At 39.9% G+C, this 72,089-nt stretch overlaps 2 protein-coding genes across 2 annotated transcripts; one reads left to right on the top strand and one right to left on the bottom strand.

The window, feature by feature from the left end:
• Nucleotides 1-33,409: 33,409 nt before the first annotated feature.
• LOC110942594 lies at nt 33,410-34,494 on the bottom strand. The gene is made up of 2 exons (XM_022184369.1): nt 33,631-34,494; nt 33,410-33,556 (listed from the first exon to the last, which is right to left on the bottom strand). Exons 1-2 carry the CDS (start codon nt 34,492-34,494, stop codon nt 33,410-33,412), a joined length of 1,011 nt encoding a protein of 336 aa, XP_022040061.1.
• Nucleotides 34,495-36,310: 1,816 nt separating this feature from the next.
• LOC110939850 (cysteine-rich receptor-like protein kinase 2) lies at nt 36,311-50,991 on the top strand. The gene is made up of 8 exons (XM_022181424.2): nt 36,311-36,805; nt 48,420-48,835; nt 48,965-49,087; nt 49,285-49,400; nt 49,488-49,704; nt 49,798-50,029; nt 50,117-50,273; nt 50,398-50,991. Exons 1-8 carry the CDS (start codon nt 36,432-36,434, stop codon nt 50,767-50,769), a joined length of 2,007 nt encoding a protein of 668 aa, XP_022037116.1. The 5' UTR covers nt 36,311-36,431; the 3' UTR covers nt 50,770-50,991.
• Nucleotides 50,992-72,089: the final 21,098 nt, after the last annotated feature.

Raw genomic sequence — 72,089 nt, forward strand, 5'->3', positions numbered from 1 at the left:
ACACACGTATAATAACACCAAAGTTGCATAATTCGAGTTTCGAGTTCGATGTTGATTAGATTAGTTCGATTATCGATTAATTGACTTTATCGCATTGTTACTTCCTAATTCACAGTCGTAAAACGGTTCGTAGCGATAAACATTCGATTACTTCGATTGTAATTAATTACTCCACATAATACAACTAACGTAAACGTATAATAGACTAATTACAGTCAAAGAAGTCAAAACAGTAGTTGAGCAAAGAGTGATAGATTGCAATTAGCGATCTTTTCTTCCTTTGACTTCAATCTTGACTTTGACTTTGACTTTCGGAAACACGGGGTGTTACAGCCTCCCCTTGTTTAGGGAATTTCATCCCGAAATTAGGCTGAAGCTGCACAACACCGTTAATCACGTTGGAGACTTTCTCTCTCTAGACTTTCACTTAAACAACCGCGAGTACTTTGCCTTCATGTCGCTTTCGAGTTCCCAAGTGAACTCCGCACCTCGTTTGCCTTCCCATCGGACTTTCACAATAGGAATGCGCGAGCGTCTGAGTTGCTTGGTTTAGCGGTCCATGATTTCGACAGGCTTCTCCACGAAGTGCAGTGTTTCGTTGATTTGAAGGTCGTCGAGAGGTATAATTAAATCATGCTCAGCCAGGCACTTTCGGAGGTTTGACACATGGAAAGTCGGGTGTACGTTACTAAGTTCCTCCGGTAGTTCGAGTCTGTAGGCGACTTTTCCGATCCTTTCCAGAATCTTAAAAGGTCCAACATATCGAGGCGCTAGTTTCCCTTTCTTGCCGAATCTGACCACACCCTTCCAAGGTGATATCTTTAGGAGTACGTAGTCGCCAACGTCAAATTCAAGGGGCTTGCGTCGTCTATCGGCATAACTTTTCTGTCTACTCCGAGCTTTCAACAAGTTGTCTTGAATTTGGAGGACTTTGTCAGTCGTTTCTTGCAATAGCTCAGGACCGGTTAATTGTGAGTGACCGATCTCGTGCCACACAATAGGCGATCGACATCTTCTTCCATATAAAGCCTCGAATGGTGCCATTTGTATGCTGGTATGATAACTGTTATTGTACGAGAATTCGACTAGTGGCAGGTATTTATTCCAATTACCACCGAAGTCTATGACACACGCACGGAGCATGCCTTCAAGAGTATGGATCGTTCTTTCAGTCTGTCCGTCGGTTTGAGGATGGAATGCAGTACCTAAGTTAAGCGTCGTACCAAGAGCTGCTTGAAACGTTTCCCACAATCGTGAAGTAAACTGGGCATCACGGTCAGAGATGATGTCACGAGGCGTACCATGATTACAAATGATCTCGTTGGTGTAGATGCGGGCTAATCGTTCTACCTTGTAGTCTTCCCGTATTGGCAAGAAGTGGGCTGATTTGGTCAAACGATCAACGACAACCCAAATGCTGTCGTGACCTGATGACGTGGGTGGAAGCTTTGTTATGAAATCCATAGCTATACTCTCTCACTTCCATATAGGGATTGGCGGTTGCTCGAGTAAGCAAGAGGGTCTTTGATGTTCAACTCTGACTCTTGCACAAGTCAGGCATCTTCCGACATAGAGAGTGATATCCCTTTTCATGCCCGGCCACCAGATCTTGTAGCAAAAATCTTGGTACATTTTATCGGCACCGGGATGAATAGAATATTGGGATTTGTGGGCTTCATCCATTAAAATCTTTCGCAATTTGGTCCGCTTAGGGATCCAAATTCGGTCTAGAAAATAGAAGATCCCATTCGATTTGCTTACAAGCTGAGCTCCATCGTGATAGATTCTCTCCTTCTTCAAGGTGCGTTCATTAAAACAAGCATGTTGGGCTTCGCGGATTAGGGTTTCGAGATCGTATTGGGCTTGGGTATTACGTATGCTGAGCAAATAACTCCGTCTGCTGAGCGTGTCGGCAACGACATTTGCTTTGCCTGGGTGATAACGAATCTCACATGTCACACCGCAACCGATGGCGGAAACATCGGGATGAGACGAAGTGTGTATAGATTGCTAGAGACGTCATAACACTATGTGACAATATTTAATTAAATTCAAATTTCATTGCAATACTAAATTGTCATACAAGATTCAAAAGAAATAACAACAATGTTTCATAGCATAACATAACAAACAAAAGATAGATTTATCTAGGTGTGTATCTAGTCCACCCTAAATCTTGTTTCGTCTTGCATATCATCTCAATAATTAACCTGCAACATGTATTAAAATAGAGTTCAATGCAAAAGCAAAGGCGAGTATACAAGTTTGACTACATAGCATAATAGAATAAAACTCATATCCAACATGTTACTAAGCGAATAAATTTACTAGCAATGCAATTTTTGGCGTACAATATGATCAAACCCATGAATACAACGCATAAAAATAGCCTAATCCCAATCGTTCAGCGGGGTGATAATGGTTAACTTAACAATACCCAATTAGAATAGCGGGCGGGGCGTTAATCCTATAGCGCTATAATTGTCAAGGTGGGCTAGCAAAGTTAATGAGCACATAACGTTCCAAATCGTTCATAGAGCATACAAGCATAGCAAATATTCATAATAGTTTCATGTCACGTTCATAGATAGAGTATGTTTCGTTTAAGCTTAAAAGTTGTTTTGAATAGGTATACATGTTGCATCCCAAAGTGTAAAGGGGAAAAAGGGATCGAGTATACTCACGGTTTACAAGTCTTGACTTGGAAGTTCCGAGAGTAAGTTTGGTGGATGATTTAGCTTGGAGCACCTAGTCCTTCTACACGAGGAAACGTAGGTGTGTGAGTTTGGCGTTTACGGAAGATTAAGAATATGGAAATAACTTAGTATAACAAAAGTATATGTGTATGTGAAAATAATCATCTTTTAGACTTTATAACCATCATATGACACTAGGTAACCAATATGGTTATTTAATGTTTTTTCATGGGTAGTGAACCCATTAGAATCATATTAAGGTTTAGGTCTTGGATGATATTCTACTTCTTTAACATGTAAACACAAGTTTAACATCAAAGGTTCGAACGAGTATGTGCTTATACTTAGGCTAAATATTACATATTATTTAGGTCCAATATTTCAAGTAGGAGGTAGAAGATTAAATCTCCATTTAGGTACCTCTAGTTACAAGGATGTCATGTATGGGGTAGGAAGACTAAGCTTCCATTTAGGCACCCCTTTGATGTTCACCACTTCACTTGATGTAAAGACAACCAAGGAGGGTCACGAACTAAGGTTTATACAAGTATGTAAATGAACTAAGCTAAGAGAAATCATCAAATCATGTGAGGATTGTATGTTTGGACAACCCAAGTTGTTCCATAATCATTCATGTATCAAAGTCTAAGTTTGACATGACTTGTGGGTTAAAACCCCAATCAAAACACCAAGTTTATGAGGTTTAATCCTCTGATTTTAAGTGTCTCAACCATGTTTTTAAGCTTACCCAACCATAAGAGAGGTTGTAAGCATTAGGACATTGGTGTGAGATGTGTTAGACACAAGTTGGATAAGAAATAACAAGTTGTTGAATAATAATAAATAAAACAGAAAGTTCCAGTCCATTTTAGGGCAAATCCAAGCATGATTCTTCCAAGGAAAAACCAAGGATTCAAACCCAAGGACATAACAAAGAAATAGGAAGAAGAACCAAGTGATTTGGTTGAGAAATGAGCAAGTTACACTCACTTTTGTAAGTCTTCACGAATCTGTCCAAAACTCAGATTCTCAGCTGATTAGAGAGTAGTTTAGTGAAGATTTAGGAGTTGTGAAAGTGTCAAATGGGTTGGAGAAGGTGGGTATTTATAATGGAAGAGTTAGAAGGTGATTGGAGGTGATTAGAGGTGGATTAAAGGTGATTGGGTGGATTAGATTAATGGGATTTCGTGCATGCAGCTCAAGGAAACACACATTCTGCCGAAACAAGGGGCTCACGTGACGTCTAGGGCCTTGGCGTCACGCGGCGCCTCACTCCTGATATGTTTCATTTTGTTGCACTTTGGTCCCTGTAGTTTCTGTTTGATCCTTTTAGGTGCTAACTTGAGAGTTTAGGGACTTGTTTTGATATAAAAGCATAGTATAAGGTGAAATCAAGTAAGACGGTCAAAATCAAAGTATAATTAGGCGTATAAATGTCATAACCAAGTATCGTTCTCGTTCAAAACACGTTCAATGCATAAGTTTAGTTTAATTACAAGTTTAGCACATAGTTTCCAAGAATAACGTTCAAGCACAATTTGATTCACTAATCGATCATACGAGCATAATTAGAGTGCGTACAACAATAATGTAACAAAATACAAGTTTCATTAATGATCCAAGTCTCGGTTTGATAATGATTACAATGAAAGGAAACGATTACAAGAATACAAGGTTTCCAAAAATAGAATTACGAACAGAACTTTCTATAAATGGAAAGTACAAAAGAGCCGGGCGTTACAGTCTCCCCTCCTTTAGGAAATTTCGTCCCGAAATTTAGGAAGACGTAGGGAAAAGATGAGGATACTTTGACTTCATATCCTTTTTGAGTTCCCAAGTAAATTCGGCGCCACGTTTTCCTTCCCATCTAACCTTGACGATAGGAATCTTACTGCGCCTTAGTAACTTGACTTGCTGGTCCACGATTTCTACCGGTTTTTCCACGAAATGCATAGTATCGTTGATTTGAAGATCTTCGAGAGGAACTTGAAGTCCTTCATCAGCGAGACATTTCTTTAGGTTAGAGACGTGGAACGTTGGATGAACATTGCTGAGCTCTTGAGGTAAGTCGAGTCGATAAGCCACCTTACCAATCCTTTCGAGTATCTTGAAAGGACCAACATAGCGAGGGGCAAGTTTTCCCTTTTTACCAAAACGAACCACTCCTTTCCAAGGAGACACCTTGAGTAGGACATGGTCCCCAACGTTGAATTCCATAGGTTTGCGTCCCTTGTCTGCGTAGCTCTTTTGACGATTTCGAGCCTTGAGTAGATTGTCACGGATTTGGAGGATCTTATCTGTGACACTCTAGGTTTTTCCGAATGAACACCTTGTAATATTTTGTGTATATAAAGGTTATTAAATGAAAACGTGATCTTTATTTGCATAATGTGTGTTGTATGTACGTATTATATATATATTTATGAGAGCCGAGACCACGACCCGAGACCATGACTCGCAACCACCCGGTTGCGAGTGGGCCACTCGGTCTCGAGTGGGCCTTTGGGCCGTAACCGGTTTGGGCCGAAACCCCAAGCCCAACTCAAAGACCCCTTGTATATAAATCCCAACCTTTTCCCCCACTTGCTTCATTTTGTTGCACAAACACATCCACACTTCTCCTATTCTCTCTCACTAGTAAACCTTCAACAACAACCCATTCTCTTCTTCCTCTTTCGGTTCAAGCTTGGATCTCGGACAAGAAAACTCGGACAAGTTCATCACCACTAACTCGGACACTCCATCTTCTCGGTTCTTTTCCTTGTTTACGGCTTCTTCTTCTCAAACCGGTTAGTGTTCTATTTTGTGTGTAGAAATTATGTGTGATAAATGAACTAGAAAATGCTTGGTTAGAAACAAAATGCATGATTCTTAGGTTGATTTGTAAAGCTTGACAATATGTGGTAACATGTTTAAAAATGGTTAGAAAATGGTAGTCTAAGAGTATTCATGGCTAACCAATCTATGCTTCATTGTTCTTGCAAAATGATGTTGTTAAATATGAGATTTCGGCTACAAACATGTATGTTTCTTGTTCTTGCATGATGATCTTGCTAGAAATATGTGATTTTCGGTTCAAAAATATAAGATTTTGTTAATATGAAAACCCTAGAAATGATGAACATAGGATGAACTTGTTGAATATGACTTGAAGATTCAAAAATGGCTAAGTTTGATCTATTTTTACTAATAGTCAGATTAGGCAAAGTTGTTAGTTAAACCTCATTGGCTGTTTCCCGATTTGGGCCTGAATACATGGTACAAATTGGACTGATACATCTGCATCATCACGTGTACATGAAAGGGACAACATTCCGACTCGCAACCGCACCGTTGCGACTCGCAACCAAGGCATGACAACTCGAGACCACGTAGTTGCGACTCGCAACCATAGCATGACAACTCGAAACACACGATTGCGACTCGAGACTACGACGGTTGCGACTCGCAACCACAGCGTAATGACTCGAGACCACGCGGTTGCGACTCGCAACCACAACGTGACAAGCCGAGACCTCCTGGTTGCGACTCGAGACCGCCTGGTTGCGAGTGGGCTGTCCATTTTGGTTATTGGGCCGATATGTGTAATATGGGCTATCTGTTGACTGGACTATGTGTTACTATGTGATTTCGTAAATGATAAGGCCGGCCCAGTAACCCACTGTTTACTTGTATGCATGATACGTGTTAGTTATGTGTAAGTTTTTACGTGAATGCTTGTACACCAAACCTGACCTATACCGGTAACCATGTTAGGACGTGGTGACCAACGTATTTGACAAGTGACCTAATCTGCCGAGCAACCCAAGGTGAGTTCACACACTAAAAGCATGCGTCCCGCAGAGGGACACGAACAAACTACCAATTTTGGGAAAAAACACTTGTGACCCATTACTCCGGGGGAAACAGAATGGGTAATTACTATCTCCGGGGGAGATACGTGTGGATATTATTTATAAATCACAACTAGCCAGACTAAACGAAACTCTATCACCTTAAGTCCCTGCTTACTGTACCGATTAATCGCCGGGGGCGGACGGGTTATTAGTTGATAGCGCTATTAGGTTTGACAACCTCACACCGTGACCGGGGGAGATCGGGCGTGAACTAGTAGACCTTGCAACATGGTCAATGACGATAGACATTGACTCGGGGCACGAATATTTATATTCCGTCAACAGTTTCGGTATCAACAGTTTAGTGAGCTTACAGATGGGGTAGCTCCCCACAACGTGATTATAAATGCTTTATCTAAACAACTTAAGTTTTTGGTAAACTAAAACTGGACAACTAGTGAACTCACTCAGCATTATTGTTGACCCCTTACTGCATGCTTTGCAGGTAACCAGTGACTCAGGAGCTGCTGCTTGGGGATGTGTAGTGTTCGTCAAACCCGTGTGTTGGGTTAATTATTTTCAACTAAGAACTACCTTTTAAACTACTTTGGTTTATGCTTCCGCTGTTTTGTTAAACTAATTACCGAACCTAAACTCTGATGTTGCTAATTACTTCGGATATTAAATATTTCTACTATTAATTAAATGCTCAGTATAATTGGTGGCTGGATCCTGGTCAGTCACGCCTTCAAAGCGGGTGTTATCCGCAGGTGGATTTTGGGGGTGTGACAGATTGGTATCAGAGCCATTGGTTATAGTGAACTTGGTTTTAAAAAGGGGAAAAATCTTTTTGGAGAAAACCAGACTATAACCTGTGACTCGCGACGACACTACACTCCAAGTGCAAGGCTCGACACATTTGACCTCATAGCTCGGACCAGTGTTTACTTGTTTGCTTACCTTATGTTTCCTGTTATGCTATACGTATTAGTGTGCCTAAATTAGATAGATACACCTCTCACTTCTATCTCATTCTCGCTACATTACGACATCACACTCATACTGTGTTTTCTGGTTATGAAGACAATGAGTGGACGCGGAAGAGGAAACATCAACATGACACAGGCTCAGTTCACTAACCTGCTCAACACAGTGGCTGCAGCTTTCGCAGCTCACCCTATAGGTAAGCTCGTTGTTTTAGGATGTTTAGATCCTACCGCCACATCGTCTTTTCGCCTCTAAGCCTATACGCTTCGCTTCTCACGCACAGGTCAGCATGCACCTGCGCAACCACCCGTGTGTACTTTCAAAACTTTCATGGATTGCAAGCCTCTCCCTTTCAACGGCACTGAGGGTGCCATAGGTCTTCTGCACTGGATTGAGAAAGTTGAAGCTGTCTTTGCTGTCTGTGAGTGTCCCCCTGCAAATTGGGTGAAGTTTGCTACTGCTACACTTGAAGGAAACGCGCTTTCTTGGTGGAAGGCGCAAATTCAGATGTTTGGGTTGGAAACTGCTAATGCTACTGCGTGGGAGGATTTTAAGGACATGATTAAGGAGGAATACTGTCACCGGGATGATATCCACAAACTGGAGAACGAGTACTATGCGCTTAAGATGGTTGGGTCAGAGATTGAGACCTACACCAAACTGTCCAATGACTATGCTGCTCTTTGCCCAAACATGTCTCGACCTATGTATCGAAGGATCGAACTGTACATCAAGGGTTTGGCTCCAGAAATTCGAAGCCATGTAACTTCAGCCAACCACACTACCATTCAGCCGATCGTTCGACTTGCTCACAAACTTACTGATCAGGCCGTAGAAGAGGGCAGGTTGCCCAAAAGGATCAGTGCTACTGTCGGAACTTCTAGTGACAACAAGCGTAAGTGGGAAGGAAATCAAAGCAAGGATGCTAACCCCACTCAGGCCCCAGCACAGCAAAGGAAAACCGAAAGCAACAAGGGCACTCAACAACAGGGTGGCTATCGCGGTAACCACCCCAAGTGCAACAAGTGCAATCGACATCACAGTGGGCCGTGTGGGAAAGGTCAGTGTCAGCGATGTAACAGAATGGGGCATGAGGCCAAGGACTGTAGGAGTCCACGTCCCGTGGGGCAGAACCAGCAGCAACAACATCACGGGAATGCCAAGGGTTGTTTCCAGTGTGGAGCTGAGGGGCACTATAAGAAGAATTGCCCTGAACTAAACCAGAACCGCAACAACAATCAGGGAGCTGGAAACAACGATCAGAACAACAATGCTGGGAATGGTGCTAGAGGAAGGGCTTTTGTGATTGGAGCTGGGGAAGCAAGGAATGACCCCAATGTCGTGGCGGGTAAGTTCCTACTCGATGATCGTTATGTTTCTGTATTATTTGATTCCGGTGCCGATGCTAGTTATGTATCCCTACGTATTAGTAAGAAGCTTAAGTGTCCGCTTTCGTTACTAAGTTCGCACCATATCGTCGAGATAGCTAATGGTAGGAACATCGAGGCCTCACATGTTATCAAAGGCTGCAAACTAGAGTTGTCTGGTCAGATATTTAGTATCGATCTTTTCCCTGTTACTCTTGGAAGCTTCGACGTCGTTATTGGTATGGATTGGTTATCCAAGCATCGCGCTGAGATCCTCTGTCAGGAGAAAGCAGTTCGTATTCCCCGTCGTTCTGGCAAACCCCTCATTGTACAAGGTGGCAAAGGCGGAGAAATCTCCGGCGTTATCTCTTTCTTGAAGGCCCAGAAGTGTTTACGAAAAGGGCACACCGCTATCTTAGCACTTGTCACCAACACGCAGGAAAAGGAAAAGAGGATTGAAGACTTTCCAGTAGTGCGTGACTACCCCGAGGTATTTCCTGAGGAATTACCTGGACTCCCTCCCCATCGTCAGGTCGAATTCCAAATCGAGCTAGCTCCCGGGGCAGCGCCTATAGCTCGTGCGCCTTATCGACTAGCCCCCGCAGAATTGAAGGAACTCTCTACTCAACTACAGGAACTATTGGATAAAGGGTTTATCCGCCCTAGTTCATCACCCTGGGGAGCACCGGTACTCTTTGTCAAGAAGAAGGATGGCACGTTCCGAATGTGCATTGACTATCGTGAGCTGAACAAGGTTACCATCAAGAATCGTTACCCTCTCCCGCGAATCGACGACCTATTCGATCAGCTGCAAGGATCGAGCTACTATTCTAAGGTTGACCTGCGATCAGGCTACCATCAGTTAAGGGTCCGTAATGAAGACATCTCCAAAACTGCATTCAGAACTCGTTATGGTCATTATGAATTCCTCGTTATGCCCTTTGGAATGACCAACGCGCCCGCGGTATTCATGGATCTCATGAACAGAGTGTGCAAACCCTACCTCGACAAGTTTGTGATCGTGTTTATAGACGACATCCTGATCTACTCGAAAAGTCAGGAAGAGCATGAACAGCACCTACGCCTTATCCTCGAACTCCTTCGCAATGAGCAACTGTATGCCAAGTTCTCGAAATGCGACTTCTGGCTTCGGGAGGTCCATTTCCTTGGGCACGTGGTTAACAAGGATGGAATCCACGTCGACCCAGCTAAAATCGACTCTATAAAGAATTGGCCTACCCCTAAGACTCCGACCGAAGTCCGCCAATTCTTGGGACTAGCAGGATACTATCGAAGATTTATCATGGGATTCTCAAAGATCGCTCAGCCTCTCACGGCTCTTACTCAGAAGGGTATGGTTTACAAATGGGGTGAAGCTCAGGAAACCGCGTTTCAGAAACTAAAGGATAGTCTCTGTAGTGCTCCTATTCTCTCGTTGCCTGAAGGCACTGACGACTTTGTGGTTTACTGCGATGCGTCTATTCATGGACTCGGTTGCGTGTTGATGCAACGCGAGAAAGTTATTGCTTACGCCTCTCGCCAACTTAAGACGCACGAAAGGAACTACACGACGCATGACTTGGAACTAGGAGCAGTGATCTTTGCGCTTAAGATATGGAGACATTACCTGTACGGTACCAAGTGCACCATTTACACCGATCACAGGAGTCTCGAGCATATCTTCAAGCAAAAGGAATTAAACATGCGACAACGTCGATGGGTCGAACTCCTGAATGATTATGAATGCGCCATCAAGTACCATCCGGGCAAGGCCAATGTCGTGGCAGACGCCCTCAGCCGAAAGGACACTATACCAAAGCGCGTGCGAGCATTGCAACTTACTATCCAGTCTAACCTCCCTACCCAGATTCGAAATGCTCAGACTGAAGCTCTGAAACCGGAAAACATCAGGGCTGAATCGTTGCGAGGATCGAGACAACGACTAGAGCAAAAAGAAGACGGCGCCTACTACGTGGCAGGGCGCATTTGGGTCCCACTATACGGAGATCTACGAGAGCTTGTGATGGACGAAGCCCATAAGTCTCGTTATTCAGTACATCCTGGTTCAGATAAGATGTACCACGACTTAAGGACCACTTACTGGTGGCCTGGCATGAAAGCCCACATAGCAGCCTACGTTGGCAAATGTTTGACCTGCGCAAGAGTCAAGATCGAGTATCAGAAACCAGCAGGCCTACTCCAGCAACCGGAAATCCCGAAGTGGAAATGGGAGCAAATTTCCATGGATTTTGTTACGGGGCTACCTAGATCTCAACGCGGGAATGATACTATTTGGGTGATAGTAGATCGATTGACCAAGTCCGCGCACTTTCTGGCCATTAAGGAAACAGACAAGTTCTCTACCTTAGCAGAAATCTATTTAAAGGAAGTAGTCTCCAGGCACGGGGTGCCAACTTCTATTATTTCCGACCGAGACGCTCGTTTTACTTCCGAGTTGTGGCAAGCTATGCACAAATCCTTTGGCTCACGTTTGGACATGAGCACCGCTTACCACCCACAAACGGATGGGCAGTCTGAACGCACCATCCAAACCCTGGAAGACATGCTTAGAGCATGTGTGATCGATTTTGGCAAGAACTGGGAGAAGCATCTACCGCTGGTGGAATTCTCCTACAATAACAGCTACCACACTAGCATTCAGGCGGCACCTTTTGAGGCATTGTACGGTCGTAAATGCCGATCACCTCTCTGCTGGGCGGAAATCGGTGATAGTCAACTCACAGGCCCAGAACTGGTGGTAGATACAACGGAAAAGATTTCACAGATAAGGCAACGCATGGCGGCAGCTCGTGACCGTCAGAAAAGCTACGCTGACAAGCGTAGGAAACCGCTAGAATTCCAGGTCGGGGACCGGGTTCTACTTAAAGTCTCACCCTGGAAGGGTGTGGTTCGTTTCGGTAAACGAGGCAAGCTGAATCCACGATATGTCGGACCATTCGAAATTACCGAGAAAATCGGTAAGGTGGCTTATAGATTGAACCTGCCTGCAGAGCTGAGTGCAGTACACAATGTCTTTCACGTGTCTAATCTGAAGAAGTGTCTGTCAGATGAAACACTCATAATTCCTTTCAAGGAACTCACTATTGATGAACAGCTACACTTTACTGAGGAACCGATTGAGATCACGGATCGAGAGATCAAAACCCTCAAACGTAGCCAGATACCTCTCGTGCGCGTTCGTTGGAACTCACGACGCGGCCCAGAGTTTACCTGGGAGCGGGAAGACCAGATGAAGTCTAAGTATCCCCAGTTGTTCCCAAACGAAACCCCCAGCACTGAAGCTACAACTGAATTTCGGGACGAAATTCCAAACTAACGGGGGATGATGTGACACCCCGTTGAAACACTCTAGCTTGACAGTGGCTGCTTTAACTTTCGGGACGAAAGTTCTTAAAACTTGGGGATAATGTGACACTCTAGGTTTTTCCGAACGAACACCTTGTAATATTTTGTGTATATAAAGGTTATTAAATGAAAACGTGATCTTTATTTGCATAATGTGTGTTGTATGTACGTATTATATATATATATTTATGAGAGCCGAGACCACGACCCGAGACCATGACTCGCAACCACCCGGTTGCGAGTGGGCCACTCGGTCTCGAGTGGGCCTTTGGGCCGTAACCGGTTTGGGCCGAAACCCCAAGCCCAACTCAAAGACCCCTTGTATATAAATCCCAACCTTTTCCCCCACTTGCTTCATTTTGTTGCACAAACACATCCACACTTCTCCTATTCTCTCTCACTAGTAAACCTTCAACAACAACCCATTCTCTTCTTCCTCTTTCGGTTCAAGCTTGGATCTCGGACAAGAAAACTCGGACAAGTTCATCACCACTAACTCGGACACTCCATCTTCTCGGTTCTTTTCCTTGTTTACGGCTTCTTCTTCTCAAACCGGTTAGTGTTCTATTTTGTGTGTAGAAATTATGTGTGATAAATGAACTAGAAAATGCTTGGTTAGAAACAAAATGCATGATTCTTAGGTTGATTTGTAAAGCTTGACAATATGTGGTAACATGTTTAAAAATGGTTAGAAAATGGTAGTCTAAGAGTATTCATGGCTAACCAATCTATGCTTCATTGTTCTTGCAAAATGATGTTGTTAAATATGAGATTTCGGCTACAAACATGTATGTTTCTTGTTCTTGCATGATGATCTTGCTAGAAATATGTGATTTTCGGTTCAAAAATATAAGATTTTGTTAATATGAAAACCCTAGAAATGATGAACATAGGATGAACTTGTTGAATATGACTTGAAGATTCAAAAATGGCTAAGTTTGATCTATTTTTACTAATAGTCAGATTAGGCAAAGTTGTTAGTTAAACCTCATTGGCTGTTTCCCGATTTGGGCCTGAATACATGGTACAAATTGGACTGATACATCTGCATCATCACGTGTACATGAAAGGGACAGCATTCCGACTCGCAACCGCACCGTTGCGACTCGCAACCAAGGCATGACAACTCGAGACCACGTAGTTGCGACTCGCAACCATAGCATGACAACTCGAAACACACGATTGCGACTCGAGACTACGACGGTTGCAACTCGCAACCACAGCGTAATGACTCGAGACCACGCGGTTGCGACTCGCAACCACAACGTGACAAGCCGAGACCTCCTGGTTGCGACTCGAGACCGCCTGGTTGCGAGTGGGCTGTCCATTTTGGTTATTGGGCCGATATGTGTAATATGGGCTATCTGTTGACTGGACTATGTGTTACTATGTGATTTCGTAAATGATAAGGCCGGCCCAGTAACCCACTGTTTACTTGTATGCATGATACGTGTTAGTTATGTGTAAGTTTTTACGTGAATGCTTGTACACCAAACCTGACCTATACCGGTAACCATGTTAGGACGTGGTGACCAACGTATTTGACAAGTGACCTAATCTGCCGAGCAACCCAAAGTGAGTTCACACACTAAAAGCATGCGTCCCGCGGAGGGACACGAACAAACTACCAATTTTGGGAAAAACACTTGTGACCCATTACTCCGGGGGAAACAGAATGGGTAATTACTATCTCCGGGGGAGATACGTGTGGATATTATTTATAAATCACAACTAGCCAGACTAAACGAAACTCTATCACCTTAAGTCCCTGCTTACAGTACCGATTAATCGCCGGGGGCGAACGGGTTATTAGTTGATAGCGCTATTAGGTTTGACAACCTCACACCGTGACCGGGGGAGATCGGGCGTGAACTAGTAGACCTTGCAACATGGTCAATGACGATAGACATTGACTCGGGGCACGAATATTTATATTCCGTCAACAGTTTCGGTATCAATAGTTTAGTGAGCTTACAGATGGGGTAGCTCCCCACAACGTGATTATAAATGCTTTATCTAAACAACTTAAGTTTTTGGTAAACTAAAACTGGACAACTAGTGAACTCACTCAGCATTATTGTTGACCCCTTACTGCATGCTTTGCAGGTAACCAGTGACTCAGGAGCTGCTGCTTGGGGATGTGTAGTGTTCGTCAAACCCGTGTGTTGGGTTAATTATTTTCAACTAAGAACTACCTTTTAAACTACTTTGGTTTATGCTTCCGCTGTTTTGTTAAACTAATTACCGAACCTAAACTCTGATGTTGCTAATTACTTCGGATATTAAATATTTCTACTATTAATTAAATGCTCAGTATAATTGGTGGCTGGATCCTGGTCAGTCACGCCTTCAAAGCGGGTGTTATCCGCAGGTGGATTTTGGGGGTGTGACATTATCCGTTGCTTCTTGTATGATCTCAGGGCCAGTAAAATGTTTGTCACCAATCTCGTGCCAGCTTAAAGGAGATCGGCATTTGCGACCATACAATGCCTCGAAAGGAGCCATTTGAATACTGGAGTGGTAGCTATTGTTATACGAGAACTCGATCAAAGGTAAATGCACATCCCAACTACCACCAAAGTCGATGACACAAGAACGGAGCATGTCCTCTAGGGTTTGGATAGTACGTTCAGTCTGTCCATCCGTTTGAGGATGAAAAGCCGTACTAAGATTCAAATGAGTACCCATAGCGGACTAAAAAGTTTGCCAGAGACGCGAAGTGAATCGACCATCACGATCAGAAATGATGTCGAGAGGAACACCATGATGGCGTATGACTTCATTGGTATAGACACGAGCAAGTCGTTCAACCTTGAAATCTTCGCGAATGGGAATGAATTGTGCGGACTTAGTCAACCGATCAATGACTACCCAAATGCTGTCGTAACCAGAAGGTGTACGCGGGAGTTTAGTTATGAAGTCCATAGCAATGCTATCCCATTTCCACACGGGGATTTCAGGTTGTTCGAGTAGACCAGAAGGTCGTTGGTGCTCGGCTTTGACTTTCGAACAGGTAAGACACTTGGAAACGTACACAGCAATGTCTCTCTTCATACCAGGCCACCAATAGGATGCACGTAGATTATGGTACATCTTGTCAGCGCCAGGGTGGATTGAGTACCTAGATTTGTGTGCTTCGTTCATGATAAGGTCACGAAGATTGTCACGATCTGGTATCCAGACGCGATCGCAACAATAGAGGAGACCATCAGGTTTTGAAACGAGTTGACTTTCAGATGCTCCACGTATTTCTACAGCCATGGAACCTTCATTGATAGAGGAGTACTGCGCTTCACGAATGCGATTGTGAAGATCGCTCGAGAAATGAAAACAACGAATGACATCTACATGAGCCTTACGACTAAGTGCATCGGCCACGACATTCGCCTTACCAGGATGGAAGCGAATCTCGCAGTCGTAGTCGTTGAGTAATTCCACCCAACGTCGCTGTCGCATGTTGAGTTCTTTTTGGTCAAAGATGTGTTGTAGGCTCTTATGGTCAGTGAAAACCACACACTTAGTACCATATAGGTAGTGTCGCCAAATCTTTAACGCAAAAACAACTGCTCCAAGCTCGAGGTCGTGGGTAGTATAATTCTTCTCATGTATTTTGAGTTGACGAGAGGCGTAAGCGATGACTTTGTCTCGTTGCATGAGCACACAACCAAGACCACGATTTGAGGCATCACAATACACCACGAAATCGTCATTCCCATCAGGAAGAGCGAGAATAGGAGCGTTGCAAAGCAAGTCCTTGAGAGTTTGAAAGGATTCCTCTTGCTCAGGACCCCAAGCAAAAGGTTTCTCTTTTTGAGTCAACGAGGTGAGAGGAACGGCGATTTTTGAAAAATTCGAGATGAATCGACGGTAATAACCCGCAATCCTAAGAAAGAACGGATTTCAAAAGGAGATTTAGGCACGGTCCAGTTCTTCACGGCTTCGATTTTTGAAGGGTCGACATGGATTCCTTTTTCACTAACAACGTGCCCAAGGAATTGAACTTCTTTGATCCAAAACTCGCATTTAGAAAACTTAGCATATAAACGTTCAACACGCAAAAGTTCAAGTATAAGGCGAAGATGACGCTCGTGATCGGCTCGAGATTTAGAATAAATGAGAATATCATCAATGAAGACGATCACGAAGCGATCCAAGTAAGGCTTACAAATACGATTCATGAGATCCATGAACACAGCGGGTGCGTTGGTCAAGCCAAAGGGCATAACCACGAACTCGTAATGTCCATAGCGAGTGCGAAAAGCGGTTTTGGGAACGTCCTCTTCGAGGACTCGAAGTTGATGATAACCAGAACGAAGATCGATTTTGGAGAAACAGGTAGCGCCTTGAAGTTGATCAAAGAGGTCGTCGATACGCGGAAGAGGATAACGATTCTTAACGGTGAGTTTGTTGAGCTCACGATAGTCGATACACATGCGGAAAGAACCATCTTTCTTTTTAACGAAGAGCACAGGAGCACCCCAAGGAGAGGTACTTGGACGAATGAAACCCTTATCGAGGAGTTCTTGAAGCTGAGAAGACAATTCTTGCATCTCGGAAGGTGCAAGACGATAAGGAGCCTTGGCAACAGGAGTCGCACCAGGTACGAGGTCAATACGAAAATCAACAGATCGAGGAGGAGGAGGACCGGGCAGTTCTTCAGGAAAGACGTCAGAGAAATCGCGCACCACCGGAACATCACTTAAACTTTTTCCCTTGCCTTTTTCTTCCACAACGTGGGCTAAAAAGGCAAAGTACTGTTTGCGTAAGTACTTGTTCGCTTGGGTGCAGGACATCAACTTTAGTCCCCTTGAAGGTCGGTCTCCATAAACGTGCAAAACGTCACCAGATGGAAGAGGTAAGCGAACGAATTTCTCGTGACAAGCGATTTCAGCATGATTCTTTTGGAGCCAATCCATGCCTATGATGACGTCGAAACTACCCAATTGCATGGGTATGAGATCAATAGAGAAAGCATGCTCGTTAAGAGTAAGACGACAATCGAGGAGAATGGAATCGACTAAGATGGACTTGCCATTGGCGACTTCAACGGAAAACGACTTAGGTAGCTTAGAGCGTGTGCAATTTAACAATGATTCGAATTCTAAGGACACAAAGCTTTTGTCCGCACCAGTATCAAATAGTATCGAAGCATAAAGATGGTTAACTAGAAACGTACCATTAACGACATCATTGTCGTTGCGTGCTTGATTCGCGTTTAGGTTGAAGGCGCGTCCACGAGGAGGTTGCTGCTGCTCTTGGATCCATTGAGGGCATTGGGGATGAAGATGATTAACATCCCCACATTTGAAACATGCCCTAGGTGGTCTTGCGTTCTGAGGAGCAGGTGCAGCTTGTGGCGCTTGCTGAGCTTGTGGTGCTTGCTGAGCTTGTGGTGCTTGTTGTTGTTGGTATCGACAAAAGGCGGTGTCGTGTCCATAACGGTTACAATTGCCACAATGGCGGCACCTAGCATTGACGGGATGATGGTAGTTACAAGTGGCACACTTGGGGTGAATCCCAGTGTACGACCTTTGGGCGTTATCAAGAGCAACAGGGTTTGGGTTAACAGGTGGCACAATCGCGTTACAAACGGGGTTGGATTGCTTTCGCTTCTTTCCCCTATTGTTATTCGATTGTTGGGTGATTTGACTGGCTGGCTTCGAAGGAACGGGGTTTGCGGCTTGCTTATCGCGAACACGGTTGTTGTTCAAAGACGCGGCCAAACGGTAAATGTCTTCGATGCTATCGAGTTTGGCTGCCTCGATTGTGTCACGCATACTAGGGGGTAAACCATTGATATACTTGCTTTTCTTGCGATCAGGGGTCGAAACAAGGTGAGGGACAATGAAACAGAGTTGTTTGAAACGGGTGGTGTAGGCTAGGTTGTCATCACCAATCTGTTTTAATACCCAAAATTCTTCCTCCAATTTTCGTTGCTCATGCGGAGGACAAAACTCATCCATCATTAGGGCCTTAGTCTCTTCCCATGTCAAAGCATAAGCCAGCTCGTTCGGACGTATGTCTCTTTCATTCGTCCACCACTCAAGAGCTCGGGCTTGGAATACCCCCGTCGCGCTGCGCGTCTTGAGCTCATCGGGGCACTCGCTATTGATGAATGTGACCTCGATGCTGTCAAACCACTCAAGCATGGCGGTCACCCCATCATTGCCAGTGAACGGCTTCGGATTGCACGATGAAAAGTGCTTGAAATTGAACGAGACGGGCTTGCGTGCTTCGACCTTAGAGTCGACGGAAGAGTGAGGAGTTTCAGAGGCTCGAATCTCGGAAATGACCTTTGGAACGACGCGAGCAAATTGATCGGCCATGAAAGCCATCATCTTCTTGGTGGAGCGAGACTTTGACTTCCTAGACGCGTTGGAATGACGAGAAGACATCTAAGATTCAAAATAACGAAATGAGTGAGACTTGGTCATAATGCTTGTTTTAGAAAAAAGAGAAATTGATCACATAGCATAAAGGGTCACATAGCATAAAGTTTCAAGTTGATTAACATAACATAAAAGTTTAAACGTCTCATATAGCATAATCATGAATTCCACATAGCATAATATGAATAAGCGAAAGCATCGTAAATTTAGTTTGTTCACGAAGGATTATTATTGTTTGTGATTGCGATAACGTGCGAAATGATTAAAACGACATTTGGAAATGAATGAACGTTCAAGTATAAAATCACATGTAAATTGAGATACATAAAAGAGAGGCTCAATAAAACATTGGATTGTTTCGGGTAGAGAAACGTCGACTATTCCAAAGTGGGTCGAAAGTTCTTTCGAATTAGAGATATTGTGCTTTGGCCTATAAGTAAGATACTCTCGTCGAGAAGCGATTAACGGTATCTTACCCTTCCGGTTACTACACATCTCTAAATGATTGAAACATTCGGGACTTTGGCGAGAATAAAAATCGAGGAATGGGACTTAATCGACAAGATGCGGGTTTCACCCCTAACTTGACGATTTCGTACCCTAAATGTGGTTGGTACTTGTCGATCAAAATAAAATTTTGACACTTTGACGAGGGTCCACTAGAGTTGAAATGGAAATTACCATTAAGTTGTGGATGTTACTCTTAGCTAAATGGTGAAATTTCGTGCAAAAATAGATTAAAGGTAGAATGAGAGTCGTTTACCAAATTGTGGGTTTCACGCCTATTTTGGTAAATTCTTCTCGTTGGTGTTACAAGAGTATAAGAATAGCATAAGTGTATTCGTGTTAGCCTTAGGAAAGGCACATAAATTTAATCGAAAGTATAGCTAGGAAGCATGCATGGTAGAGCACAAAAGTTTTAAACAACAAATAAGAGGCAAAATTCCTAGAACTATAGATTAGGGCAAAAGCATGGCAATTTTTCCTAATTCCCTATAGTTATGGCTCTGATACCAATCTGTCACACCCCAACCGATGGCGGAAACATCGGGATGAGACGAAGTGTGTATAGATTGCTAGAGACGTCATAACACTATGTGACAATATTTAATTAAATTCAAATTTCATTGCAATACTAAATTGTCATACAAGATTCAAAAGAAATAACAACAATGTTTCATAGCATAACATAACAAACAAAAGATAGATTTATCTAGATGTGTATCTAGTCCACCCTAAATCTTGTTTCATCTTGCATATCATCTCAATAATTAACCTGCAACATGTATTAAAATAGAGTTCAATGCAAAAGCAAAGGCGAGTATACAAGTTTGACTACATAGCATAATAGAATAAAACTCATATCCAACATGTTACTAAGCGAATAAATTTACTAGCAATGCAATTTTTGGCGTACAATATGATCAAACCCATGAATACAACGCATAAAAATAGCCTAATCCCAATCGTTCAGCGGGGTGGTAATGGTTAACTTAACAATACCCAATTAGAATAGCGGGCGGGGCGTTAATCCTATAGCGCTATAATTGTCAAGGTGGGCTAGCAAAGTTAATGAGCACATAACGTTCCAAATCGTTCATAGAGCATACAAGCATAGCAAATATTCATAATAGTTTCATGTCACGTTCATAGATAGAGTATGTTTCGTTTAAGCGTAAAAGTTGTTTTGAATAGGTATACATGTTGCATCCCAAAGTGTAAAGGGGAAAAAGGGATCGAGTATACTCACGGTTTACAAGTCTTGACTTGGAAGTTCCGAGAGTAAGTTTGGTAGATGATTTAGCTTGGAGCACCTAGTCCTTCTACACGAGAAAACGTAGGTGTGTGAGTTTGGCGTTTACGGAAGATTAAGAATATGGAAATAACTTAGTATAACAAAAGTATATGTGTATGTGAAAATAATCATCTTTTAGACTTTATAACCATCATATGACACTAGGTAACCAATATGGTTATTTAATGTTTTTTCATGGGTAGTGAACCCATTAGAATCATATTAAGGTTTAGGTCTTGGATGATATTCTACTTCTTTAACATGTAAACACAAGTTTAACATCAAAGGTTCGAACGAGTATGTGCTTATACTTAGGCTAAATATTACATATTATTTAGGTCCAATATTTCAAGTAGGAGGTAGAAGATTAAATCTCCATTTAGGTACCTCTAGTTACAAGGATGTCATGTATGGGGTAGGAAGACTAAGCTTCCATTTAGGCACCCCTTTGATGTTCACCACTTCACTTGATGTAAAGACAACCAAGGAGGGTCACGAACTAAGGTTTATACAAGTATGTAAATGAACTAAGCTAAGAGAAATCATCAAATCATGTGAGGATTGTATGTTTGGACAACCCAAGTTGTTCCATAATCACTCATGTATCAAAGTCTAAGTTTGACATGACTTGTGGGTTAAAACCCCAATCAAAACACCAAGTTTATGAGGTTTAATCCTCTGATTTTAAGTGTCTCAACCATGTTTTTAAGCTTACCCAACCATAAGAGAGGTTGTAAGCATTAGGACATTGGTGTGAGATGTGTTAGACACAAGTTGGATAAGAAATAACAAGTTGTTGAATAATAATAAATAAAACAGAAAGTTCCAGTCCATTTTAGGGCAAATCCAAGCATGATTCTTCCAAGGAAAAACCAAGGATTCAAACCCAAGGACATAACAAAGCAATAGGAAGAAGAACCAAGTGATTTGGTTGAGAAATGAGCAAGTTACACTCACTTTTGTAAGTCTTCACGAATCTGTCCAAAACTCAGATTCTCAGCTGATTAGAGAGTAGTTTAGTGAAGATTTAGGAGTTGTGAAAGTGTCAAATGGGTTGGAGAAGGTGGGTATTTATAATGGAAGAGTTAGAAGGTGATTGGAGGTGATTAGAGGTGGATTAAAGGTGATTGGGTGGATTAGATTAATGGGATTTCGTGCATGCAGCTCAAGGAAACACACATTCTGCCGAAACAGGGGGCTCGCGTGACGTCTAGGGCCTTGGCGTCACACGGCGCCTCACTCCTGATATGTTTCATTTTGTTGCACTTTGGTCCCTGTAGTTTCTGTTTGATCCTTTTAGGTGCTAACTTGAGATTTTAGGGACTTGTTTTGATATAAAAGCATAGTATAAGGTGAAATCAAGTAAGACGGTCAAAATCAAAGTATAATTAGGCGTATAAATGTCATAACCAAGTATCGTTCTCGTTCAAAACACGTTCAATGCATAAGTTTAGTTTAATTACAAGTTTAGCACATAGTTTCCAAGAATAACGTTCAAGCACAATTTGATTCACTAATCGATCATACGAGCATAATTAGAGTGCGTACAACAATAATGTAACAAAATACAAGTTTCATTAATGATCCAAGTCTCGGTTTGATAATGATTACAATGAAAGGAAACGATTACAAGAATACAAGGTTTCCAAAAATAGAATTACGAACAGAACTCTCTATAAATGGAAAGTACAAAAGAGCCGGGCGTTACATCACAGTCGTAATCGTTGAGAAGTTCTACCCATCGGCGTTGACGCATATTAAGTTCTTTATGATCAAAGATATGTTGCAGGCTCCTATGATCGGTGAAGATCTTACACTTGGTACGATACAGGTAGTGTCGCCAAATCTTTAACGCAAAAACAACGGCGCCTAGCTCGAGATCATGGGTTGTATAGTTCTTCTCATGGATTTTGAGTTGTCGAGAAGCGTAAGCTATAACCTTGTCTCGTTGCATGAGAAGACAATCGAGGCCGAGGTTGGAAGCATCACAATAGAAAATGAAATCGTCGTTTCCATCGGGCAATATGAGAATAGGAGCATTGCAAAGCTTATGCTTGAGGGTTTGGAAAGCAGACTCTTGTTCAGTTCCCCAAACAAAAGACCTGTCTTTATGCGTAAGAGCGGTAAGCGGCGCAGCGATCTTTGAGAATCCTTCGATAAATTGTCGATAATAGCCCGCTAGTCCGAGAAAAGAACGGACTTCAGACGAGTTCTTTGGTGTAATCCAACTCTTAACTGCTTCAATCTTCGCGGGATCGACATGAATACCTTGACTATTAACAATGTGACCCAGAAACTGAACCTCCTCCAGCCAGAATTCACACTTGGAGAACTTGGCATAGAGTTGATTCCCCTGGAGTAGCTCGAGAACCAAACGTAGATGTTGCGCGTGTTCAGCTTTCGACTTGGAATAGATCAAGACATCGTCGATAAACACGACGACGAAACGGTCCAGATATGGCTTACACACGTGATTCATCAAATCCATGAAAACCGCGGGTGCGTTGGTTAAACCAAAAGGCATAACAACAAACTCATAGTGGCCGTAACGAGTGCGAAAGGCGGTTTTGGGTATATCTCCTTCCTGAATACGCAGTTGATGATAACCTGAGCGGAGATCGATCTTCGAGAAACATGTAGCACCTTGCAGTTGATCAAACAAATCGTCGATACGGCGCAGCGGAAGCGTGGTGGGCCCATAACCCACAGGTCCCAGGATCGAAACCTGGCTCTGATACCAATCTGTCACACCCCAACCGATGGCGGAATCATCGGGGCATGGCACTGAGCGAAACAGATTGTCCAGAAGTTTCCATAACAATTATCATTACTATTCAATTTAAACAATACGTCCCATACCGTATCTCAAACAGCAAATAAATTATTACAGACAAAAACCAGGCAAATATTCTGTTCTGACAACTCAGATTTAAATAAACTAGCAATTGTTTATCTGCTTCTTGAGGCCCTTAATTTGACTACTACAGACAACTATTTGTTGGGCTCTAGAGCTTTATTCTAGCCTCACTTTCCTAGCAGATAAGCATCTTAAGCACCTGTCACATACGTTAAAATAAAGTCAATACATAAAATGTAAAGGTGAGCATACAAGTTTGATATTAGCATAATAGAGTTCGAAATAGTTTACGCATAACCAGCACGTACACAGAGGAAAACGATGCATGTTAATTATCGACATGGACCTATCGATACCAATGACTGCGGGTTGACTGCCCGAGGCAGTTCGCATTACATGATTACCACCATAATCCATGCAAGTAATTGTACTTAACAACCCCCGTGTGAACGGGTGCTGAGTCCAAACCATAGTACTATCGTCGTTAAGGCAGGTAGACAGCATTCCACGTGTAAACATAACAACAAGCATTCATTTAGTCACGTAATACATGCGGTAACGGTTAGCGTTTAAAGTAATTGCGTAGTGTGTTCGATTGTGATTTAGAATAAGTAACGTATGTAACACCCAAAAGTGCAAAAACAAAAAGGGTTCGAGTATACTCACAGCGGTTGATGGATTGAAGGGAGCGCTTGGGAGTAGGGTTAGCCTGAATAGTTCGATAGCATAACGATAAGCAACGCGTAAAACGGAAACAGGTGTTGGAGGGTCGGACAGTTGGTCGATCAGGCGGTAGTCCGATCGGACGGCTGACCATTCGGTTGACAGTCCGTTCGGACAGCCGTCCGGTCAGTCGGTAGGCCGATCGGATGGCTGTTCGAGTAGATTGTTTCTTCCTTAGAGTAAGATGCGTTTGTGTATGATGGTTTGACTTTTGAAGTTTTTGTTGTAGCATTTGAAAGCGTTGAGGTATCTTTACCTTTCAGGTCGTTCGATCGGCCGGCAACCCGATCGGCTAGGTACTTCAGCAAAACAAGTTCTCAGCAGGGTGTCACCTGATCGGACGGCTGTTCGATCGGGTGGCACTCCTAGTACGTCGAACATGTTGAAAAATCGATTAAGTGTTGAAGTATAGTATCTCATGATCCGAAGAGTAATCCAATCGGACGGTAGTCCGATCGAACAACAGTTCGTTCAATACTCAACTTTAAAAGAATAAATTGATTAAGTGTGGGACCATGTGCTAGCCGATCGGCTGGTCAGTCGATCGGCTGACTGTCCGATCGGCTGGCTGTCTGTTCGGACAGCAGTCCGATCAGTCAGTACCCTGACCTGATCAGCCTTCTTGTCTAACACTTGGTTGCTCTGTTTGTTTGTCGTTTTATCGAGGTATTTTGAGAATGAGTCGAACCATAGAACCCTCGTTCTTACTTGGTTCCCCTGATCGGACAGGAATCACCCAAATCCGGCCGGTGAACTGTTCGGGACGGAGTTTAACGTTTAACCTGAAATCGGTGAACCTTGTGGGTAGTATCCGGATCTTGAGCCATGCAATCACCGAGATGGTTAGCAAGTCGGAACAAGCTCCGTTCCTATCGGTTTTGAAGGCATTGAATGTAAAAGAGTTGAAAGAAAGTTGGAAAACCATCTTTCAATCCTTTTCACCGTGTATATGTTTAGATCTATGAAAGATCTTTGTTTGTTTATGTGGAAATCGGCTAGATCCAAGTTATTCTTGGAGGATTAAGGCCAAAACATGAAGTTCTTCAAGAACCCATGATGACATCATCCTAGAACACTTGAATCCTGATGATTTCACGGTTAAAAGTTAAGATTTGAAAGATAGAAAGGTGTAGGAGTGCGTGTAGATCAAGAAATTGCAAGATTTAGGATGAAATCTTACCGGAATCGAGAGAAATCTGAGAAAGAGTGAGCTGAGCGTGCTGGTCGGACATAGGTTTCCAAAAGTAGAAAGTTTGACAATGACAGGGGTATTTATAGGATGCCAAAAGAGGTAAAGGCTGGCCGATCGCTCGGTCAGCACGATCAGACAGCCTGTCCGATCGGACAGCAGTCCGATCGGCTGGCTGTTCGATCGGCTGGTAGCCTGATCGTTCAGCTGCCTGATTCGAGTGTTTGGTGCGACGATTTCTGATATCTCGATTTTGATTGAGGACGATGCTAATACGATAGAGTTTCCTATTCAAATTACTTTTAATCTCAACTACTATATCTAACATACAAGCATCTATATCTCGCGCTGTCTCTTCTCCACCAATTATCATAATGTGAGTTCGATTGAGTTTCGATCGCGATTAGATTGATTACCACACATAACATAAAGTAAACATGCACAAGTAACACATAAGGTACACACACACGTATAATAACACCAAAGTTGCATAATTCGAGTTTCGAGTTCGATGATGATTAGATTAGTTCGATTATCGATTAATTGACTTTATCGTATTGTTACTTCGTATCATTCACAGTCGTAAAACGGTTCGTAGCGATAAACATTCGATTACTTCGATTGTAATTAATTACTCCACATAATACAACTAACGTAAACGTATAATAGACTAATTACAGTCAAAGAAGTCAAAACAGTAGTTGAGCAAAGAGTGATAGATTGCAATTAGCGATCTTTTCTTCCTTTGACTTCAATCTTGACTTTGACTTTGACTTTCGGAAACGCGGGGTGTTACACCTGCGGTGCAGCCGTTTCAGACGATGAAGTTTCACCCGACTGTCTGGGTGCTCTCCATTTCTTAAGAATCCACGTTGATGATTTACTAACTGGTTGAGAGCAGTATACGTCACTGTTTTTTTGTCAGCTATTATTTGTTTCAAGGGAGTTTCAAGGCTTCTCAATGGCGTTGTAAGAGATATTTTGCGATCTTATTTAACATGAAAAAAAAATTGAAAAAAAATAATTTTTAAGCGGTTTAATGACACTCCTTTCAATAAAGCTACTGCCCGAGCCGTTTCAAGTAACTGCCCGAGCCGTTTCAAGGCACGTGCTCCAATAAAGTAAAAAACTCAAGCCTTTACCGTTGATGCTTGTGCCGTTTCAACGCACGTGCTCCAATAAAGTAAAAAGCAACTGCTCGAGCCGTTTCATGTAACTGCCCGAGCCGTTTCAATGCACGTGCTCCAATAAATTAAAAAGTCAAGCCTTTACCGTTTCATGCTTGTGCCGTTTCAACCAACATTCGAGCCGGGTCAACATGTTCATGCTGTTTCCTCTTCATGCCCGAGCCGTTTCCGCTTCATGCCCGAGTCGTTTCCGCTGCATGCCCGAGCCGTTTCAGTTCAATAGTTCCGCTGTCACGTCACTCCTTATTCGAGCCGTTTCAGATAGCAGACCAAGCCGTTTGCAGTTGCTTTTTGTGCCGTTTCGAACAAATGGCCAAGTCGTTTGACCGCACGTGTTCCAATAAAGTATTGTTCCCCGTCAGACGACATTCAAGTCGGGTCAACATGTGCATGCCGTTTCCTCCCATGTGACAAACTCTAAAACACTTTGAAAGTTTTCTTCACTTTGGAGCAAAGCAAAAGCAGAAGCCCCAGCGTTGAAGATCCGAAAGACCATTGACCCGTCTGGGACCACTAATCACACTTCTTCGACATTAGTTGTGGGCCCTCCACCATGGACTTCAACCGACACGTGAACATGCCAAATAATTTCGGGAACATGCCAAACGACCAAGATATGGAAGAAGCTTTCATGGACCCCCCTTCATGCCCGGTATTATGTTTGCGCATTATTGATTAAAAGATAAGATTTTTAATTGAATTCGTATACTATTTTTAATTTTTCTTCTTCTTATATAGCAAATATCTGTTAAAGTACGTGAAAAATGGTTGGTTTTACAATCTTTGCGTGACGTGATGACTCCGGCTATTGAAATCGCTATTAGGCAGACGTGTTTCGGTCCATATTTAGACAATAGATGCACCATATGTGATAGCCTTGTTTTATATGGCGTTGCACAACTACAAATATCGACTCCTTTCCCCGTCTTGGTATTTCGTATAGATTACGAGGGGAGCTATTTACATTCACCCCTAAACAATTTTGTTTAATAACGGGGCTACGTTTTGGGCACACTTCTTGGTCACCTATAGACCATCCGAACTCATTTAAGAACATATATTTTGAACCTGGATCAACTGTTAGTTTGTCGAGAATAATGACTTTATTCGAGAACATTAGGCAGGTTAACGATGATGACGCTACGAGGGTATGTCTCCTCATGCTAATCGGTCAAGGTTTTTTGGGTTGGCAAAAAACCAATGTTATTGATAATATGCTTTTAGACCTTGTGGATAATTTACAAGAATTCAGACAATATCCATGGGGTAATTATTTTTGGGAAAGTACTTATAGTGCCATATACAATTTGCACAATCGGCAAAAAGAAGACGCGAAAGGTTTTTCTTTGGCTGGATTTGTTTGGCCCTTCAAGGTACCCGTGAATGTCAATTAATATAATTATTTCGAAAACCATATAAAATTTCAATAAATTCTCTTGTGTAGATGTGGGTGTTGTAGATTTTTCCTCAATTTAAGAATTCAAGGGAATGGTTTGAAGAGACGATTCCAAGATTTTTGGGATGGAAAGAAGGCAAGAAGTTTATGAGGAGCCCTGTGGACACATTGCTTCAACTAGCTGGAAAGGTAAAAATCTTTATCTTTAAATATAGATAATTCCGTTTATTATATTTTAAAGTATAATGGGTGGGCTGCTTAGGGTGTTCATATTCTGTTAACAGGAAACCTAATAAAAATTAAAATTCAACTATTTAGGGAGTTAAACTTATAAAATTTAAAATTTTACTGTTTTTAATTTTTAATGTTTTTTATTATTTTTAGTAGGTTTTCATATCCAAAGTAATAAAGTTTAAAAAATAAAGATAAACATTTTTATTGTTTATATTAATAAGAGTAAATTGCCATTTTGCAAAAATATTGAGTTTTGGACTAAAGTTGCAAAACTGACCAAACCACAGGGACCAAAATGGCAGAGAGAGATATTAATATTAATATTTTATTAATGGTTTTTTTTTGTTTTAACATTGCAGAGACGTGAATATAGGTCGTCTTTGGTTATATCGCCCACTGAAAATGAGTTGCAAAGCACGTGGTATTTGTCTAGTTCAGATTATTTAGACGCTGAACGTCGGATGTATGGCAGTGCAATGCCGGGCGGGAATCCGGTTCAAATGGCCACGGAAATACCCATTCAAATGCCCACAGGTTTCACAGGTCTAATTCAACCAGAAATGCAGGCTGCCCCCGGTTTCGTCAAACAAGAACAGTTAGCGTCTGTAATGAACACTTTGTTTGGTGACGATGGGGCGAATCAAGGATATAATCGGGCACCGGATCGACAGGAGATTCCACAATAGAATTTTGTTCCCCTTCCGACGTCGTTTCAATCAAATTACGAGAATGACCTGATTTCACAATCTAAATCACTCTTGGACGAGAAGCTGCACGAGAACAATCGGAGACTGACCGATATGTTCATGTCAGAGTTATCGAAAACATATCGCTGTTCCCCAAAACAAAAAACTGTCAGGACTCCGGCGACCGTACGAATGCCAAAAGAACAGTCACACACTCAGAGTGATAATGTAATGTGCTTCGTGAATAATTTTTTTTTATAATAAAAATATCTAATAATAACCGTTAATTTAACTGTCATGCTTTCTTGTAGGCTGTTGCTGATTCATTTATCAACTACGATAATGCCGATAATGCCTACCACGTCTCTATGAGCCCGATGATGAATGTAGATTTTGTAAGTTTTTCCATTTTATATATTTTAATTACTGGTCATATATTTTTATTACCACTACAATATATAAAAATTCAGTATGATTTAATTGTGTAAAACAAAGTTAATGAAAATATATTTTAGAAAGTGAAATTAATACATATATACAATATTTGTAGAATGAGGATCCTGAAATAATCAAATTGAGACGATCCGAAAGGCTTGTAAAGCCCACATCAGCTTTGCTATCCCCGTATGTGGCTTACAAAAGATTGAAAAATAAACAAGCCAAAAAGTTAAGGAATGAGGATAGACAAATTGAGTTCATCAAGCTGTGGTATCCAGATAGCGGCAGTAAACATCTTTCCCTAATAGTGGGGAATTCTGTCGGTCCAAATTTTTGGGAGTCATTGCTGGGCGCGGACGGTCGCGGCTGGTTAAGCGATGATGTAAGTAATGGCGTCTGTATATAACAACCATAAAATAAATAAATTTATATTTTTTTGTATATTGTTTTCAAACTAACTTTAGAATGTTTAACACCATATATTTGGGTGGATGATCCACATGTATCATTCAAGAAATGAAAGTGATCGGTGGAGTATTCTACCCCCATATTTTCAGAACTATTTTCGACCGCGAGCCGTCGACCAGAACTTAAAAGGTTACTTCACTGGGCAGGTTGAACCTTTTCCATCACTACATACTGTTGACAAGGTAATGTGGAACGAACGTATTAATTACTGGATAAATTTATTTCGTATTGAATTAAGTTAATATATTGTGTAATAATTATATAGGTTTATGTACGGTTGTATATACAAGGCCTTCACTAGTTTTTAGTCGTTTTCAACCTTGTCAATTACACGCTGACGATATACGACAGGTATTAGCCCGATTTAACTGCTTAGTACTCCAAAATACATGTTGCTAACTGTGTTAATTTGTTGTTGTTTTAGCTTTTTAAATGCTATGGAAAAGGAAAGAACGGATGAGGTGTGTCATATAAATTTTGTGTTTGTCCATTGGCTACGAATTCATGGTTATAATGCCCACAGACCATTACCGTTATATTACCCCTTCGAAGTTTTTTATGCAACCGATGCTCCTCAAAAGTCCGGAAGTTTGGGAGACTGTGGAGTTTGGGTTTGCATATTTCTTGACAGGTTGATAAATAAAAAACCGTTGAATGATGTTGAAGATACTGAGAAAACAGCGGAACGAATGAGACGTCAACTAGCTTTACTATTTTTTGATTCCGTGTTACCTGATAGTACAAGTGACAACGTCTTTGATGATGATGAAGATCCCGTAATTGTAGGATAATTGTATTGTTTTGGTTTAAAAAAATTAAATACATTTGTACTGCTCTCTATGTGTATATATATGTGTGTTCCACCTTTATACAAAGACATATGTGTTCATTACCAATGACAAGCATTCCTCCTTCCGTACAAAACACAGTTTGGATCAATCAACAGGATCGGGATCGCCAGTGGTCTCCAAATGTTCTTGAATTTTACTACGATGGGGATAATCCTACTTGCTATTCTTCATACACGGGGATAACACCACTAGGAAAAGCTTGCTAGCGGGGACTGCTTGGATTTACTGGAGCGGGTTTTATTCAAAAAACGGTACCTTAATAATAAATATTTTCGTAATAAAAATAAGTTTCATTATTTTTTGTAATAAATAAATTACCGTTTTTTTAGCACGTAAAAGCATGGTGTAACAAACTCATGTATGAACGAGAGATTGAAATAAATGCAAGGACGCTGTTGTCAAACGATTATCGTTGGACAGTTCTACCGCCAAATTTCTTCGACATGTTAAATGAACAAGATATTGATGCAACCACATACGCAGATGGTTCTACAACAACATATCCTCCATTCTGGGAAATTGATACGGTAGGCTTAATAAATTTTTTTATTTTATTATATCCGTTTTTTATTAACATTTTATATTTACTGTTGTTTTACCTTGTAAATACTTATACCGTATATACCGAAGCACGACTCTCATTCTTACTCCACAACTATTTAAACACATGTTGGTCCACTACTCAACTGGCATCCCCCTATTTTTTACCTCATGGCGAATCAAGAACACAACATTCATCTACACATTCATATCAACGTCAACATTTCCCAATCGGTTAACCACCCAAACCCACCCTCAGATAACCCCGAACCAAACAACTCCCAAACTCGTAACCCCCCAAACCCAGTGCAACAGCCAACATGTGAAGCACCATTTAGCGGTTCAGGTCAGTGTCAGGCGCTTGTGCAGTTACCTAACACCGATGAACGACAACGTCCTTTGGACCAGATTATTCCACAAGAAAATTTGATGGTTACTACTGACGAAGACTCAGATGAGGAATTGGATTTCGAAAGAATGTACGATGAAGTGCGTTTTGAAGCTTATCGTGCGAAAATGGAAGAAGGAGTAGAGTATGATTCTGAAGCGGAAGATCATTCCGGTTATTAGTTAAATGTCAGGGTTTTTTTTTTGGAATAAGAACTTAAACGTGTTTGATGTAATATTTTTTTTGCTAAGAATTTTTGTTTTTTTATTTACAACATTGATTTATAACCTAAGATTATTCACTTTTTGCAGGTATACATTCCTATACCGGACAAGGAACAAAATTGGTTGCTTTTTAAAATAAATCTAAAGTCACTAGAATTAAGAATTTTTTTCCCAATACTTGTGACACGATTAATTGCGGAGATTCATTTTACGTACACAGAAGAGTACATCGAATTGTGCTAGAATTTGAGTCTCTATTTTTGTGGTTTCTCGGACGTATATCGTACTGGCAACACTCAGAAATATACGAGACGCGTGCAATGCAAATAGTAGGGGATTTTGTGTGGCCTGATCAAACAGATCGTATTGGCAGAAATTCAGGAGTCATCATATGTATGCTAATGGAAAAACTTGTTCGGGATCGTTCTTTAACATGGAACGAAGGAAACCTTCAGGATGCTTGTTTCAGATACAGACGATACATGGCAGATGAACTCTACGCCGGGTGCTTCACACCTGTTAATGTTTAATGGTTCTATGTATGCATGTAATATAAAAAAATAACATATTGTAATGAAATGATTTTCAATATTAATTACTTGCAACTAAATAGACTTACTACGTTATTTGAGAAATTAAAATACAGAAAATAAATTATAGTATTAAAAATCTCCCAAGTTAAAGGACGGGTACATATAATTAGACGGAGATTGTGTAAAATGATCAGGATCATCGGTTTCTTTCCCTTTCCCTTTGTCTGGGCCTTTGCGAGTACGAATTTCTGACGACATGAGCTGCCGACAGACATCCCGATGATGGTCGTATGAGTTACACCGGGAACAATACAGGGGAGTAGGTTCTTCCCCGCGGGATAAGATCCGGTGGTTTTCTCGAGGACGACCGGCCTGGTGTTTTGTCATATGCGGCGGTTGAAGATTGATAAGGTCTTCTCGAGTCTCCCATTCAGATCCAGATCTATGAGGAAGAGGATAAATCGCTTCTTCATAAGTTTTTTTATAGACTTCGTTTGAGTAACACAGGAAGCAATACTTACTGCAATCGGTTTCACCTAAAAATTTTGACACGGCAATAACATGCCCGCACGGTAAACCAGAAACCTGCCAAACTCGGCAACTACAGGTTCCATTAACAAAGTCAACTAAACCCCCCTTTCCACTGTCTGCAACAGAATAAATGTTTAACTCAATCCCAGCAACCGTCCAGGTTCTAGACCCTTCAATTTTTTAAAAAATTTTCTTCTGTGCCCATTGTGTAAGTAAATGTTATTCATGAATACCTTGCAAACGGCGATCGTAAAACCATTTCTGTACAGATTGCCGGGAGAACTCTAAGAGTTGCGTTACCGGCATTTTACGCGAGTGTCTAGATAAAGCGTTAATAGACACCGCGCTGTTAGATGTCATATAATGATATCGATTGCCTGGACAATGCGCCCTTGCCCATCTACCGAACCCAATACTTGTTAGAGTGTGACGTACTCTAGGAATGACAAGACAAAGAGCATTGAATGACTCGTTAAAATCAGACAATCGGTACGATTTGCATGTCTTCCACCACAGCTTCTCATTTTCTTTTCTTTTTTTTTATCAGAGGGTAAACGTAAGTTCATCATTAAATGATTACAACATAACCCATGATAAGCATGTGGAAAGACGTTTCTAACAGCTAGGTGTATAGAATTCGCTCTATCCGATATTATCGCCATGCGAGGTATTTCACCGATAAATTCTTTAAGCATAGACAGAAACTATGTCCAAGATTCACCATCCTCTCATTTTCCTATTCCATAGGAAATTGGTAAAATTTGGTTGTTTCCATCCATCCCGACTGCTAAAAATAACGTCCCTTTAAATTCACCCTTTAGGTGTGCAGCATCAATGATCACCACCGGTCTTAGATTACAGATAAAGGTACGAATCTGAAAAAAAATTATTTAGAAAACGTCAACAACATGTAATTTGACGAAAAAAAACAGAGACTGCTGTAACTTACCGCAGCACCAATCGTGACAAAGACCATTTCAAACCGACGCTCGTCATCAGTCTTGATATGAGTGACAGAACCAGGATTTGCCCGCTCTAGATTGTAACAGTAAAATGGTAGTTCTGCAAACGAATCTCTGCTTGTTCCTTGTAAAAGCTCTAGTGCCAGACTTTTTTCACGCCAAGCTTGACTAGTGGTTATCTCAACTTGGAATCTTTGTCTAAAATCTTTCACTATTTCATTACAACGATATATTCTACCACTGTCTTTTAAAGGTTCTTTTAAATAGTGAGCAACAACCTTTGGGTTTGCATGACGAACATGTGGGTACGTTAGCGTCTTCGAGCACGTGTGTTTATCGTTAAAACTCTTAACAAAAAACACCCCACTATCCCTAAAACTGTATGCACGAAAACGCCAAACGCAATCGTCCACCAAACATGACACTTCGTACCGAGTTTTAGAAGATCTATCTACTTTAAACTCAAAGTGTTCTAACAAACATTTTTTTCCCAACTCAAGTTTCATGTCTTCTTTGTTATTAAATACGTGCCTTGGTTCAAAAGTAATTGATGAAGATGGCAAACAATTTTCAAATGAATTATCAGGATTTGGCTGGTACTCGTTTACAACATCATAATTTTCTTCATCATTACAGAAATTCAAATCAGGAACTATAAATTTTTTTGGAGGTGAAAAACTAGATGACCCAGCACAAAACCCTTCAACGACATATAATTTATAAATTTCAAAAATATTTTCCATAGCAAAATTATAAAACATTGCAAGATCTTCATCGTTTATTATATCGATTGGATCACTAAAGGAAGAAAACCGATACGATAACTTTGTAATGTTTGTAGAACTACACATGTTTGACACTTTACTTAGAAGAGTAGTAGTGTATGAAAGGTTGGGTTCAATTTCTAAACCACGTCTACTTGAATCAGCATCAGCAACATACTCCAACTTTCCTTAACGATTTCCCACTTTCCGCCGCTGTATACAACCAAACGAATCTTCATAATTTTAAGTTGGTAAGTTCCTTCTACAAAAGCTAAATGTTTTTATAACTTTAGATAAATCTGTTGCACAAACACACAGAAAAAAATAGACAAATATAAATCTATAAACTAAAGCATTGAAACGGCTCGGAGCCAGCGGAAACGGCTCGAACCATTTATTGAAACGGCATTAGACAGCTGTACCGGCTCGGAGCCAGCTGAAACGGCTCGGAGCAGTTGAGACGACACAAAAAATGGTGCAAAACGACTCGGAGCCAGCTGTAACGGCTTGGCTAGCAGAAGTGGGGTCCATGTGTGTACGGTAACGGCTCGGCTACAACCTAAGAATACGGCTTGGCTCGTTGAAGGAACTTGGCTAAGATCTTTCAACATGCGCCGATTGTAACGGCTTGGCTAAGTTCTTTCAACAATTGTCGGACACGTGGCGTTGACTGCAGGATTCTCAAGCCGTTACAGGTTTTGTCGGACACGTGTCAATCAATGGTTGGCTGGCCGTTACAACAAAATCTTGTGCCGTTTCAGCCTGCTGAAACGGCTCGATGAGGGGTGTCTACTAGCTAAAATGGAAATAACGGCGTTGATCTCTATATCAAGTGGTGGAGAGCTTGCTTTTCTCTTGAGAGATGCAAGTTCGACTCCCACTTGGTGCAGAGTGAGGCACTGGTGGGCAATGATAGGAGACCTAGGGAAACCTAGGTTGGATCCTTGAGCCAAACGGGTTTTACCGGTAATTTCACTGTCGTGCCTACGGGCGGGTGGGTTACCGGGTTTTCCCCGGAATTGGTGGTGGACTCGGGTTACTCTCAGAGTACTCCGTTTGTCCAGTGGGTGCCCCGAGAGTACTCGGGATTGAGTTTGTTGGCCGTTCAAAAAAAATATATATATCCTCTAGATGTTGGAGAAGATAATGTGGTCAATTCCACATGCCTTTCTGAGACTTTGATCAATTAAAGATCACATTCTTATTTTCAATCATGATCCCTCTAGTCTTCTTTTTAACAACACCACAACAAGAAAGTTCTTGTTTTTCTTACACTAGTTTAACAAATACTATCCTATGCCTCTTCTAGATATTTAGATGTTCAATATGAATACATAATTGAAGACATTTTAAAGTTTATGATTCTTCAATTTTGAGATATTAAATATCCCATTTTTTCAAACCCATATATGAGCACGCCGCTAAGACCATCCGTAGTGGAGGGGGTTTTGGGCGTTTTTTAGAGTCCGTAGTGGAGGGGGTTTTGGACGTTTTTTCTCTAAAAAACGCCCCTCCACGGCATCCTAGCTGCCCCCTGCGCGCATTTTTTTAAATTCGAAAAGCGTTTATTTAAACCGCCTGATTCAAAATGGATGAACAATAGCATTTTTTATGGTTTTTTTTATTTAATTCTATTAGAATATCTGATCATTGCAAGATTTCAAGCCCCACTACATTCTTTTTTAACTTCAAGCCCTTTGCCGACTAGGCGTCATGTGTCGCTTCATACCCAAAGATGGAGCATTTGTTTCACTCACCACTACACATGGTCAAAATACCAAATATATGCCCATCAATCAACATCTAGAAATAGTCAACAAAACTTGTTTTCTTTGGACTTTTTCTTAACCACATATTCCATGATGATTTGTTACCTGATTTTATAATCCTTTCTTATTCACAAAATTCAACACAAACCCTTTTTTGTGTTCCTTTAATTATGAGTACAACTTCATATATCCTCTATCTCTTCTTTTCAACTTTCTCTTAATGTGTAATAACCAACACTTCTCAAGGTGGGTGTGATGGCTGTTCTGGTTATGATCCTTGTATTATCCCTGATCAAGTCAGGAGTTTCACAGCGGAACAACACCGAAAACAATATTAACACACCCATCAGATCATTCTGTGGCCGTAATCCACCGATAAATCTATCAAGTTTAATTAACAATCGCAACTCTACCTTTACGGAAATAAGAAGACAATTATCCAGCAACGGTGTGTTTTACGCTAGAGCACAAAGTTTATCCTTGGGGGACTCGGTGTTTGGACTTGCCCAGTGCAGAAACTACCTCTCTACAGCTCAGTGTGTGGCTTGTTTGGATGCAGGTGTGTCTGAACTGGACAGCTGTCTAACCGGAAATGGTGCTTATGCCTTCTTCGATAACTGTTTTGTCAGGTAAAGTTTCTTGTATATACCATTAATTCATTGTTAATTAGTAAGTCAGCAGATAACTGTTTTACATTCACTATGACTTGGTCGCAAAAGTAATTAGTCACCAGCGTTTAAGCGACTGCCAAAACTGGTCGCACAAGGGGACTGCTTGACTGTCGCAAATGGTCGTTTTCTAGTAGTGAAACTTATATGAATGTAAACATACAAGTATATAATTTATTCTTCAAAGATAAAAATGAAAACTGATAAATACTTCGGATATTATTACAGTTTTTTCATACATCAATTGATAATTGCAGTACTTCCAATTATTATACAAGTGTATTGATAGTGATCGATGATTATTTATTTATTTATTTTATATCCCTTAGAATACAGAAATGGAAGATTTAATTTATATGGTTGACCAAAAATGTTTGAAAGAGACAATGTATGCACATTCATTTAAGCCTTATAGAAATAAGATAGACTTAAAAACCCGGCCTTCATTTCTTCTAAATTCGTGGCTTTGGGCCCGGGAAACCCGTGCCGACGCCCGAGGCCCAAAATTTCAAAGGGCCTGAAAGTCTTTATAAGACTGTATATATTTATTAAATTATATATTTAGTATATTCATCGATTTATCATGCAAAAAAATATTGGTGGTGTAGTGGCAAAAACCATCTCAAAATAATGTAAAGGTCTCAAGTTCAAGTCTTTGCTCTATAACTAAGGTTTTATTTTTGTAATTCATTTACCCTTAACCATAATATTGGACCCAATTCTTTTCGTCGCCCGAGGCCTAAAGTTTTTCAAGAGTTTTCGGGGACAGCTCTGTTCGTGTAAGTTGAAACTTACATCTATAATGTAGAAGTCTAGATTGTAGTGTAGATAATTCATATCAGGGCCTTCTCCGAGAATTCCCAAAAATTCTTTGAGTCCTGAGCGAGTAGTGAAAACCGGGCTCTAAAATACATTTTCTTAAAATGTATTAAAAAAGCTTAAAATATATAAATCATTTCTTAATGCCCTATATGATTAATAAATATGGGCTCATATATATGTATAAAGTATAAACTTTTTTTAACGGCAAATTTGGATCACTGAAGGACAACTGGAGTACCATCCCGGCACCAATGGAACCACCCGATCATATCCATCTCCACTAGGCATGATGCCTATACACCAATTCAGAAGGAAACCCGATAAATATGTATCTAATCCACCATATTGATTAATCTTAATTAAATGCATCAGAAACAGAAAAAAAAAAAAAGCTTTAAATGCATCAGAAACAAAAAATAAACAAAAGTAAGAGGATTAGGATTCAAACTTGAAACCCTAGTATACGGAAGGAACAAACCATCTCTACTACAAGAGCATTATTAATTTTTTCAGGTTTATATTTATATTATAATATAATATTAAATGAAGATTTTTTGAGTCCTAAACGGTGGCCCACCTGGCACAACCTATGGGCCGGCCCTGATTCATAGTTAATTTGTGTTTGCAACTGGCAGTCTGCCACATTCAAACTACCATATATCTAGTACTGGCACTTAGTGTTCAGGGGCGGATCTACTTTAAAAGAACGGGTTCCCAGGAACCCATTCGATTTATAATTTTTAGCAAAAACCTATATAAAAAATATGGTAGGAACCCATAAATAAATTATGGGTGAACCCATAACAAAAGATGTCCAGTGTTCCAGTGGTAAATGTGTTTTTCCCAACATTTAGTTCCCGAGATCGATTCCCTCTTCCTGCGTTTTTTTAACTTTTTGTTCTTCTTTTAATGTAATTGTAACATCCATATAAGGATTAAGCAGTTTTGAGAATGATTGACTAAAATTGTTTTTCAGACTGCTTATCTAACCATATGAGTGTGTTTTTGAAAAATATAAGATTAAAGTTGCTTATTTCAAAACTACATCAATGATCGTTGCTTGTTCAAAGATTAAGTAATCTTGAGTTCAATGGTGGTTTGAATGCAACAAGTGAATTTGTTATCTACACGTCTTTGATCCTAATCTATATGTGAGTTATATTAGGTAATTATAGATTTAGAAACACAGGTAATTATACATTGTGAAAGAGGCACCTATTGAAGGCTTGAGGCAACACATGTCGGCTGTGGAATACCGTGTTATCCTTAGATACCGATTGATGATTCCTTTGTTCCCAGTTGACGAGCCATGTCCGGTATGCCGCAAAGCGTGTTTGGATTCTTTCGGCGAGCACGCGATCCACTGTAAAGAGCTACCAGGGTTTAAATATCGGCATGATTGGGTGAGAGATGTGTTATGTGATGTTCTTAAGCGGGCCGGGATCTCTGCCAAAAAGGAGGCTCCAGTAAATTTCCTGACTGACCCCTTAGAGGGGAGGTCCACTTTACGCCCGGCGGACATCCTTGTGTTTGGATGGAAAGGGGGGAAACACGCTTGTGTAGATCTAACTGGAGTCTCCCCCCTTGTCGGGCTCAAGGACAAGGGCTTTGTCGTAGGGCAAGCGGTGCTCAAGGCAGAGGCGAGCAAAGTGGCAAAACATGAGAAAGCTTGCCGGGAGAATCAACATGTGTTTGTCCCGTTTGCGTTTGATACCTTTGGTGGTCTCGCTCCTGACACTGTGCGACTCTTGAATCGGGTTCAAAAAGTCGTTAATAGTAATTATTCGTCGCTAAAGGTTTCAAACTTTGTATTTAGTAGAATTGGTTTTTCTATTCAAAAGGGGGTGGCGGCACAACTTGTTGCCCGATTACCTGTCATTGATTTGTAATTGCCCTTTTTTGTGTGGAATGATATGGAATTAATGCTTGTTAGGATAACTTTTGACATAATACAATCAAAATGAGAACAATAAGGTTAGTAAAGATTGTTGACATATTTCTTTCTTATTTTCTTTATTCATTAAGGTGTGTGTTTATATATGACTCGAGTTTAATAAAGTAGCTATAGGATTATAGGAAGTTCTGGGAGAATGTTAGGAAGTTTGTAAAGATGTGATGCATCGAGGGAGGACACTGGAAATCATGATCGAATAACTTAAGTCGTCTAAAAGCCAAGATTTGTGGTATGTGTTTCCATAAAATATTTTAGATTTTTATTAAAACATGTTGGCAAGTATTACTTATACCAATACTTATATAGTCTAATTATTTTGAAGTGCCCTACAATTAGCTAAAACAACGTCCCTCAAAGGAATATAAGATATTTTTCTTTTCAGAAAAAAGACCTTGAATTTTTTACTTCGCTTTGAGCCCCAAAAATGGTTGAGTCACCCCTCGTGACTATGAATCAGTTCATAGCAACAACGGTTCGACCATGAAATGTTGGACCCAAACCGAACCAAAAAAAGTGAACCCATAGGAAAAAAATCCTGGATCCGCCACTGTTAGTGTTTCAACCCTTTTAAGGCTTGATCACCATAAGAATATGAATCATGATTGCTCCTTAACATGGCAAAAATATCAAATGAAGAGAAAGGATGAGAAGAGAGAGGGGTGTTGGCTCATGTTCATGTATCATCTATTTATTACTATTAATTAAATCATTGAACCGTGTGTAGTGAAGTTTAAAAACGTTTTGATGGCATCTTTCATACAAGCGTACCTTTCCTCCAATCCATATGTGGCATTAATTACTTATTAGGATGCATCCTTGGTGAAGGATGGCTATAGCCTATAGATGGGTGGGCAGGCCAAGGTTGAGTATAGTGTAGGGATGAGATTGATACGATATCAGTATCGAAATGCCAGTACCAAATTTTTGGAAAAATGGATACCGAATACCATACCAAATTTATCGGTACGAGTTCAATTAGATACATGTACTCGTTACAAAATGCTCATCTCTATATAGTATCGGTGTCGTATGGTACCAGTACCAAAAATATTGATACCGAATTTCTAGAAAAGTGGGGTGCCTAATAACGAATTGAATCTATGGGTGTGATACCGGTACTCAATACCAAATGCTTATCCCTAGTATATTTGGTCGGCGAGGGTTGGTTGTGTTGTTTTCATGTTTAAAGATTTAGTTTGTATAAATCTAAAGTTTAAATATAAATTTATTAGTGGATATATAAATATTTGTATATCTGTAAAACATTTTGTAAAATATATATGTAAAATAATGAAACTTAATATTTATAATCTTGTAACTTTGTAATGTATTATGTTGAACTTATTTTAGATTCTTTGAACTATTAAATGTTAATTTTCTTTTAAATCCGAGCCTAATCAATTCGAGCCAAGCAAACTCGGTTAAAATCCAAGCTTAACTCGAGCTTAGATTTTCAGCTCGTTTTCAAATCTCATCCAAGCCTGCTTGGTTTATAATCAAGCCGAGCCTGAACTTGCCCTGGCTCAACTCGGCTCGGCTTATGAACAGTTATACGTACGTGTACAATTAACATCCAGAAATTGATGTGTATGCTCTATCTAGTATATATAAGTGTTCTATGTATCGTGTTAATTCATTAATTATTGGATTGTGGGTTAGATTATCTGGATTTTTATTTAATCCATTGGATTTTAGTTATTTCAACAAATATTTTGTACCGAATTCTTCATTTTTCCTTGATGGTAATTTGTTGCTACGACAATCTCGTGAGCAAAAAAGTATATATGAACTTAACAATGGGCATGTTTGGCTTAACTTATTGCTGACTTTTCCAAAAGTCCTTTTGGCAAAAATAAGTCAGGAAATCCTGACTTTTGCCTTCAAAAAAGGACTTTTGCCCTTAAAATGGAAAGCCAAACACTTCTCAAAAGGACTTTTACCCCTTCAAAAGTCCTTTTTTCTTCAAAATAAGGAACCCCAAACACCCACAATATACTAAATATTTCTCTCATGTACCAAACACATGTAAATTATAAGTTAGAATAATTACTTACTTCACATGTCTGACATATAAGTACATAAAGCTTATATAGGGTTTAACTCTAAAAACAAAATTAGCTATAGAGAGATCACCCATAAATTTACATAAAGACAAACTTTTTATTTTATCTGATGTGATGAATAGATTAGCCACCTACACTAATAAACAAGGCCCATTCTACACACACCTCCCTCCTTCCTAATTACACCCCCTCTTGTGAGAGGAAAACTGTCGGTCCCACACAGGCCCCACCTGTAAGTATGTGAGAGGAGGGAGGTGAAAAAAGTAAATAGAGGGGGTGTAGAAAGTAGCACCCATAAACAACCTTCTAGATTACAATGTACTATAGAAACTTTGGTTTCAAATATTAAACAACATTAAGAATATAGTATCATTAAAAGTAGATAAGTTTAATTAAGCGATGGACCGTATTATATAAAACTTAATGGTGCTAATAGGCTAACAGCCTACAAGTGTGTTGCCCAGAATGATCTTTGATCTTTAGATCGCAAATGATAAATGTAACTTTATTGAATACTGAAATTTGAATACAATGAAATTTGCATGAACATGAATGAGATCTACAAATGAAAATCTAAAGGCCTATTTATACTAATCTAATGGGTACGAGTGTAGAGACATGTCCCTTCGTGAATAGACATGTCCTTTGAATGAATGGTTGTGATCACATATGAAGAGATGCGTCTTTTCCTTCTTAATCACAACCACTAATTGAATAGATGTGTCTCTTGGTGGTGCCCCTTGAAGCCATCGATCAAAGAGAGGTAGCCCTAGGGGTTTCGCACCCTTTGGGGTGGAAGTTACAAACTTCTGAAATGTCATAAACAGCCCCTGAACTTTGTAACCGCCATGTAACTATCTTTTAACTAATAACTAATAAACCCTTGCACTTTGGATGTGTAGAGATTAAGAATTTCATTCACCCCCCTAATCTTGAACATCCTTGAGTTGTTGTAGATCTTGAACTCCGAGTAGTTCTAGCATTGTAGCAAACTTGACCCTTGCTAGTGCCTTTGTAAGTATGTCTGCCCGTTGTAGTTCTCCACTTACGTCTTCCACATTGATGTCCTCGTTCTCAACGCATTCTCTTATGAAGTAATAGCGTGTATCAATGTGCTTGCTTCTTCCATGAAAGACTGGATTTCTCATGAGTGCTATTGCAGAAACATTATCCACTTTGAGTGTTATCTTCTCTTCCTTCTAGCCTGTAATTTCACTTAACAATCTTTTAAGCCATAGTGCTTGGCATGCTGCTGCAGTGGCTGCCATGAATTCTGATTCACATGATGATAATGCCACTGTCTGTTGCTTCTGTGTACACCAGGTTATAGGTGATTCTCCAAAGTAGAATACCAGACCAATTGTTCCTTTTCCTTTGTCTGTATTAACTCCAAAGCTGCTATCACTATAAGCTGTGATCTTACATCCTCCTTGCTTCTTATATATGATTCCATGCTCTTTAGTTCCTTTGATATAACGTAGTATTTGCTTCACTGCTTTCAAGTGTTGCTCCTTTGGTTCTTGCATGAATCTACTAAGCAGACTGACTGGGTAACATAGATCTGGTCTTGTATGCAATAAGTACCTGAGAGAACCTATCAGGCTTCTGTAATGTGTTGCATCTACTAGATCTCCTTCTTCAGTCTTCGTTAATTATGTTCCTGGATTCATGGGAATCTTTGTGTCGTTGCAGGATAACATATCAGCGTCTTTGAGTATCTTGTTGATATAGCCTGTCTGCTTGATGGCTATCTCACCCCCTGCTTGAATAACTTCTATTCCCAGATAATATGCTAGCAATCCTAGATCGCTCATATCAAACTTGTTCTTCATCTGAGATTTGAAAACATCTATCTCCTTCCTTGATGTTCCAGTGACTATCAAATCATCAACATAGACTCCAACTATCAGCGTAGAAGTCTCACTCGTCCTTGTATAGATTGCATTCTCTAAAGTGCACTTCTTGAAGTTAAGTGACTTTAGGGTTTGATCTAACTTCGTATTCCAAGCTCTTGGTGCTTGTCTCAATCCATACAGTGCTTTTGATAGTCTATAAACCTTTCCTTCATCTCCTGGCTTTACAAATCCTTCTGGTTGTGATACATAGACCTCCTCATTGAGATCTCCATGTAAGAATGCAGACTTCACGTCTAAATGATGTACCTCCCAACCTTGATATGCTGCTAAAGCCAACATTAGTCGAACTGTCTCTATGCGTGCTACTGGTGCAAAGACTTCGTCAAAGTCTATTCCATGTTGCTGAACATATCCTTTTGCAACCAGCCTTGCTTTATGTCTGACCACATTTCTGTTTGCATCTTTCTTAGTCTTGAATACCCACTTTAAACCTATTGCCCTGTGATCTCTTGGCAACTCTGTCAATCTCCAAGTGTTATTTTTGTTTATCGAGTCTAACTCGGCCTTCATTGCTTCAATCCATTTTCTGTCACTAGATGCTTCCTTGTAATTCCTTGGTTCTTCTTCAGCAAGTAGTAATTCTTGTGGATCTACTTGAATTTCCTCCGTCTCTTCATACAATTCTTCGAGACTTCTCAGTTTTACTGGAGTGTCACTAATACTCTCTGTTGTACTTTCAGAGGTAGATGGACGTCTACTTGATAATCTGCTTGAACTTCCTGATGAGTTTTGATTATACGAGTGTGCTGGCGGGGTTACATAGGAGTTTGGTTCTTCTGTCTGATCTACTCCTGAATCATCATGATGTGGCCCGCTACTACCAGGACTACTTGGTTCATTTTCTTCTAACTCTGTTGAGTTGTCATCTTCTTGAATGACAAAGTTTGTCCATTCGGGATTCCCTGAATCTACCATTTCCATATAACTATTCCAGTTCCATGGTTGACCTTCCATGAACTTTACATCTCTATTGACACATATCTTGTTCTTCGCCGGATCATATAATCTGTATGCCTTTGATCCTTCTTCTATTCTAAGGTAAACCATAGGTAAACTTCTATCATCTAACTTCTTTTGTTGAAGTGGTAATACCTTAGCATATGCTGTGCAACCAAAAACCTTTAAGTGTTCCAGATTCGGCTTTCTTCCTTTCAATGCTTCATACGGGGTCTTGTTTACCAAAGCCTTCGTTGGAATCCGGTTTAATACATATAACGTATGTCTTATTGCTTCTCCCCAGAAATTTTGTGGCATGTGCATTGCCTTTAACATACTTCGAGTAGTTGACAACATCGTCCTGTTTCTTCTTTCCACTACTCCGTTTTGCTGTGGGGAATATGGCGCTGTAAGCTGTCTCGCTATGCCATTGTCCTTGCAATACTTGTTGAATTCAGCGGACGTGAATTGTCCTCCTCTGTCCGTCCTTAGCATTTTTAACTTGGTTTGAGTTTCTGTCTCCACCTTTTCTTTGAACTGCTTGAAAGTTTCGAATGCTTGATCCTTGGAAGTTAGTAGATATGCCTACATGTAGCGAGTACAGTCGTCTACAAGTAGAAATATATACTTCTTCCCAGCGAGTACCACACAAATCTCCATAGACTAAATCCAGAGGACTTAAAGATCTGAATTTCGCCTGGTTTGGAAATGGTGTCCTACTATGTTTTCCTAATAAGCATGCGTCACATACTTGATTGGCATGACTTATTTAAGGAACTCCATGTACCAAGTTCTTTCGAGTCATTTCCTTAACAGCATCGAAGTGTAAATGGCCTAACCTTGCGTGCCATAACCATGCTAAATCTTCTGTGTTTGAGAGCAGGCAGATTGGCCTTCCAATCTTCAACTTCACTTTATACAACCTATTCCTCATTCTCCTGACTCGCATTAGTAACTTTCTATTTCTGTCGCGGACTGTTAGTAAGTCTCCATCCACTACTATGCACCCGATTTCTGTAAGTTGTCCGAGGCTCAATATGTTGCTTTTCAGACTTGGAATGTAGTATACTTGAGAAACAATCTTCTGTTCTTGGTTCAGACATTCCAGCAGTATTGAACCTTTGCCTTTAATTTCTACGTGCGACCCGTCTCCGAACCGAACTTGCCCTGTCACCTTTTCATCTAATTCTCTGAAGTGACTTCGCACTCCTGTCATGTGGTTGCTGGCCCCGTTGTCTAAATACCATAGACTTTCATCTTCTGAGGCGTAACTTGCTGGTTCTATGCGTTCTTCGTTTAGTAGAACCCTTTCTTGAACAACGTTTTCTTCTTGTATTGCCATTAGCAATACGGGTGCTTCGTCTTCCTCGACGAGATTTGAATGCTCTTGTACAACATCTTTCTCAGGAAAGTCTTTCTTGAAGTGTCCATACTTCTGACACTTGTAGCACTGGATCTTACTTATGTCTGTTTGGTTTCTTCCAAAATTCCTCCAATTCTTAGACCTTCCACCTCTGGGTCTATACGAAGATCCTTCGTTCTTAGTGCTTTGCCTGTCTTTATTGTCTCGCCAGTTTCCGCGCGATTGGTTGAACCTACCACGCCCGCGGTTTCCAAACTGTCTTCCTCTGCCTGAGTTGTTGTCGTGATGTGTAAACATCAACTTGTCTTGACTTTCTCCTGGGCTTCCTTTCTTTTTCTTAAGTCTTTCTTCGAACGTTGTTAACCTTCCGCCCGCTTCTTCTAGCGTCATTGTTTCTAGATCGGCGTACTGTTCCATCGAGGCGACAATCTGAGTAAACTTATCTGGCACTGCATTTAGGAGTTTGCGTACCAGAGTCGGTTGACTCAGTGTTGTCCTTAATTCGCTTGCCTGGGTAACTACACTGTTTATCTTTGCGGTGAAGGAGTCTATAGTGTCATCTTCCCTCATTTGCATTAACTCGAATTCTGATAAAAGTGTATGCCACCGAGCCTTCTGTACCCGATCAACACCAATGTGTCTAGTCTTGAAATTTTCCCAAATTTCCTTTGCAGTTTTACAACTTGCAACTTGCAATACAACATCCTCCGGTATTGCTTGGAACAGATAAGCAATTGTTGCCTTATCTTTCTTAACATCCGTTTGCGTATTTTCTGTCGGTTCAATCGTTTCCCAAAGTCCATTCGCTTCCAAAATCGTCTTGATGCGAATTGCCCAAACCGTATAGTTTGTTGCTTTCAAAATAGGACACTGGAATTGGGAAAGAGAACTTCCTTCCTTTTGAATTATGACTTGTGAATTTGGTCCGGTTGTTCCTGACATGTCTTCTGACCGAACAATCTTCACTTTCAAAAAACTTTATCTTTCTTGGTTTCTACAAACCTCTAATCCTTAACCCCGGCGTATAACCCAACGCGTAACAAACAATCAATCTAATTCCCACTAAACCCTGGAATCAAAACCCTAGATTCCTAACCCCTGGTTCAACCCTGAACCGAAAATAAAACTAACTTGCGAATGGAGAAAGAATAATAAAATCTGATCGTGAATTCCCTGCGATGCCTTAGAGCCTGATGCTCTGATACCAATTGTTGCCCAGAATGATCTTTGATCTCTAGATCGCAAATGATAAACGTAACTTTATTGAATACTGAAATTTGAATACAATGGAATTTACATGAACATGAATGAGATCTACAAATGAAACTCTAAAGGCCTATTTATACTAATCTAATGGGTACGAGTGTAGAGACATGTCCCTTCGTGAATAGACATTTCCTTTGAATGAATGGTTGTGATCACATATGAAGAGATGCGTCTTTTCCTTCTTAATCACAGCCACTAATTGAATAGATGTGTCTCTTGGTGGTGCCCCTTGAAGCCATCGATCAAAGAGAGGCAGCCCTAGGGGTTTCGCACCCTTTGGGGTGGAAGTTACAAACTTCTGAAATGTCATAAACAGCCCCTGAACTTTGTAACCGCCATGTAACCGCCATGTAACTATCTTTTAACTAATAACTAATAAACCCTTGCATTTTGGATGTGTAGAGTAAGAATTTCAAAGTGCAGGGACCAGTTTGGTTAAAAAACATAAATTCATAGGTGAGTTTTACGTTAATGAAAAGGGTCGTGGCTCATGTGTAATAATCATCAATTTTAGATTTTTAGGGCTTACATAACTTAAATTCGGCCCACCAATTAAATAAAAATGTAGACGTGTACTAAATCTTTATAAAAGAATCGTGTCATTCAATCATTGTATTACATCATTACATGATAAATATATGTTTCTGATCCGTTAGAACCGGGCAGCCGCGTGAGCCTCTTGTGATAACTTCACCAATAGTGCCCCAAAACACCCCCATTTTTGCCCAATAGTGCCAGCCACCACCCTCACGCCCCCGCTGAAGCTTGGCCGTTGTGGTGTTCGCAAGCCACCGTGGCAGCCGCGTGGCTAGCACCCTACGCGCACAGCTCCACAACACATAGCCTAATATAGCGGTTTCACCAAGGTCAGCTTCTTGATCAGTTCCCTCAAATTGACAGTTTTAAGGTTGTTTTTTTCTTTTCATTTACCACTTTTAAATCCATATCATCGAAGCTTTGTTGATCCGCTACCTATTCCATGAAATTCCTGAACAAACTTTCCAACAATATTAACTCAAAGCACTAGTTTTCATTAATGTCCATAGTGTTGGCCGCAGTAATCCTGAGAATTTATGAGATTAGACAAAGAAATGGCTGAGGTTTTTTACTTTGAAGGTTGATCAGTAATGTTTTTGACTTTCATGGATTTCACAAGAATTTGTTCTGTGTAAATTTGTTATCAGATAATCATATTTTTATATTTTTAACATACTTGGTAACAATTTCTAATGGATTTAACGCATTTGTCGTTAAGGTACGCAAACTATGATAACTTCTACAATGATCCAAATGTTGTTGAGGATGCGGGCATCGGTCCACTTGGAATATGTGGCAATCAGACAACATCTCAGCCAGCAACAACTTTTACCCAAGATGTAGGTGGGATGTTATCAGATATAACAGATGCTACTCCAAAAACCAGCAACTTCTATGTAGCATCCACAACTCAAATCACAAGTAATAATGCAACAGTGTATGCATTCGCGCAGTGTGTTGGAAATATTAACAAGGGCATATGCGAAAGCTGCATCAATAATGCATATACTAGTATATCAAATTGTCTTCCTAGCGCAGAAGCTACGTTTATCAGCGTGGGCTGTTTTGCAAGATATTCAATGACTCCATTTTTCAATGATAATCAGACGGTAGATATCACAAATTTCTTAAAAGGTTAGGCCTTGTGATGTTCTTTCTTTTTTCTGTTTCGTTTCTATAAGTAGCCGAATACACGCTAACTTGGTAATCCGTAGTAGCTTCACAATTGTTGCTATTCTAACTTTATATGATCATGTATTGTAGGCAATTCATCAAGCAAGGTACCAATTATTGCTGGAGCAGCTGCTGGTGCTGGTCTTCTTATTATCCTAATTGTGTCATGCTTATTGTTTCTACGATGGAAGAAGTCTAGGACGACTCTAGAAGGTGAATGCATAACATTAACACAGTATGATGAATCTACAAACACGTAGTATGTGGGGTCCATACACCTCACTGCTTGTGTGTGATGAGATTCATTGTGTGGGATATGTCAAATACCATTGTCCTAAATATATTTCTTAAAGCAATATTATGTCAATTTTCATCATACTCATCTATATGTCAAACATGTGTTGCCTTAGACTCGCCGGAATTGAAGGGGACAATAAATTACAATTACAAAGATCTGCAATTGGCAACCAATAACTTCAGTGAAGAAAATATTTTAGGGAAAGGAGGTTTTGGTGAAGTATTCAAGGTAATAAGATTCACCGTCCTATTGCCTAAATTACTGAAACATCCCTTATATATTGAACTATATAACTATGTCTTTTTTATCTAATAGGCAACTCTTGAAGATAACAGCATTGTGGCAGTTAAGAAAATTCAAGTATGGGATGCTAAAGCAAAAGCGAGAGAAGAATTCGAAAATGAAGTTAAACTCGTAAGTGATGTTCATCATCGAAACCTTCTCCGTCTCCTAGGATGGTCCAGTGAAGGATCTAATCTACTTCTTGTCCTGGAGTACATGCCAAATGGCAGCCTTGACAGATTTCTATGGGGTAACTCACTGTTATAAAACTGATTAAATTTTGTTACATGACGATATTCATTTAGAAACAATTGATATGCTAATAAATTCCTTGGTACTGGAGGTGCAAGAAAGGGGACTCTGAACTGGAAACAGCGATATGATATCATATTTGGGATAGCAAGGGGTCTAGCTCATCTACACAATGAATTCCATGTCAAAATCGTTCATAGAGATATAAAATCGAGCAATATTCTCCTTGATCATGATTTTCAACCCAAAATAGCGGATTTTGGGTTGGCAAGGTTTCATCCAGAGGATCAAAGTCATATTAGCACAAAGTTTGCCGGGACACTGTAAGTTAGATTAACAAAAGACTCTTGGATTCCTTTTACAGAGTCTAATCAGATTCTTTTTATTTTATCAACATAACGCAATACCAGGGGCTACACGGCGCCCGAATATGCACTTCATGGTATTTTATCCGATAAAGTTGACACCTATAGCTTTGGTATCGTTGTTCTTGAAATCATCAGCGGGCTAAGGTGTACGGACATGAGCTCTGATAAACCATCCATAGAAGATTACCTTCTGGAACATGTGAGATGCCCTCTTTCCCAAATATCTTATTGCTTTTTTATTTTTGCATTTATCTAAAGAAAGCAACATTTTCATTGGACATATTATTTAGCTCCTGCATTGTTTGTGGCAATTGTGTGAACAGGCTTGGAAGTTGTACGAGAATAGAAAGCATGTCAGGCTCATTGATGAGACATTGGATGTAAACGAACATGAAGAGCATGTGAAACAGATCATTGAGATTGCGTTACTGTGCACTCAGTCACCAGCCTCAAAAAGACCAGTTATGTCAGAAGTTGTTTCCATGCTTCCAAAAGGCCTATCATTGGGAAATAGACAATTAACCCGACCTACTTTCATTGATCATCATAGGCGGGTTCATATAGGATCCCCAAACAAGCATAATGTTTCTGGAATGCCAAAGGAATCAGACACGAAACTGCAGCTGCAAAGTGTAGAAGCATATGACGAAGTACATGTAATGGAGAAGGGGATGAATGTCCAAAAGCGTGCATAATGTTTATGTGAACCTCATGATATTATTAAAGAAAATAGAAGACAACTTAGTTTTCTGTACTCGTATTTGGGACGTTTTTTCACCTCAATAAGAAATTGCTATCATTAATGCTCTACACTGCAAAAAGATATGTGACCTTGTGTAACTTTAAAAATAATGACTTTTTGTTGTATTTTAAGTTTGTAAAGTATTAGAGCATTGTTATCTCGACGGTTAGTATTTTTCTGTTTCTCTTATTTGTTCTGTTAGCCTTTCTAACTTTAGTTTTTAGCTGCACCTATTTGTAACCTTAGCGTATTTGGATCATGGTTTGTTGATGGTGGTCTAACATCAGTGACTTTGCTGACGAGGGTTTTTATATCCCGGCGATTTGGTGACTTGGTGAACCAAGAAGCGTGGGGAAGAATGTGGTAAACCACGGAAAGGAGGTAGGAAGCAGTGGTTCATATGGTGTGTGTGTGTGTGTATGTGGTTCATATGGTAAGTCATTACAGAGATGAATTTGATGATTGTTTGTGGAGCTAAATGATTGGTTTGTTTATTAACTATCTATCAAAATATAATAATTTAACCTAAATCTTGCCCATGCCCGCACTTCCTTTCGCAGCCTTGCTTTCCGGGGTTCTGCGCCTGAGTTGCGATCGTGGCGGGGGTTAATGCACATTCACCTTTTCACAACACATGGCCTAATTAAGTGTTGAAAGTTGTTGTTTTGGATGGAGTGACTGTTAAATTTGATTTTGTTAAAAATGTAATTGAAGCTGTTATCATTTAGTGGTGATTATTGATGGATTAGAAAAAAAAAAAAGGATGAATAGAAAATCACCAGTTGATCTATTGAAGAAATTAGAAGAACTCAAAAGAATTTGAAGTTCTTGTGTCAACTTTTGTGATAAAAAGGGTTGCTAGATAAAAAATGGGGGAGAAAAGTTACTGTGAATGATTTACTTGAATTAAAATTTGGTGAAATTATTTTGTTATCTTTTTTTTTTATGTAAGATTAAATATATATTATTTTATATTTAATCTAGTAGCTATTATAATCATTTACATTATATGGATCAAAATATATAACAATCCTATTAAATAATTAGTTGGTAATTATTGATGGGCCAAATTACCCTTATTAACTAATTATGGTTTCCTCTTGGGTGCATATATAAGGAGACTTATGTAGAGGTTCTAGGGTTAGACACATAACCTAACTAATTCACATAATATTAGCGGAAGCGATTTATATAATTTACCAAAAGCCGATTATATAAATTTGATTTATTAATCCGATTAATAAATATTCCCAATCAGGATCAAGGTTATACGCGTATAAACAAATAAAAGGAATAAACAACCATAGAGGGTTTTAGTAATCAACCTTTGACGACTACACCGGAATTGTAACACGCGGGTTACAACGAATCCTCGCTAGTAGGAAGTTCACAACCGAGCACAAGATACCCGAGAGTAGAACCGGCCAAGAAGGAGGCGGCGGCGATGCTTGGTCGACGGCAAGAGGATGGCGGCTAAGCTTAGGAGGGTGGCTAGGGTTTTGTGTTTTTATAAAAGTGTATCTAGGGTTTCCACCTTAAACATCCTTTTATAAAACCCAATCTTACATTAAGGCCCTTTAAGATTATACAATTATAATCCTCTTAATAATAATCTAATTAATATTAAGTCCCACGCGTTTAAACTATTATTATTTCACAAATAATAATCTACCTACTCGTGAACATATACGATTCGTGTACCAATGTGTAACTCTTCGGATCGTACCGAGTTAGTTACGTTGACTTTAATTAAGGTCGGACATACATATATCCAACAATCTCCCACTTGGACGATTTTAATTAAATGAGTCAACGTGTGCAGAGTTGGACGCCTAGCTGCATCACACTGCTCTTAACACGGCATGACACTTTACAGTCGTCAACTAGTTCTTTGCGTTCAAGTAACACTTTACTTAACCAAATACTATAGCCCTGATAATTCTATCAATAAGTCCCTTCTGTATAGAACATTAGTTGATCATAAGACATGGATCATTCATTCTTATATAGTGATCAACCATTCTCTATTCTCGTCTTTAATTCAAAGTGGTCTAACGAACTAATTTTGGTCCGAGCGTGGCCACGCGTTTATTCCAGTTTGAGTTAACGAGGGCGCCAGAATGGCTAAACTTCTAATCCTATAGAAGTGCAGAATTCCATCAGCATCATACAACTCCCACTTGACCTTGGATTCCTCCCAACACTACCCGGATTACTACCCATGTTTCAGGACAGTGTTAGATAACATCAAAGATTGTCCTTGATCAATGTAGTTTAATATGTGCCTAATGAAAAAGGACAGATTGAACATATCAATATCAAAACTTCTCATGACTTAAATCTATGGAGATTGTTTTGAAGCGAGTTACATCCAATATCATTCCCTAGTGATATCTGTGAATTTTGATTCTCAAACTCTTAAGTTATTCATCTCATGAATACAATCATCTCAATTCACAATAGTCTTACATTCAAATTCATTCCCATGTAATTTGATCGACTACGGATATTTTAGAATACGCTTATTCAAGGATATAAACATACAAATAACGAACACAGTTACAAAATAATTAAACTTGCATTTAACCAATAAATCAAATAACTATTTTAATGTAACTGTTTTAGTTCAAAATCAAAACACCAATACTAACTACAAATCATGCCCACTGTCTAGCAAATCTAAGCCCTATTTTTCCAACATGCTCCTCATGTTTAGCTTGAGGTAGAGGCTTAGTAAAGGGGTCAGCCAGATTTAGATCCGTATGAACTTTGCTTATTACGATGTCTCCACGCTCTATTATCTCTCTAATATAGTGGAATTTTCTGAGTATATGCCTTGTGGTTTGATGCGACCTTGGTTCCTTTGCAAGAGCAATGGCACCAGTATTGTCACACAACATCTCGATTGGTTTCTTTATGCTAGGCACAACGTCGAGATCAGTAATGAACTTCTTCATCCAGGCAGCCTCCTTAGTAGCATCCGATGCAGCATTGTATTCTGATTCACAGGTGGATTGAGCAACCACACTTTGCTTCGAGCTCTTCCAAGTAACAGCCCTACCATTCAGAATGAAAACATATCCCGTCTGAGATCTTGAATCATTACAATCAGTCTGGAAACTTGCATCAGTATAACACTTAACTGATAGCTCCTCATCCAGTCCTCCATATATTAAGAACATGTCCTTAGTCCTTCTTAAGTACTTAAGAATGTTCTTCACTGCAGCCCAGTGACTCTCTCCTGGATTCTGTTGATATCTACTCGTCCTGCTAAGGGCATACGAGACATCAGGTCTAGTACATAACATGGCGTACATGATGGGACAGATAGCAGAAGCATATGGAACTCTTTCAATTTTCTTCTTTTCCTCTTCGGTCTTAGCACACTGCTCGCCATTAAGAATGGTTCCATGTGCCATGGGCAAGAGCCCCCTTTTTGAGTCTTGCATTGAGAAGCGTCGTATGACCTTATCAATATGTGTAATTTGACTTAAACCTAATAAACGCTTTGATCTATCTCTATAAATCTTTATTCCTAGAATATAAGTGGCTTCACGAAGATCTTTCATTACGAAACATTTTCCCAACCAAGCCTTAACATCTTTTAGCATAAGGATATTGTTTCAAATGATTAGTATGTCATCTACATACAGAACTAGAAAAGTGATATAGCTCCCACTAGATTTCTTGTAAACACACGGTTCATCTTCGTTTTTAATGAAGCCAAACTCTTTAATTTTCTGATCAAAACGAAGATTCCAGCTGCGAGATGCTTGCTTCAATCCATAGATGGATTTATTTAGCTTGCACACCTTATTAGGATTATTTGGATTGACAAAACCTTCAGGTTGAACCATATAGACATCTTCAAGTAAGTGTCCATTAAGGAGCGCGGTCTTGACATCCATTTGCCATATCTCATAGTCATAATATGCAGCAATGGCAAGTAGAATTCTAATAGACTTAAGCATGGCTACTGGCGAGAAAGTTTCCTCATAATCAATTCCTTGAGTCTGAGTGAACCCTTTTGCTACAAGCCTTGCTTTGTAGGTTTGCACATTTCCGTCCATGTCGGTCTTCTTCTTGAAGATCCATTTGTTTCCTACAGTCCGACCTTCGGTAGGAAGATCAACCAAATCCTAGACTTGGTTATCATACATGGATTGCATCTCTGCATTCATGGCTTCTTGCCATTTCTTGGATTCTGAATCCAACATTGCAGCTTTGTAAGTAGCAGGTTCAGCTTCATCAATCATGAAGATATCGTCATACCTTTCAGGTGCACGACGATCCCTAATACTTCTTCGAACACTTGGTGTTTCTGTTGTTTCTTGAGTCCTCTTAGGCTCAACTTCAACAACTAGATCAGTTACTTCTGGTTCTGTCTGAACAACTGGTTCAGTCACTTGTGATTCTCGAATTTCTTCAAGATCCACATGGTTTTCTCCAATCCCTCGTGCCAGAAGCTCTTCCTCCAAGAAAGTGCCTATGCGTTTAGTGAAAATCTTATTTTCAGTGGGATGGTAGAAAAGGTAACCGATCCTTTTAGCGTATCAAACGAAAACCACTTTTTCGCCTCTGGGATCTAGTTTATCCGAAGATTCTAGAGTGACATAAGCGTTACATCCCTAGACCTTGAGATAGGATACCTTTGGTTTCTTTCCATGCCATATCTCATAAGGCGTTTTGTCAACCTTCTTCGTTGGAGCTATATTCACAAGTTTTGCGGCAGTTTCCAAAGCATAACTCCAAAAGGGTTGTTCGACACATCATTGATCGAACCATATCTAGTAGAGTTCGATTTCTCCGTTCAGACACACCATTATGTTGTGGCATTCCAGGTGGAGTGAGCTGTGAAACTTTTCGACAATCCTTTAGATGGTCGATGAACTCCTGACTAAGATATTCACCACCTCGATCTGATCGAAGCATCTTAATAGTTCTATGATGTGTGTAAAATGCAACATATAAATCACATCAATTAAGGCATAAAACTAACCCTTTTTAAGTACTAATGTTGGAAAAAGAGTGTTTTTGTCTTCCTTTTGTATTTTCAGGATGAAATGAGCTCAAATTCACAAAAGAAGCAAAAAGACAACTAATTCTAGCATAAATACAAGAAAAGGAATAAAAGTAGACTGCCCGGACCCTCAACGGCATCCTCCAAAGCAAAGAAGAGAAAGCAGAAGCCTGAACACGCCCCGTGCTCAGCCAGCACGGGGCCGTGCCCAAGAAGCAGCATAAAAGACAAACTTATAGAAGCTTCCATTGCCCACCACGGGGCCGTGTCCAGCGGGCACGGGGGCGTGGTGAAAGTACAGCAGGCGCATTAATTGTAATTGCGAATTACAATTAATGAGGAGAGAGAGTGTCAGACGGGCACGGGGGCGTGTCCAGCGGACACGGGGCCGTGCCCAGCCTTCTGTTCAGCCTATAAATAGGGGTGCTTGGTTTCATTCCATCTCATCCCTTGGCACACCACCTCTCTCACACTTCATACACCACCCACCACCACCATAACACCATCATCCACCACCATCATCCATTGTCCATCGTAGAGTGTGTGAGTCGTCTCGGGATCCAAGATTGATCGTAAGAGTTCTTGACAATCAAGGCCATGTTTGCCTAAGTCTCTTACATCACTTGGTGAAGACAAGTGTTTAGTATAATACTTTTTATTTTCAATCTTTTGCACTTTTTATTTGGTTTTGTATTAATGACTTTAATAACTAGTTGCTTATGTTGAAGGTGATCTTTCCTTATCGTTTGTCCGTGGTGTCTTGGCATTATTTTACTGTCTATATAAAATAAAAGATTTTCACCATTCATATCTCCACGGTCTATATGGAGGTATGTTGGCTACCTGGTCGGGGGTTAAGGGAACGGTTTGGTAAGGGTCTTGCCCTTGTTCAGCGTTTAGAGGTCCTGCTTGGGACCTGGGTCAAATTTAGTAGGATCTCCTTCAATGCCCATAGGTATTGGATGGCGGGGATCCAAACTCTTTGACTCCCTCATAAGTTAACTACTATTAATACTATAACCCGGCTATTTAGGACTGTATCCCTGCTGACTCAGACTACTTAGCCGAGGGTAACGTCACCGCCGAAAGCGGGGCCTACCACAATTTGCATTATTAACTTAATTCATTATCTTTCAATAATCCGACCCTTTAGGATTGTATCCTTGCTGACTCAAACTACTGGGTTGAGGGTAACGTTGCCTTCAAAAGAGGGGCCTACTACAATAACTAAGATAATCTCTTAAACAAGTGCAAAAGTGCGAAAATAATCAAAGGTTATACTAATACACGTGTCGGATCCAAGTGATTCATCTTGTCTATCTGTTTTTATTTTATTTTATTTTTCAGCATTTAGTTAGTTTTTATTTTCTTAGTTTAAAAAACATTTTTCTCACTTTTTGATTTGATTAGACGTTGAGGATAAACCGGTATTAAAAGCTCTTGTGTCCTTGGACGACCTCGGTATCTTACCAACACTATACTACGTCCACGATGGGTGCACTTGCCCATATGTGTGTTTAGTGTTAGTGAATATCGTGTTTTATAAATTTAAAACTTGGCTAAAAGTGTAAAAAGGGTTTAAATATACATTTAAATTATATATACACCAACACACATCAAGTTTTTGGCGCCGCTGCCGGGGACACAAGGATTTTAAGAAAGCTTAAAATCGACGGCCTAATCAGTTTTTCAAAACCTTTTTAAAACGCGCGCACATTTTTCTGCATTTTAGTTTAGTTTGCATTTACAGTAGCCTGAACACGGGGCCGTGCTCACTGAACACGCCCCCGTGCTGCATATTTTTAGTTAGATACCCAGATACAGAGTCTGAACACGGGGCCGTGCTCACTGAACACGCCCCCGTGCTCAACGTGACCAGTAACTTTAATTAAAACGCCCAGATACAGACCCTGAACACGGGGCCGTGTCCACTGAACACGTGGCCGTGTCCAGCTTCTGTTTCCGTCTTTATTTTTGTTTTCTGGTCCCGAGACTCAGTTGTGGTCTGTTGAGTGATTCTTATGGATCAATACTCAAGAGGCTACAACTACACCTATGATGAGGATGATTATAGGGGTAATTATTGCACTAATTGTCGTAACGCACGCTCGGTTCAATATAATAACTCATATCAACCATCCAATTCATACAACCATTATGAGGAGCCCAGGTACGAGCCGTCAACTTCATACACATCCTATGAAGACCAAAGGTATGAACCTCCTCCCTCATACTCATATTTTGATGAACCAAGGTATGAACCTTCATACTCATACTTTGAAGATTCAAGATATGAGCCACCACCTTCATACTCTTATTATGAGGAACCATGGCGTGAACAACCCGCCTCATATAAGTACTATGAAGAACAAAGTTTCGACCCTTATCCATCATATGCTTACAATGAAGAACAATGGTGTGAACCATCTACTTCATATGAGTACTATGAGGAGCCAAGGATTGAACAACCGGATTCAAGCCTTGAGGATCCCAATTCTTTTTCTCTCACCGAAGTGACCAATAGGATATTAGAACACATTAAAACTATCGAACGTTACATGAAAGAATCTCGCGCAAGGGAAGAGGAGTCCCGCGCAAGAGAAGAATTAAATTGTAATAATAACGTAGAGATAGTTGAAAGTGTAAAAATGGAAGAACAAGAAAGTGAAAAACCGACACATGAGTTAAACAACGAAAGAGGTGAGGCCGATAACGTAAAAATTCAAGAAGAGTCTAATTTTAAAGAAATTAACCTCTTGTCGCCTTCTTTTGAAAATCATTGTTTAGTAACCCCTCATGCTAAGTTTTTAAAAGAGCTAAACACTAGTACTAAAATTGAAGAAATGGTAAGTGTTAGGTTAACTAATGATCAAACTTCGCTAATAAAAGAAGATTCTTTTGAAATTAACATTACACCGGTTCCATGTTTCTTTCAAAATTCATTTATTAGTAATATCACCATTGATAAAGATCTTTGTGTTAACATGATGCCTAACTACATTTTTGAAAAGTTAAGTCTTAGTGATTTCGCTCCACTTCAAATACCCATTTTTCTATCCGATCGGAAAGTAATAAAAACAATCGGTGAAGTTGAGGATGTCTTGGTTCAAACAAATCAAATGGTAATCCCAACCGACTTTGTCATCCTCGATGACGCTCCTCTAGTGTTGGGACGACCTTTTGTAAAAACTCATGAAGCTTTGAAAAACCGGAAGTACAACAATCTACCTCTTCAATTAGGGGCATTCAAAAGGAGCATAGATCTTGAGCGCTCAATGAAATATCCTTTTGGCAATAATGACCCCCTAATTGAAGATGATCCAGAACCACCCGATAAGGAGGGTCTAGCCAAGGACCCTTATAAACGTGGCGCACCACGGAGGCATTCCGCGGAACTATCCTTAGTTTTAGATTAGTTTAACTTTTATGCTTTCTAGTTTAGTTTTAATTTTCAGGAATAAAACACACTCGGGATGGTGAAGGATGCTAAGGGAAGCTTGAACCAACACCCCATGCACAAAAACAGAGCCTCTCGACAATTTTTCTTCATTACAGCAAGTTCAGCACGGGGTCGTGCTCAACCCAACACGCCCCCGTGCCCAAAACTCTGCAGAAATGCCCAGTTCAGGTATCTGGACACGGGGCCGTGCTCAATGAACACGACCCCGTGCCCAACCTTCTGTTTACTTTTGGTACTGGCAGTCTAGACATGGGGCCGTGCTCAGCCAACACCACCCCGTGTTCAGCTACCCAGTACCATAAAATCTTGTTTTTAACCCACTTTTACACATTCTAATCAACCGAAAATCTTATTTTTGGGACACATTGAGGACAATGTGTAATTTAAGTGTGGGGGGATGCTAAAACCTTGAATTTTGCAAGTCCTAATTACAAGCCTTACTCAAAACTCTATTGGAACCACTAAACACCCCAAATTTTTTCAAAAACTTTTCATTTTTTTTACTTGTCTTGGTTTAATTTGGGAATTTCAAAATTCTAAAAAGGTTATATTTTTACAAATTTACAACCTATAACGTCGTGATAAAAAGAACCAACATAAGAAAATTATGAAACGGCATGACAAGCTTAGTTAAAATTTAATTATATATACTTGATCACATAAAAACCCATTCCCACAAAAGTGAGTTTTGAGCCTTTATTGAGCATACAAAGATACATCTTTAAACTAAATGCTCATTTTTCGTTTCTTGTGTGAATAGCCGCTTGGTTTCTTACGACTCCAGAACTTGCCACGACGATACATTCCCAGTCCTTACCAACTTAAACCCGAGTAAGCAAATGATGGAGGCATTAGGACTAACCCCTTTTTATTTCTACACCATTATTTTTCTTTTTTTTTTACCACCTACCCAAAATCCCCCTAGTTAACCCCTTTGAGCCTAAACCTTTTCATTTCTTAACCCAAAACAAACACCCTTTTTCCCACCAAAACCCCTTTTTCATTTTAAACCCTTTATTTTAGTAACAAAGCGTTGTTTTTCTTATGACTTCCTTATTAAAAAAAAAGAGAAAAATGATGATAATAATGAAGCCAAAAGAAATAAACAAACAAGGTTATCAAAAAGAACTTTGTTTGAAAAAAAAAATTGCTTCATTAAATAAAAAGTCAAAAAAAAAAATAAAAGGTCTTACGAAAACCGATGCTTTTTACGCTTTTCGCCCTTTTACTAACCACTAACCCAACCACCCACCTTTAGCCCAAGCCTAACCCTTCACCCAAAAAAGTCCTCTTGATATTTACAAAGGTATAAAGTTAAAAAGAAGGAGGATTGATTGCTTGGCAAGCTTATGGTAGGAATAAGTTCCATGCCGCTCTCGAGTGATTCACTAAAAATACACCTTCGGCCGAGTGTTGAGTGATCCCCCGTGAGGTATGTGAACTTGTATATAAATGGAATTTTAAAAAGGCATGCTATGCCCAAATAAGTAACTTATCTTATGAAACGTTCTAAATAAATCATAACGAATAGGATTGTAAATAGTATAAAAATAAAACCCAATAAAGATCTTGGATTCCCGACACTCTATGACAAGCCAAAAACTTTCTCTTCTACCTATTCCATTTGGGAGTGTAAGCCACATTTAAAGAGTTTTGCTTGAGGACAAGCAAAAGTTCAAGTGTGGGGGTATTTGATGTGTGTAAAATGCAACATATAAATCACATCAATTAAGGCATAAAACTAACCCTTTTTAAGTACTAATGTTGGAAAAAGAGTGTTTTTGTCTTCCTTTTGTATTTTCAGGATGAAATGAGCTCAAATTCACAAAAGAAGCAAAAAGACAACTAATTCTAGCATAAATACAAGAAAAGGAATAAAAGTAGACTGCCCGGACCCTCAACGGCATCCTCCAAAGCAAAGAAGAGAAAGCAGAAGCCTGAACACGCCCCGTGCTCAGCCAGCACGGGGCCGTGCCCAAGAAGCAGCATAAAAGACAAACTTATAGAAGCTTCCATTGCCCACCACGGGGCCGTGTCCAGCGGGCACGGGGGCGTGGTGAAAGTACAGCAGGCGCATTAATTGTAATTGCGAATTACAATTAATGAGGAGAGAGAGTGTCAGACGGGCACGGGGGCGTGTCCAGCGGACACGGGGCCGTGCCCAGCCTTCTATTCAGCCTATAAATAGGGGTGCTTGGTTTCATTGCATCTCATCCCTTGGCACACCACCTCTCTCACACTTCATCCACCACCCACCACCACCATAACACCATCATCCACCACCATCATCCATTGTCCATCGTAGAGTGTGTGAGTCGTCTCGGGATCCAAGATTGATCGTAAGAGTTCTTGACAATCAAGGCCATGTTTGCCTAAGTCTCTTACATCACTTGGTGAAGACAAGTGTTTAGTATAATACTTTTTATTTTCAATCTTTTGCACTTTTTATTTGGTTTTGTATTAATGACTTTAATAACTAGTTGCTTATGTTGAAGGTGATCTTTCCTTATCGTTTGTCCGTGGTGTCTTGGCATTATTTTACTGTCTATATAAAATAAAAGATTTTCACCATTCATATCTCCACGGTCTATATGGAGGTATGTTGGCTACCTGGTCGGGGGTTAAGGGAACGGTTTGGGAAGGGTCTTGCCCTTGTTCAGCATTTAGAGGTCCTGCTTGGGACCTGGGTCAAATTTAGTAGGATCTCCTTCAATGCCCATAGGTATTGGATGGCGGGGATCCAAACTCTTTGACCCCCTCATAAGTTAACTACTATTAATACTATAACCCGGCTATTTAGGACTGTATCCCTGCTGACTCAGACTACTTAGCCGAGGGTAACGTCACCGCCGAAAGCGGGGCCTACCACAATTTGCATTAATAACTTAATTCATTATCTTTCAATAATCCGACCCTTTAGGATTGTATCCTTGCTGACTCAAACTACTGGGTTGAGGGTAACGTCGCCTTCAAAAGAGGGGCCTACTACAATAACTAAGATAATCTCTTAAACAAGTGCAAAAGTGCGAAAATAATCAAAGGTTATACTAATACACGTGTCGGATCCAAGTGATTCATCTTGTCTATCTGTTTTTATTTTATTTTATTTTTCAGCATTTAGTTAGTTTTTATTTTCTTAGTTTAAAAAACATTTTTCTCACTTTTTAATTTGATTAGACGTTGAGGATAAACCGGTATTAAAAGCTCTTGTGTCCTTGGACGACCTCGGTATCTTACCAACACTATACTACGTCCACGATGGGTGCACTTGCCCATATGTGTGTTTAGTGTTAGTGAATATCGTGTTTTATAAATTTAAAACTTGGCTAAAAGTGTAAAAAGGGTTTAAATATACATTTAAATTATATATACACCAACACACATCATTCTATTTAGCTGATTCTTTACTTCGTTTTGGTACTCCTTGAACTTTTCAAATGTCTCATGTTTATGCTTCATAAGATAAACATAACCATATCTACTGAAATCATCAGTGAATGTAACAAAGTATCTTTCTCCATGTCTTGACATTGTTCTGAATGGACCACATACATCTGTATGTACAAGTCCCAACAGATCATTAGCTCGTTCTCCAACATTTGAAAAAGGTGCTTTTATTAACTTTCCACTTAAGCATGATTCGCATTTGCCAAACGTTTCTGAACCCTTAGAATCTAAAATTCCTGCGGTTTTAACTTGTTTAACACGGTTCTCGCTTATGTGAACAAGTCTACAATGCACGTATCGTTAAAGTCCAACTTATTACGTTTATGGGAGATGTTGCATAATATGTTATTGTTTTGGATTTCTATCTCATAGATTCCATTGTTTGGTTTTGCATCAAAGTAAAATACATCATTAAAATAAGCAGAAATAAATTCACCATTAAAATGATAATTGAAACCTTGTCCATGCAAAGCAGAAACCGAAACAACATTTCTAGTAACACTAGGAATAAAATAAACATTGTTCAAAACAAGTTCTAAACCACAAGGAAGTAAAAGAACATATTCTCCAATTGCCTTCACATCAACTCTTTGTCCATTGCCAACATGGACCTCCAAGTCGCCTTGTTTCAGCTTCTTAATCTTTCTTAGTCCTTGCAAAGCATTACAAATGTGAAACCCACATCCTGTGTCAAACACCCATGTTTTGCCAGAAAAAGAAAAGATTTCAATAACATATATACCTGAGGACTCTCCTCCTGAAGCCTTGGCTTGCTTCAGTTCAGCTAAATACTTAGCACAGTTCCTCTTCCAGTGCCCAATTTCATTACAATGAAAACACTTGGCATCCTTCTGAGGCTTCTTGTTTGCAACTAATTTGCCTTTGCCCTTCCCTTTGCCCTGATTGCCCTTTTTCTTGGTGTTAGGTTTCTTAACTTGACCCTCCTTGATCATCAGCACTGGTGCAGTCTTGCTGGGTATATTCACCTCAGCAGTTTTGAGCATCTGATGCAGCTCTGCAAGTGTCTTCTCCATCTGATTCATATTGTAGTTCATAGTGAACTCATCATATGACTTAGGCAATGAGTTGAGGATGATATCCTCAGCTAATTCATCACTCAAGGGGGATTCCAGACGAGCCAAGTGATCAACATATGCCTTCATTTTTAGCACATGAGCGCTAACTGATGTACCCTCTTGCATATGAGTGGTTATGAGTGATCTCATCACATCAAACCTCTCATGACGAGCCTTCCGTTGGAACATTTCAACCAGGTGCTCATTCATCTCATATGCCATCTTGTCATCCATGGTCCTTTGAAGTTCAGGAATCATGGATGCTAACATTAAGCATGAGACTTTCATAGAGTCATCAAAGTGCTTTGCATAGTTTCTATATGCAACAGTTTGCTGATTGATGGGTTCATCAGGGACTGGCGTTTCAAGAACATACAGTTTGTTCTCCGCCTTGAGAACAATTTTCAAGTTGCGGTGCCAGTCCATGAAGTTGGAGTGGTTCAGTTTGTCCTTCTCTAAGATGGACTTGAGAGAGAATTGGGAGGAATTGTTTTCAGTTGACATCTACAAAATTCAAAATTAATTAATTAGTATTTTATGTTTTTAATATCTTAATTTAATTTTATGACCCAAAAACAAAATTTTAATTAAGATAAGATCCCGATTCATCATATGACAGTGAATTGGCTTAAGCACTATCCACTGGTATGATTATGTAGGTAAAAAACGATTGTTAATTGTGTCCACTACACAACTCTCCATTTGGGGTTATCGCTTAAAACGATGTACGTTTAACCCCAACTATGCCCACTTGATGAACAAGCGATGTTTTGTCCTTTACTGTTAACTGTAACACCGACCTATGTTACACAGGAAACGCGATGATTACCTTCTTTCATGATGGACGCCCAGATGCAGGGTATAGCACTAACATTTGGGTTCGATTTAGAATGAAGTGTTAACTCGTTAAGGGTGGCATAAAACATCAATTTAAAATTTGGGATTTATTTTAATATTTACCAAAAATATTTTGAATAACTCGTAGCATGAGGCGAGTTACACAATAGTTTATAAAATCCGATTTTATATAATTCGTGATAATAGAAACTCCTTTCCACGCTCGCACGATATAGTATTAAATACCCTATTAAACTATGTCGGCCGTTTTATCGCGAATGATCTCGTTTAAAATATTAATAAAAACCTTTTATTAATTATACTTTTTAGTTTTATAAAACTTGTTTTAATAAAACCGTTGTCTTGATTGTGAAAATTTTATTTATTTTGGGTTATCTAGATTATTTACAATAAATAAAACACAACCACAAAACACAATAAAAAAACGAATCGAGCCCCTAATAGGTTGGCCGTTTCGTTTTAGCTAGAAATGAAACGAACTAGTCAAAAAGGGTTTCAAAAGCTAATTTTTGAAAGCTCCCACTTGACCCGCTATCTCTATCTTCATGGTACCTGTTCGTCATTTATCTTGATCTTGTACTCGAAGGATTACAATAATAAATTGAAAATACAATAAAACCAAATCTATTCTAATCCTATTTATTACATCGGATCCAATATCCGTAACAAAATACAAATCAAAAATACTATTACATCGGATCCAATATCCGAAAAAATACAAATCAAAATAAAACCATAACCAACACAACCACGACAAAGATCATAACCTAGGGCTCGATTCACATCACAATCCATAGACAACCAAAAGCTTTTGATCTTTTGTCAAAACAAATAATTTTTGACAAATAAAACATAGATCAAAATTGTAACTTTACCATCTATACGCGTGTAACCGTGGCTCTGATACCACTGTTGGGAATCAGTGTATCAAAATATTAGCGGAAGCGATTTATATAATTTACCAAAAGCCGATTATATAAATTTGATTTATTAATCCGATTAATAAATATTCCCAATCAGGATCAAGGTTATATGCGTATAAACAAATAAAAGGAATAAACAACCATAGAGGGTTTTAGTAATCAACCTTTGACGACTACACCAGAATTGTAACACGCGGGTTACAACGAATCCTCGCTAGTAGGAAGTTCACAACCGAGCACAAGATACCCGAGAGTAGAACCGGCCAAGAAGGAGGCGGCGGCGATGCTTGGTCGACGGCAAGAGGATGGCGGCCAAGCTTAGGAGGGTGGCTAGGGTTTTGTGTTTTTACAAAAGTGTATCTAGGGTTCCACCTTAAACATCCTTTTAAAAAACCCAATCTTACATTAAGGCCCTTTAAGATTATACAATTATAATCCTATTAATAATAATCTAATTAATATTAAGTCCCTCGTGTTTAAACTATTATTATTTCACAAATAATAATCTACCTACTTGTCACGGTCCCCGACCCGGTTTGACCCGTTTCAGGAGCCGCGGGACAGAAATCCTGTGATATTTATTTATGTGATTTTAGCAGCGGAATTTTATCATCAGGATCGTTTTAAAGCTAAAAACTTTTCCCGATTATTTTATTTCACAATTCGGGATAAAACCCCGATAATTTACAATAACAAGATTTTACTGAGAAATCTTTATTTTTACAAAACATATTTCTTTATTTTATAATGAGCCACTATCTTAAGCTTGAAATGCTTCCCAGCACTTTTCCTGATTTACAATAGATCACCTGAAACATGTTTGAAAAAGATTTTGTCAGCGGGAAAATACCGAGTGAATCATTCAGTTTAGTAAAATGACTCGTTTGTTATAATTTACAGTATTAAGAGTTTTTACATATGTTTCAGATATCTACCAACTACCCACAGTATTTGTCACTCGACCGGATCTGTGACTGTGGTCATATCACCATTGGCTGCCCCAATGAATGACGTATATCACTTAATTTTAGGTTCGCCCACCTAACGTGATTAAAACAGTAGTAATGTGCACAATACCCCACATACCGGCTGTAATTTGGTGATTACATAAACTTAATCACTGTAATTATAATTCTGAAAATAATTTGGAGTATTGTAAAACATTTGACAAAAAGAGAATGACTCACATTGCAGATTTAACACGGACAAAATATGGTTTTAGCCTTGTTAACCTAATTTAAATAGCAATGCACACAAAACCGGGTTAGTAATCAATACAGTATTTACGATAACTCACGAGATCAAATTCTCACAACGAACGACAAAGTGCGATACTTAAACATCCATCAATTTAACGACGAACGAGAAAGTATAACCCTAATGTGGGCGGCACTTAAACATCCATTGGATATATTGATCGGTCGGAAAATGAATCGTAATAGCGATCGAGTTATTACCCTGTTTTGTGGCAGTGATTCGTGAATCGTGTGTGTGTTTATAGTATTTCGACTATATCTCAGCGAACATTTAGAATTTTAACATCGTTTCAGTGTCAGAATTCAAGTCTCAAGGCCCTTTATTTATACCCAAAATTTGCATCTCCCGCGTGTCGCGGAAGAATTCGTGGAACCTCCCGCGTATCGCCTGAGGTGTCAAAGTAGACTTGGCATGCTTCGTTACCTATCTAGCCCTGATGAGTCGACGTTGCATGCAATTTCATTTGTGACAACGAATAATAAGGATAATCGTCCATTAGGGTTTAAACCCCCTTGAGTTTTAGGGGCCCTGATCCTAATTCCGATTGTTCTGGAAATTTTAGGGTTAGTGTAGAATTACTTGGGTGTCTCAATTAGGGTTTTCTTATTGACTAATTATCATCCTAATTATGGATTTTAATGAGAGTTGTTACATCCTCCTCACCTTAAGAAAAGTCTCGTCCTCGAGATTCATTAAAATAGATGAGGGTATTTCCGCTTCATTTCTGACTCCAGTTCCCAAGTATATTCTGGTCCCCTCTTCGAATCCCATTTGACTTTCACCAGTACTAGTCGCTTGTGTTTGAGAAACTTGACCTTCCGGTCTTCTATTTGTAAGGGTTTCTCTATGAATTCTAACTTTTTATTTACCTCCACATCTTGAAGAGGTACTACCAGGGATTCGTCTGATAGACATTTCTTGAGATTGGATACATGAAATACATCATGTACTCCAGCTAGTTCTTCCGGTAGTTGTAAGCGATAAGCTACTGGTCCTATTCGTTGGATCACTGGGAATGGTCCAACATATCTTGGACTCAGTTTTCCTTTCTTACCGAATCGTACTACTCCTTTCCATACAGGCATTTCTAACTGTTGTAGTAGACCTGAAGGTTTCTGATGTTCGGCTTTAACTTGTGAACAAGTTAGACACTTAGGTGCGTATTTGGCTATATCCTTTTTCATTCCTATCCACCAGAAATTCTTTCTTAAATCTTGGTACATCTTATTGTTTCCTGGATGTACAGTATACCTAGATTTATGAGCTTCCTCTAAAATTTTTGATCTTAAATTTCCCTGTTTAGGTACCCAAATTCTGCTTTTGTGGAATTTCCAAATTCCATCATTTCCTTGTTCCAATTCTTTTAGGTAACCTTTCATTCCTTCGGCATCTTCCTTGATTACCGTTTCCTGAATTTCTTTCAATTGTTCCATTAAATCTACTTGTAGATTTATTCTAAGGACACGGACTCGCCTTTGCTTCTCATGATCCTTACGACTTAAGGCATCTGCGACTACGTTTGCCTTTCCTTCTTGATATTGAATATCACAGTCGTAATCACTCAGGATTTCCATCCATCTTCTTTGCTTCATATTTAACTCTTTTTGCCCAAATATATACTTTAAACTTTTATGATCTGTATAAACAGTAAACTTACATCCATACAGATAACGTCTCCATATCTTAAGGGCAAAAAACTATAGCTCCTAATTCTAAATCATGAGTCGTATAGTTTTCCTCGTGCTTCTTCAATTGTCTGGAAGCATACGCAATTACCTTCTTGCGTTGCATTAACACACATCCAAATCCTAATTTTGAAGCGTCACAATATACTTCAAAATCTTCTGTTCCTTCTGGTAAGGCTAAGATTGGAGCATTGGTTAATTTCTGCTTTAAAATTCTAAAGGCTTCTTCTTGTTTAGGTCCCCATTCAAACTTAATGGTTTTACAGGTTAGCTTAGTTAATGGTACAGCTATCTTGGAAAAATCCTTAATAAACCGTCTATAATATCCAGCTAAACCTATAAAACTTCTAATTTCCATTGCGGTTTGTGGAACCTTCCAATTGGTAATTGCTTCTATCTTAGCAGGATCTACATGAATACCTTCATGATTCACCATGTGTCCTAAGAATTGCACTTCTTGTAGCCAAAATTCACACTTCGAAAATTTGGCGTACAACTTTTCTTTTCTTAACAAAGTTAAGAGTGCATGCAAGTGCTGACAATGTTCGTCCTGACTTTTTGAATAAATAAGTATATCATCTATGAAAACAATTACAAATTTATCCAAATATGGTTTACAGATCCTGTTCATCATGTCCATGAATGCTGCAGGTGCATTAGTTAACCCAAAGGGCATGACTGTAAACTCATAGTGTCCATACCTAGTTCTAAAAGCAGTTTTAGGTATGTCTTCTTTTTGAACCTTTAATTGATGATATCCGGAGCGCAAGTCTATCTTAGAAAAGTACTTAGCGCCTTACAATTGATCAAAAAGATCATCAATCCTAGGTAATGGGTATCGATTCTTAATTGTAACCTTATTCAACTCTCTATAATCGATACACATTCTCATTGATCCATCTTTCTTTTTCACAAACAACACTGGTGCACCCCAAGGGGATGAACTAGGTTGTATAAATCTTTTGCTTAGTAATTCATCTAATTGTTTCTTCAATTCTAGCATTTCGGTAGGAGCTAATCGATAGGGTGCCTTGGCTATCGGTGTAGTTCCTGGAATTAGATGAATCCTAAATTCTACCTCCCTATCTGGTGGTAACCCAGGTAAATCTTCTGGAAATATATCTGGGTATTCTGAGACTACAGGAATTTCCTTAAGTTCCTTACCTTTAGTACTAATGATTACTGAAATCATATATACTATTCCTTGTTTTCGTTCATAATTAGCAACTTTCATTACTGATATGAACTTCAGTGGCTTTCGAGGTTTATCTCCTGTAGTCATGATTACTTCTCCAGTAGGTGATTGAATTTCTATGGAGTTTTTATCACAAATGATTTGAGCATGGTTGGCTATTAACCAATCCATTCCTAACACAACATCAAATTCAGCTAATTTCATAGGTAATAGGTTTGCAGCAAATTTATGACCTGAAAGTTCTATTTCTACTTTTTGCAAAACCTGATTGATTTTTACTGAATTCCCATCTGCGGTTTCGACTGTACAAATCTGCCTAATGGTAGTTAAGTGTCACGGGGTTAGTTTTCGACCCCCGTGTGGCGTCCCCAAATCCTCGGGGACAAGCCAATCCATCCCGCTTCTTTATGTGGGTCACTGGTTTCGTCCTGCCTTGGACTCATCAGGAGAGCGGCGCCAGCTCTCGACCAGTGGTGCGTTCGTCGTTTGCACGACTAGGCACGTACACCTCTTCATTGACACTGACTCCGTCCCCCGATAAAGTCCAGGACTAGCCAGTAACCCAAGCGTTCAAGCACAGCCCATAGCATTGCGATCTTCAAACATTTGGCCCGTGACACTCTCCCACCACCATTTCATGCACGTCCTCGTGCATGCTCGCCGTCCCATACCAGCTCGCATACTTGACAATGCATGATCCCCTTATGTTGAGCATGATTCACTTTGGGAGGGTAGGACACCCGAAAGCACAGCAACAATGATCTTCTGTCGTGCATGTTCAATATAGTACGTCAGTTTTGGTTTTAAGTGGCGCTGACGTCCGCCGCATCGGATTAGGTGCCGATGATTCACCTTGTTTCAGGAATACGGGGAACCTGAATAATTGTAGCAGCTTTCACAAAACTTCCTTTTTACGGCGCTGCTTGGACCGTAGATTTTTGAACATAACACGGAGGGCTTCACTGCAACTATACTTGAGCGGCTCTCACGATCCCATACTCGCGGAGTACAAAGACCTTTGCCGAAGCAAACCCATATTTGGTCTTCTCCCACCACCATTGCGCAACCATACTCTAAATGTTAAGCTCATTTGGTTAAGAGTCACGTTCCAACGTATCCGAGAATCGTTCTGCTCTGATACCAAGTTGTCACGGGGTTAGTTTTCGACCCCCGTGTGGCGTCCCCAAATCCTCGGGGACAAGCCAATCCATCCCGCTTCTTTATGTGGGTCACTGGTTTCGTCCTGCCTTGGACTCATCAGGAGAGCGGCGCCAGCTCTCGACCAGTGGTGCGTTCGTCGTTTGCACGACTAGGCACGTACACCTCTTCATTGACACTGACTCCGTCCCCCGATAAAGTCCAGGACTAGCCAGTAACCCAAGCGTTCAAGCACAGCCCATAGCATTGCGATCTTCAAACATTTGGCCCGTGACATAAGGGTAACTTAAGAGCTTTGCAGAATGAAGTATTTATAAAACTTTGGTTTGCACCAGAGTCAAACAATACTTTTGCATAAATGTCGTGAACTAAAAACGTACCGGCTATCACATCCGGGATGAGCTCTGCTTCTTGAGTGGTTAGCTGGAATGCTCTGGCATTCTTCTTAGTAGCTCCTTCGGTCGCCTTGGTTTTGTTGTCTATTGGTTTAACTAACTTAGGACATTCTGTTTTGAAATGTCCGGCTTCTCCACAATTGTAACAAATTATGGATTTCTTTCTGCAGTTTTCTTCACGATGTCCTATCGTTTTGCAAAAATTACAAAGTTTGTTACATTTTCCAAAATGTTTCTTTTTGCAAATTTTGCAGAATGGCAAAGTTGAAGATTGCCCTGCACCTCTTTTCTTGAAACTACTATTACCCACCCTAAATCCTTGGATAATTTTCTGAGCTAGTTCCTTCTTTCTGTCTTCATCTCTTGTGCGTATCAATTCATCAGTCAGGGTGTTAGCTAATTCTACAGCATCGTCAATAGTGCAAGGTCCCGCGGCCTTAACGATATTGCGAATTTCGCTAATTAATCCCCAAATATAGCGAGAGATGAGTACCGGTTCTGGCGAAGCCAGTGTTGGTACCACTCTAGCATATTCAAAGAATGTCGACGTATAACCACGACAATCCACACCTAACATCCGATGAGTTAGGAACTTATTTGCCATTTGTTCCTTTTCATACTCAGGACAGAATTTTCTTTCTACAAGATTCTTAAATTCCTCCCAAGTCATAGCATAAGCCCTATTTCTTCCTTTAGCTTGTAACATAGTGTTCCACCATTCAAGTGCTCCTTCTTTAAACAGATTTGATGCGTACATGACCTGATCATCTTTGGCACACTTACTGATTGCAATTACTGC

Source organism: Helianthus annuus, chromosome 14 (assembly GCF_002127325.2).
Source record: "Helianthus annuus cultivar XRQ/B chromosome 14, HanXRQr2.0-SUNRISE, whole genome shotgun sequence".
Lineage (NCBI taxonomy): Eukaryota > Viridiplantae > Streptophyta > Magnoliopsida > Asterales > Asteraceae > Helianthus > Helianthus annuus.

What these genes read in the sequence shown, in the direction of transcription:
- LOC110942594 (XM_022184369.1), bottom strand. Translation starts at nt 34,494, where the DNA reads ATGTGTAGTTCTACAAACATTACAAAGTTATCGTATCGGTTTTCTTCC. An exon ending in TTGTCACGATTGGTGCTGCG is followed by an intron (nt 33,557 to 33,630) that starts GTAAGTTACAGC and finishes ATTTTTTTTCAG; the next exon opens with ATTCGTACCTTTATCTGTAA.
- LOC110939850 (XM_022181424.2), top strand. Translation starts at nt 36,432, where the DNA reads ATGGCTGTTCTGGTTATGATCCTTGTATTATCCCTGATCAAGTCAGGA. An exon ending in GTTTTGGTGAAGTATTCAAG is followed by an intron (nt 49,401 to 49,487) that starts GTAATAAGATTC and finishes TTTATCTAATAG; the next exon opens with GCAACTCTTGAAGATAACAG. An exon ending in CCTTGACAGATTTCTATGGG is followed by an intron (nt 49,705 to 49,797) that starts GTAACTCACTGT and finishes TTGGTACTGGAG; the next exon opens with GTGCAAGAAAGGGGACTCTG.